The 71553-nt window shown below is 44.9% G+C and overlaps 2 long non-coding RNA genes across 2 annotated transcripts; both read right to left on the bottom strand.

The window, feature by feature from the left end:
• Positions 1-26064: 26064 nt before the first annotated feature.
• Positions 26065-28822, bottom strand: LOC127316377 (uncharacterized). Its single transcript, XR_007860291.2, has 4 exons — positions 28574-28822; positions 28264-28486; positions 27390-27452; positions 26065-26263 (listed from the first exon to the last, which is right to left on the bottom strand). It is a non-coding gene; the product is annotated as an uncharacterized lncRNA (long non-coding RNA).
• Positions 28823-53443: 24621 nt separating this feature from the next.
• On the bottom strand, positions 53444-54018 carry LOC127312675 (uncharacterized). Its single transcript, XR_007858502.1, has 2 exons — positions 53885-54018; positions 53444-53786 (listed from the first exon to the last, which is right to left on the bottom strand). It is a non-coding gene; the product is annotated as an uncharacterized lncRNA (long non-coding RNA).
• Between the last annotated feature and the right edge of the window lie 17535 nt (positions 54019-71553).

Raw genomic sequence — 71553 nt, 5'->3', positions numbered from 1 at the left:
GGTTTATGTGATATTGGTGCAAGTATTAGTGCTATTCCTTATGAGCTTTACACGGAGATTATGCACGAAATTGGTTCTTGTGAACTTGAAGATATTGATGTGGTTATTCGGCTGGCTAATAGAGAAACTATCTCTCCAATTGGTATTGTTCGAGATGTGGAAGTTCTATGTGGTAAGATTAAATATCCTACGACTTTTTGGTACTTGGTTCTGCTGCTAGTAAGTATTGTCCTATCATTTTTGGTAGACCTTTTCTAAATACTTGTGGAGCTGTTATAGATTGCAAGAAAGAGAAAATTTTGACTAAATTTGCTGGTGAATCTTATGAGTTTAATTTCTCTAAATTTGCCAAAACTCCTTATAAAGCTGATTCGCCTAATAATGATTTTAGAGTTGAACAGTGTGCATCTATTGCTCTTGCTCCTAATAATCCTTTGCAACAACATTTGGAGAATAGTGAGAGTGAAGTTTTTAGGGAAGAAAGAAATGAGCTTGATGAAATTTTCCTTCGTCAACCTATTCTTAAGCATGATTTACCGGTAGAAGATCTGGGTACAACACCACCACCAAAGGAAGATCCTGTCTTTGATTTAAAACCATTGCCTGATAATCTTAAATATGCTCATATTGATGATAAGAAAATATATCCTGTTATTATTAGTTCTAAGCTTTCAGAGTTTGAAGAAGAAAGGTTATTGGAAATACTGAAGAAGCACCGAGGAGCTATTGGCTATACTCTTGATGACTTGAAGGGGATTTCTCCCTCTATTTGCCAACATGCCATTAATATGGAAGATGATGCAAAGCCTGTTGTTGAACATCAGCGTCGTCTAATTCCTAAGATGAAGGATGTGGTAAGAAATGAGGTATTAAGACTTCTTGAAGCTGGTATTATATATCCTATTGCTGATAGTAAATGGGTTAGTCCTGTGCATTGTGTTCCTAAGAAAGGAGGAATGACTGTTGTGCCTAATGATAATGATGAGCTCATACCTCAAAGAGTAGTTGTAGGGTATAGAATGTGCATTGATTATCGGAAAGTTAATAAGGTTACTAAGAAAGATCATTACCCTTTACCTTTTATTGATCAAATGTTAGAAAGGTTGTCCAAAAATACTCATTTTTGCTTTCTTGATGGTTATTCTGGGTTTTCACAAATTGCTGTTAAAAGTAAGGATCAAGAGAAAACCACTTTCACTTGTCCCTATGGAACCTATGCTTATAGACGCATGCCTTTTGGTTTATGTAATGCTCCTGCTACTTTTCAAAGATGCATGTCTGCTATTTTTCATGGCTTTTGCGAGAGTATTGTAGAGGTATTCATGGACAATTTTTCCGTCTATGGGAATTCTTTTGATAATTGCTTGCGGAACCTTGATATAGTTTTGCAGAGATGTGAAGAAACTAACCTTGTTCTTAATTGGGAGAAATGCCACTTTATGGTTAATGAAGGAATTGTATTGGGACATAAAATTTCCGAGAGAGGTATTGAAGTTGATAGAGCTAAAGTTGAAGCAATTGAGAAGATGCCCTATCCTAGGGATGTTAAAGGTATTCGTAGTGTTCTTGGTCATGCTGGGTTTTATAGGAGGTTTATTAAAGACTTTTCCAAGATTTCAAAGCCTCTTACTAATCTTCTTCAAAAAGATGTACCTTTTGTTTTTGATGATGATTGTAAGGAAGCTTTTGAAACTCTAAAGAAAGCCTTAACAACTGCTCCTATAGTTGAACCTCCTGATTGGAACTTACCTTTTGAAATTATGTGTGATGCTAGTGATTTTGCTGTAGGCGCTGTTCTTGGACAACGAGTAGATAAAAAATTAAATGTTATTCATTATGCTAGTAAAACTCTTGATGCTGCTCAAAGAAATTATGCTACTACTGAGAAAGAATTGTTAGCCGTAGTCTTTGCTTGTGACAAGTTTAGATCCTATATTGTTGATTCAAAAGTTACAATTCATACTGATCATGCTGCGATTAGATACCTTATGCAAAAGAAAGATGCTAAGCCGAGGCTTATTAGATGGGTACTTCTGTTGCAAGAATTTGATTTGCATATTGTAGATAGGAAAGGTGCTGATAATCCTGTTGCTGATAATTTGTCTAGATTGGAAAATATTGCTTATGATCCTGTTCTTGTTAATGATAGTTTTCCAAATGAACAATTGGCTGTAATAAAGGTGAGCTCGCGAGATAGCCCTTGGTATGCTGATTATGCTAACTTTATTGTTTCCAAGTACTTGCCTCCAACTTTTTCAGCTCAACAAAGGAGGAAATTCTTTTATGACTTGAGGCATTATTTTTGGGATGACCCACACTTATATAAAGAAGGAGTGGATGGTATTCTGCGAAGATGTGTTCCCGAATATGAACAACAAGAGATATTGAGTAAATGTCATGGTAGTGCTTATGGAGGATATCACGTCGGAGATAGAACTGCGCAAAAGGTTCTACAATCAGGTTTTTATTGGCCGACTCTCTTCAAAGATGCAAGAAAGTTTATTTTATCCTGTGATGAATGTCAAAGGGTTGGTAATATCTCTAGACGCAATGAAATGCCTATGAATTATACTCTTGTTATTGAACCATTCGATTGTTGGGGATTTGACTTCATGGGACCTTTTCCCTCTTCAGAAGGTAACACTCATATACTTGTTGTTGTTGATTATGTTACTAAATGGGTGGAAGCCATACCTACAAAAAGTGCTGATGGTGAGACCTCTTTAAGAATGCTTTTAGATATTATTTTTCCTAGATTTGGAGTTCCTAGATATATTATGACTGATGGAGGTTCTCATTTTATTCATGGTGGTTTTAGAAAAACTCTTGCTAAATATGGTATTAATCATAGAATTGCTTCCGCTTATCATCCTCAAACTAGTGGGCAAGTAGAACTATCAAATAGAGAGATTAAATCTATCTTGGAAAAGACTGTTAATAAAACTAGGAAGAACTGGGCTAGTAAATTGAAGGAAGCACTATGGGCTTATAGAACTGCTTATAAAAATCCCATGAGTATGTCACCTTATAAAATGGTTTATGGAAAAGCTTGTCATTTACCTTTAGAACTAGAGCACAAAGCTTATTGGGCTGCAAGAGAACTAAATAAAGATCCTAAACTTGCCGGTAAGAAGAGGTTGTTACAATTGAGTTCTCTAGATGAATGGAGAAGTGAAGCTTATGAAAATGCTAAACTCTTTAAAGAGAAAGTTAAGAAATGGCATGACAGAAGAATTATCAAAAGAGAATTTAATATTGGGGATAAAGTCCTATTGTATCGGTCTCGTCTCAGACTCTTTGCAGGGAAATTACTCTCGAAATGGGAAGGACCATATGTCGTTGAGGAGGTGTATCGTTCAGGAGCAATTAAAATTAGCTCTCTCCAAGGCAATGCCACGCAAGTGGTGAATGGACAAAGACTCAAGCATTATATCTCAGGTGATTCTTATAATGAAGATGTTGATGTTATTCGAGTGGAAACACCAGAGGCTTTCATCAAAGGTCAAATTGACAGTCCGCCAGAACTCGACTTTGAATAGGTAACAGTACTGGTAATAAAAAAGTTCGCGATTTACTTTCCGAACAATGTTTTTGCTGTTTTTGGAAAATATGAAAAATTACGAGATCGAAACGGAGTGGAGGAGACGCACGAGGGTGTGCCCCCATAGGCCGGCGCAGGCCCCAGCCTGGCCGCGCCGCCCTATGAGCTGGCCGCCTCATCGCCCTCTCCGACTCTGGTTCGATTTGGTACTTTCCTTTTGTTGTAAGGATTCCTGCTATATAATCCCCCGGACCCCTGGAAGTCCGTATATCGTTTTCTCGGCGTGTTTTGTTTTGAGTTGTTTCTGCCAGGATTTGCTTCGGATCTAGAGCCATCATGTCTTCGTCGGAAACTCTGAAGGACAACTTCTGCGAGGACGTTGTCAACTTGTACATGAACGAGCTGAAGATGCACCCCAAGGAGTTGCTGCTCGTTGATGGAGAGCTGCAGATCAAAGATGTCCAGGGTCCTAAAGGAGAAGGAAGCTTGGAAGACAGGATGGAGAAGCTAGAACAAGAGGTCTTCAACTACAAGAAGATGGCTGAGCGTGAGGTGGACATCTTCCACAAGATTGTGTCTGAACTTATTGATGCACACGAGAAGGAGACTGCAAAGCTATGGGACGACATCCTCTCGCTTCACGACACCACCAACAAACTCCAAGCTCAACTCTATGACGTTCAGAATCAGAACTGTGAGTATGAAAACAGGTTTAAACACATAAGCTATGCTGCTAGTTTCAGGATTCCCGAGACCAAGATGTCGTTTGTTGATGGAGAGCCTCTTCCTTGGAAGTCTGATGATGGGAATTCATCACCACCATCGCCGAAGGAGTAATTCATCATCGGTATTGGCATCCCCTTGATTTGTTCCAAGCTTGGGGGAGTGCCGCGGTATCACATCATCACCCTCTTTTACTTTTTACTATCAAGTAGTGTCATATCATGAGTAGGGAAGTTATCATATAAGATGGGTTGCAGTGTGGAAGTATCTCTCCTTTAGTTGGTTGTCTATGTATCCCTTGGTGTGAGTTATCGTTATGAAATATTAATGAGAAGTCTTATCATTTACATATTACGCATCTTATTTTAGTTTGCAATCTCTATTATATGATTGATCTTGTTATTAGTATTGGTATCACTTTGGGAGCATTGAGTTAATCTATTTGGTTTTGGCAAACTTAGCATTGGTCAATAGCAACAACACCTTGAGGTTTAAGTAGAAAAGAGAAATACATGTAGTTGTTTCATTGTCTTCCTTTCTTGTTAGCTCATAGCTTATTATTCTGAAGTTAAAATTATTTGTGCTTACAAGGAAGATGCATGATTGTTTCTATCACATGTATATTTGTTTGTTTCCCTCAACTCTTGTGCTTGCTAATTAACCTTGCTAGCCAAAAACCTGTACTGAGAGGGAATGCTTCTCGTGCATCCAAACCTTAACCCGAACCTATGCCATTTGTGTCCACCATAACTACCTACTACATGGTATTTCCTGCCATTCCAAGTAAATACTTCGTGTGCTACCTTTAAACAATTCAAAATTTACTATCTCTTATTTGTGTCAATGTTTTATAGCTCATGAGGAAGTATGTGGTGTTTTATCTTTCAATCTTGTTAGGCAACTTTCACCAATGGACTAGTGGCTTCATCCACTTATCCAATAACTTTGCAAAAAGAGCTGGCAATGGGGTTCCCAGTCCCAAATTAATTAACTTTCATAATTTTACAAATAGACACTCCTCCATGGTATGTGATTGTTGGAAGGCACCCGAGGATTCGGTTAGCCATGGCTTGAGAAAGCAAAGGAGGGGAGGAGTGTCATCTAAATAAAACTAAAATAAAAAGGCACTCCTTCATGGTATGAGATTGTTGGCAGGCACCCGAGGATTCGGTTAGCCATGGTTTGTAAAAGCAAAGGTTGGAAGGAGTGCCAACCTAAAATAAAACTTTATGGGAGCCGCTCTTTGAGAGTTTGTCTGGCAAGGGGGTTAGAGTACCCACTACCAGTCGTTGACAACAACAAACACCTCTCAAAATGTTACTTTTATTCTCTTTATATGATTTCAAAACTGAAAAAGCTCTAGCACATGATTTAATCCCTGCTTCCCTCTGCGAAGGGCCTGTCTTTTACTTTGTGTTGAGTCAGTTAACCTATTTCCCTCCATCTTGAGCAAGCATTTGAGTTGTTGTGATCAAACCATTATATTGTGATTTACTTCATCATGTCTTTTATTCTTCCTTGTTTAGTACAAGTTTTATCTGAATGAATATAGCTTTGAAAGTTATCAATGATTATGAGGAGATTATTATGATTGAGTATGCAAGTTGTGCCATATAAACTTTAACATAAGAGCGCTGCTCGATAGATAAGTATAACCTGTTAATTGTTCTCTGACCAAGAACGAAGTTTGCCATCACCAATTATGATTTCTTATGCACCTTTATTTGTGATTACCTTCTACTTGTTTCAAGATGAATTATATGAGGAAGTTGTCTACTAGAATGTCTTGTGTGAATGAATATGATGCTTCTTGTCCGTATTTTATTTATCGACTCTTCACTCCATAAACATGTGGTCCTGTTTACCGAGTTCAGTTTCGCTTGGGGACAAGCGAAGTCTAAGCTTGGGGGGAGTTGATACGTCCATTTTGCATCACTATTTTATATCATAATTTGTTGTTATTCATTGATATATTTCGTATTTGGAGATGATACTTATGTTATTTCATCTATTTTGCATGTTTCATGATTATTGGAGGATCGCGCACCGGAGTGAGGATTCTGCTGGAAAAAGCGCCGTCAGAATGCAATATTTCGGAAGATCAACAATTGACGGAATTTATATGAAAAATCATATTTTTCCAGAGGATGGCGAGAGCCAGAAGGAGGAGCCGAGGAGGGCCACCATGGGCCCCCTCATAGGCCGGCGCGGGCCCTGCCCTGGCCGCGCCGCCCTGTGAGGAGGGGGCCCACAGCCCCCTCTGGCCTCCTGCCCTTCGCGTATTTCTTCGTCCCGAAAACCTAAGATCTAGGGGAATAGTCGTGAAGAGTCACAGCCGCCTCTGCGGGGCGGAGAACACCAGAGAGAAAAGAGCTCTCCGGCAGGCTGAGATCCGCCGGGGAAATTCCCTCCCGGAGGGGGAAATCGACGCCATCGTCACCGTCATCGAGTTGGACATCATCTCCATCACCATCGTCATCATCTACATCATCATCACCGCCGTCTCCACCGCTGCACATCGTCACCGCTGTAACAATTCGGGTTGGATCTTGATTGTTTGATAGTGGAAACTCTCCCGGTGTTGATTTCTACTTGTTATTGATGCTATTGAGTGAAACCATTGAACCAAGGTTTATGTTCAGATTGTTATTCATCATCATATCACCTCTGATCATGTTCCATATGATGTCTCGTGAGTAGTTCGTTTAGTTCTTGAGGACATGGGTGAAGTCTAAATGTTAGTAGTGAAGTATGGTTGAGTAATATTCAATGTTATGATATTTAAGTTGTGGTGTTATTCTTCTAGTGGTGTCATGTGAACGTCGACTACATGACACTTCACCTTTATGGGCCTAGGGGAATGCATCTTGTACTTCTTTGCCAATTGCGGGGTTGTCGGAGTGACAGAAACCTGAACCCCCGTTGGTATATCGATGCAGGAGGGATAGCAGGATCTCAGAGTTTAAGGCTGTGGTTAGATTTATCTTAATTACTTTCTTGTAGTTGCGGATGCTTGCAAGGGGTATAATCACAAGTATGTATTAGTCCTAGGAAGGGCGGTACATTAGCATAGGTTCACCCACACAACACTTATCAAAACAATGAAGATTAATTAGCTATATGTAGCGAAAGCACTAGACTAAAATCCCGTGTGTCCTCGAGAACGTTTGGTCATTATAAGTAAACAAACCGGCTTGTCCTTTGTGCTAAAAAGGATTGGGCCACTCGCTGCAATTATTACTCTCGCACTTTACTTACTCGTACTTTATTCATCTGCTACATCAAAACCCCCTGAATACTTGTCTGTGAGCATTTACAGTGAATCCTTCATCCAAACTGCTTGTCAACACCTTCTGCTCCTCGTTGGGATCGACATTCTTACTTATCGAAAATACTACGATACACCCCCTATACTTGTGGGTCATCACCCATCACCTGCCAGGCTGAGTACTTCGACAAGAATCATCCAACACCTTCGGTATGTTTCGTCGACCTATCTCCTTCATTACTTGAGGCTTCTTGTTAGCTTGTTCTTCAATTGTTTTCTTTATATTCTTCAGGATCATCGCTTCCTATATTCTCTCCCGCCACTTCCTGGGGTGGGAACGTTCCTGAGGCTACCGTTATCGTTGAAAGCGAAGCAGCCGATACCGTCGCCACCCCAGAGCTCGACAATGATGAGGAGGAGGAGGAGGCGCAATATAAGGCATCTCACACCAAGAATTCCCCTCCCTCTGTGACATCGCACGTGGAGGAGGAAGTTCAGAAGAAGTGGAAGAGGACGGAAATCGCCGATGATTCAGAATCGTTTGGTGAATCAATCCCTGCGACATTTCCTTCCTCCTCATACGCTGACGATCCCTTCGCCATGGCTCAAATATTGAGCAAGTAAGCATAACTTGTTATCCTTTTCAACTGCCATTGCTTTTGTTTTTTGACTTCTTTGTTGTATTGAACCCGATGTTTGATGTTGGGGCGAGGGACTTCAAACAGAGCTCCATGCATCCGACGAAGACGCGGGTCTAGATGACTTCGTCATTGCCAAGGTCATTGACCCACTGGCGACCACCGCAGAATCATCCAAGCCCGATGTCTTTAAGGAGAGCCCCCGAGCCCTTGCCAAGAAAAGGGCCAAAAGGTCGGGTGCCCTTAAGGGCATCCAGATATCTTCTGCTCCATCATCCCCTCCCATGGACCACATAAGGTTGCTAGATTGCTTCTGCTCTTCTGCACCTCTGACTTATCTTCTGAACCTTCTATTCTCTTTATTGTTTGCGTAGCCATTCACCCGAGAGATGCTTGACGTGGCCATCCATTTTATCAGGTTAGAGGCCGAAAATAAGCATCTTCATTCAGACTACGAGTTTGAGCACTCTCGGGTAAAAGTCCTTGCCGACAAGCTCAAGGCTGACGAGGAAGCACTGGAGGAGGCTAAGGCAACCCTAGCGACTGTCGAGCAGCATTTAGAGGATGAGAAATCTGCGCGGGAAACTCGTGACGAGAACATCCGCGAGAGACTCGAGGCTCTCAACACTTCTCTCCTTAGGAAGTACCCTCGCTCTTATTGTGATTTCATCTTGGACTCCTTTCTTATCTTTGACGTGATTAACTTTTGTTCAGAGCGTACCGAGCATCCAACGATGCTCCTTGGCGAAGAGAAGGTTGACCCGATGCTTTACGCTCTCAAGTTGCTGGAGGGGAACAACATCTATGGTCGCAATGTGATCAACAATTGCCGCAAGGTCATTGTTCAATTGCACGACCATGTCTTCCCAACCGAGAAGCTGGCCGAGGACTATGATCTCCTCGAGCTCGTCAGGTCCTTCGCCGCTCCGGTCGATCCTCTCATCAACTACCGTCGATCACAACGGTAGTCGGGTGTGGAAGTGGTGATGGCAACGTTGAAGGCGCACGACGAGCCGCTGAGCTGTAAGAAGGTGAGCTCTTCGTACCCGAAGGATGCTACTTGCAAGAGGGTGGTCCGGCAGCCCTATCTCCTCGAAGCTCATAAGTACTCGGGTGCTTTTGTTGCCACAATGCAGCCAACGCGGGGGACTTCATCATTTGCTGCTCCTCCTTCTGGCACCCCCGCACCTGAGGTACAGTAGATTGCCTTTGCTTCTTAGGTTTCTTTTTTGTTTTTCTACCTTGTAGTGACTCTAGCCGTATGTACGTCGCTTCCGAATTTTGTTCATGTAATATAAATATCATTGCCTTGAGTGAGTATTCCGATTGATCTGCTTCCTTCCCAATTCTTTTCAGAGTTGTTCTTTTGATCCCTTTTACTTCTTCTATCGACGACCTTGGCTTGTGCAATCCCTCGTTAACGCCAGAAGTGTGTCTTGATTCTGGGGTCACTACACCAGTACCCGAGGCACCAAATTCCTTTGCTTCGGATGAACAAACTCTCCATATCCAAGAGCTTCAGGGCGAGGTGTCATCATTGATGAAACAACTGCTGGTTGCTCTAGGGAAATCAAAGCATGTTATCGACTATGATAAGAAATTTCAAGATACGTAATTGAGTTGACATGACCTGCCAGTCGAGAAGAATATCTGCTTGATCTAGTCTCAAGGGCGAGTGGTGACTTAGCAGGTAAGTGACACAGTGCCCTCGAGCCCCCGAGTGTTTTTGTACTATATTTGCTTGACCTGACTTGTCTTTGCAGGTGTATGCTTGAATCCTGACACGGATAAACTTCGTGTTGAAGAGCGAGTGTAGACCCTGACGGAACTGGAGTCGTCGCACAACCTCGACTTCTGGTCCGATAGACGCCAAACCACGACCATGGTACTACTTCAAGACCAAGCATCTGCGGTGAGCAGGCAGTTGGAATATTGTCGGTCTTCTCTCGAGATGAACTATATCACCATGTTCCCTCGTAACGCTGCAATCCAAAGTTTGGATGCTCTGTTGCGAAAATTTTCCCACACTGAAGATATCCGGCGATTCGTACGCATCCAACTTGTTGCGGGTGCGAAATTTGCTCTTGTGTGGGTGCTCGTTCATCAACCGAGGGTCGACTTGGACGCTCTTTCTCAGAGTCTTCCGTCTCGTCGGGAGCCGAGGGGCCCTCGCATGGACCGCTTCTACGAGAGAGCTCGTGAACCAGCTCTGCGAATTATCCGGAATCTGTTGGAAGCAGATAGTGGATATTTCACAAGCTTTCGCTATGCCGACAATGATGATATATAAGCTCCTGCACAATGTGCACAATGACTAACTTTGTAAAATAACACAGTTCTGCGATTGTGTATTTTTAAAATATAATGTAATCTTATGAACAAATTTTATTTCGTATAACATTTCGTCGATGCGTGAGGCATTTTTGTCTTTTATATCGATGTTTGTTTTGCTCAATTTGATGTTTACTACTCGGGCCAAGACGCTATTAAAAAATATTTCCAGCCCCCCGAGTCATTCGGGTGTGTTTATTTAAGAAGCATATAATCGAAACCCCTGAGTATCGGGTGAAAAGCAATGTAAATAACAAAACATAGTATGAGGGAACTTATCTTTATTAACGCCGAAATATGAAAGTACAGTTTGATCGGTTGAACACAAGCGAAGGCCCATGGGGCAACAGACTCGATACTACGTCTGAGAAGCCTTATTTATAAGTAATCTAAATTATTCGGCTAAGAAGCCTGGCCAAGGGCCTTATTCTTGAATACGAAAGCGTAGACGCGAAGTATATGTTGGACGTTCCCATCTGACCCATCTTCTTGTCCTTAATCTGGTACGCTCCTCCGGGGATAAATTCTGTGACGATGTAGGGACTGATCCAAGGGGACTTGAGATTTCGATTAATTTTCGTGTTTCAGTCAAAGGACTAGGTCCCCGACCTCAAACGATCGAGGTCGTAGTCGGTGACTATGGTAGTTCCACAGATTCTGCTAATATGCCGTTGCCCGCGTGAGTGCCACATCGTGAGCTTCGTCGAGTACATCCACGTCATCTTCCAACGCCTTGGTGGATGCAACCTCTTCATATTCTGTAATTCGCGGAGCATTATGTGTGATTGATCGACTGGAAGCACGGCTTCAATGCCATGGACCAGGAAGAAGGGAGTTTCATGCGTGTCTGTGTTTGGAGTTGTTCGCAGGCTCCACATGACGCAGGGGATTTCCTCGTCCCAAGTGCCCTTGGCCCTTTGCTTTTTATGCCCCTGCATATGAGCCCATTGGCCTTTTCAACTTTTCTGTTCGTTTGCGGGTGCACCACTGACGCAAACTTCAATTCGATGCCAAGCTTGTCGCAAAATTCTATGAACTCCCTTGAGGTGAAGTTAGAGCCATTCTGTGTGATGATACTGTGAGGCACGCCAAAGAAAAAAACGATCGACTCCACAAAGTTCACCGCGGCCACCGTCTCGGCTGTTGTAACTGTATTTGCTTCAATCCACTTGGTGAACTTGTCGACTACGACTAGAATATATAGACGTGTTGGTCTGGCGAAAACTTGTGCAATTTTCCAACCATACCAAAACCCCAATCAGCAAAGGGCCACGCTAAAGGTATCGACATCATCTCTACCGCCGGTGCGTGAGGTTTCTTGGTGAACATCTAACATCCTTCGCAGGTTTTGACAATCTCCTTAACGTCTTTCACGGTAGTTAACCACTAGAAACCTGCTCTAAAAGCTTTGGATGTGATCGCTCGATAACTTGCGTGATGCCGCATATCCCTTCATGTATGTCCTTAAGGATATCTTGCCCTTCCACGGGTGTGACGCACCGCTGAAGTACGCCCGTGATGCTCCTTTTATATAACGTGTCGTTCACCACTCGAAAAGCTTTAGAACATCGAGCGATCCGTCGTGCTTCGACCTGGTTGTCTGGCAACTCTTTGTTTTGCAGATACGCTAAGCTTGAGGCGAAACTTGTCGAGATTGTCGAAAGTTTCGTGTATATCGTTGATTAACATAGTTATTTGTCGTGTGGTGATTACCACATCATCGATGTAGACTGGAATATTCTTCCCCATCTGCTTTCCTAGACACTTCTACATCATCCTCTAGTACGTAGCACCGCGTTTTTCAACCCAAAGTGCATCGTCTTGTAGCAGTATAGATCATAGGGTGTAATGAACGGCATTTTGTCTTGGTCTTCTTCATTCAACCTAATTTGGTGATAACCAAAGTATGCGTTTAAGAAGGAAAGACAATCGCACCCGGCTGCTGCATCGATTATCTGATCGATTCGCGGGGTGGGAAAGTGATCATTTGGGCATTGCCTGTTGAGATCTGTAAAATAAACACACATGCATTATTCGTTAGTGTTTTTCTTCGCCACCAGTACAAGATTGGCCACCCAAGTCATATCCACAATCTCGTGGATGAACTTGACGTCCTTCAGTCGATAAAGTTCTTTCTACATTGCCTTGCGTTTCGGCTCTGAGAAGCGACGAAGTGATTGCGTAACTGGTCTTGCTCGAGGATATATGTTGAGTGCGTGCTCGGCGAGTTCCCTGGGAACGGCTGGCATGTCCGCAGGACGCCAAGCGAATGTCTCCTTGCGCTCACGGAGGAACTCGATGAGTGCACTTTCCTATGCAACATTGAGGCATGTGGCCACAGATGTCGTCTTCGTCGAGTCAGAATGGTGGATCTGTACTTTCTTCAGGTCCTTGGTTGCATCGAACGCTTGATGAGGTAAAGCCCGACGTACGTCTGGGGATACCTGATGCATGTAAAATGCATAAATGAACTTTGTCCTTTATCATATTGAAGTCTCACATATTTGCAACATATATGATGATAATACCATGTTTTACATTGATTTATGGGGATTTACTAATGATCCCCTTTATTTGGGTTATAACGCTGTTGAACAGGAAAACCCTGTTTTTGTGTATGTTTCACTTTCAGAGACCTATACGGAGTCAAATTGACCTGGGATTTTTGGAGCGTCACTTTTTCATCGGGTGAAACAACATGGGCCCTGGAAGCTCACCTGGAGAGGCCTGAGGGCCAAAAGAGGCCAGGTGGCGCAGCCAGGAAGAGAGGCCGCGCCCCCCTCTATCAGCCGTCGATCGCCCGTTTGCCTGATTCTTTCGCGACCCGACATATTTTTTTCCCTAAAAACGACTATATATATGACCCCGAAGAGTTCTCGGGAGGAGGGCGCTGCACAAGCATAGAAACACGAAAATGGAGACTGCTCATATATATGAAAAAAGTGGCTGACCTAAAACAAGGGAGCCTTTCGCGAAATAGAGCGCCGCCACCACCACGATCTTCGTTTTCGGAGACAGATTGATCCAAGATTTCTCCTCCGGGGAGGATCCGGAGGCCGTCTTCGTCACCATCTTCACCGCCTTCATCTCCATCGACCATGAGCTCCGTCACCATCACCATGTGTTAGTAGTCCGTTGTAGGCATATGAGGTGGATGTGGATTGGATGAGATTGATCATGTAATGATGCCCGTTGTCCGAGATCTTAGGGGTTTATCTTGAAGATACTTTTGTATTGTGTTGATGCACTTATGCTATGCTTAATGCTTGCTACTAGGGCCCGAGTGGCATGATTTCAGTACTGAACTTATTTTCTCCATCATATAATTGAGTTTGGTATTTATCTGCAAAGTGTATTGCCTGTTATTATGTTGAACCTGCGAACCCTAAAGTGGCAGTTAGGGAAAACAAGGGGGATATGTTTTAGTTTGAGGATTCTATGTGTTCATGAAGTGTTAATGCATTGTTCCGGGCTATTCGAAAGGGTATACCTTAATTACCTGTAGTTCCAAGTTGGCCCCGGTGAAATGGGCAGGTAGGACAATAGATGTTGTGCAAATTCTCTTGGTTAGTACGCACAACTAACTATGGAACACATACCTACATATATCGGAGTTAGAGAAAAGTCCCATTGCTATTTGTATCTTATTATATGATCAATCTTATTCATGCAACACCCCGCTATCACCTCATGAATACGTTTTAAATCTCTGAGTTACACTTTTACTTTTTCGGTGAAAACTAGGAAACCCTTGTTACTCTATTGTTTTATTTTGCTTGCTTGAATCATATTACTGCCATCACTACTGTTGTTGTGAGTTTATTGATATACAGGTGTGGTTGAGAGTGACGTCTCAATGGCCAAAGTCTTATTGGTATTCTTGTGTTCCCCTTGAGTCGAACTATAAATTTGGCTAATACTTCCCAACGAAGATTCCAGCGATCCCCTATATTTGTGGGCATCAAGACATTTTCTGGCGCCGTTGCCGGGGATCCTAGCTTTATTGGTAAGACCACTTGTTACCATATATTTGCTGCACTATGGGAAAGGATCCTCCGACGGACATGAGGCCTTCCACTACTCGAGGAGGCAAAAATCTGCCAAGTAGGCCACACTTTTCACCTAATGTTGCTTCTGCTATTGAAACTAAGAAGAACGGTAAAACTATATCTGGTTCACCGTTATCTAAGATGTTTACAAGTACTGAAAATGCCTTAATATGTAGTAGCATGGATAAAGAAGTGACACCTGAAATATCTGAAACACCTGAATTACTTGAATCATCTATTATTAGTGATAATGTTGAAACTGAATTGGAAGATAATGAATATTATGATGATAATTGTGACACTTCTTCTCAGGAAGAAGATGCATTTACTCTAGATTTTATGGATTCAAACTTTGATTCATTGGATAAACTTGATAGCTGATACGCGTACAACACGCGTCCGTTGGGAACCCCAAGAGGAAGGTGTGATGCGTACAACAGCAAGTTTTCCCTCAGTAAGAAACCAAGGTTTATCGAACCAGTAGGAGCGAAGAAGCACGTTGAAGGTTGATGGCGGCGAGATGTAGTGCGGCGCAACACCAGGGATTCCGGCGCCAACGTGGAACCTGCACAACACAACCAAAGTACTTTGCCCCAACGAAACAGTGAGGTTGTCAATCTCACCGGCTTGCTGTAACAAAGGATTAGATGTATAGTGTGGATGATGATTGTTTGCAGAAAACAGTAGAACAAGAATTGCAGTAGATTGTATTCGATTAAAAGAATGGACCGGGGTCCACAGTTCACTAGAGGTGTCTCTCCCATAAGAATAAGCATGTTGGGTGAACAAATTACAGTTGGGCAATTGACAAATAGAGAGGGCATGACAATGCACATACATGATATGATGAGTATAGTGAGATTTAATTGGGCATTACGACAAAGTACATAGACCGCTATCCAACATGCATCTATGCCTAAAAAGTCCACCTTCAGGTTATCATCCGAACCCCTTCCAGTATTAAGTTGCAAACAACAGACAATTGCATTAAGTATGGTGTGTAATGTAATCAACAACTACATCCTCGGACATAGCATCGATGTTTTATCCCTAGTGGCAACAACACATCCACAACCTTAGAACTTTCTCACACGTCCTGCATTTAATGGAGGCATGAACCCACTATCGAGCATAAATACTCCCTCTTGGAGTTACTAGCAAAAACTTGGCCAGAGCCTCTACTAACAACGGAGAGCATGCAAGATCATAAACAACACATAGATATAAATTGATAATCAACATAACATAGTATTCTCTATCCATCGGATCCCAACAAACACAACATATAGCATTACAGATAGATGATCTTGATCATGTTAGGCAGCTCACAAGACCCGACAATGAAGCACAATTAGGAGAAGACGACCATCTAGCTACTGCTATGGACCCATAGTCCAGGGGTGAACTACTCACTCATCACTCCGGAGGCGACCATGGCGGTGAAGAGTCCTCCGGGAGATGATTCCCCTCTCCGGCAGGGTGCCGGAGGCGATCTCCTGAATCCCCCGAGATGGGATTGGCGGCGGCGGCGTCTCTGGAAGGTTTTCCGTATCGTGGCTCTCGGTACTGGGGGTTTCGCGACGAAGGCTATAAGTAGGCGGAGGAGATAGGTCAGGGGGCCGCACGAGGGCCCCACACGACAGGCCGGCGTGGCCAGGGCTTGGGCCGCGCCGCCTTAGTGTGTCGGCGCCCCGTGGCCCCACTTCGTGACTCCTTCGGTCTTCTGGAAGCTTCGTGTGAAAATAGGCCCCTGGGCGTTGATTTCGTCCAATTCCGAGAATATTTCCTTACTAGGATTTCTGAAACCAAAAACAGCGTAAAACGAATCGGCTCTTCGGCATCTCATTAATAGGTTAGTGCAGGAAAATGCATAAATATGACATAAAGTGTGCATAAAATATGTAGGTATCATCAATAATGTGGCATGGAACATAAGAAATTATCGATACGTCGGAGACGTATCAGCATCCCCAAGCTTAGTTCCTGCTCGTCCCGAGTAGGTAAACGATAACAAAGATAATTTCTGGAGTGACATGCCATCATAACCTTGATCATACTATTGTAAGCATATGTAATGAATGCAGCGATCAAAGCAATGGTAAATGACATGAGTAAACAAATGAATCATATAGCAAAGACTTTTCATGAATAGTACTTTCAAGACAAGCATCAATAAGTCTTGCATAAGAGTTAACTCATAAAGCAATAATTCAAAGTAGAGGTATTGAAGCAACACAAAGGAAGATTAAGTTTCAGCGGTTGCTTTCAACTTATAACATGTATATCTCATGGATAGTTGTGTTGGCGTCCGAAACCCACCGGCGAGCTACGGCTGGCAACACGAAGAGCCGGGAACAACCTAGGGCTGCGGCTGGCCCTGGTCCCTCCGAGCGACGGCCCGCAAAGCTCCTGGTACGCACGTCCCGATGCTGGTGCAAGGGCGTGCCACCTGATCTATACCTGATCAGGAAGGTGATGGATTTGCTTCGCTAAGTTCCCTGCATGGCATACACGTAAACATTAAATACGAGCCTCGATCGGCTCTCAGGTTGTCCCGTGAATCGGCTCAAGGAGCCGATCCACCCATGACTCATATAGGGTTTACGATTGCATGGTGGTCCTGCTTGATCAATATGAAGCTAAAACGACCTACGACGATTTAGGGTTTTCACCACATAATCGGAACATCCTACTCGTGATTGAGCCTGGCAGCCACGCACGGTGATAATAAACCGACCCTAGACAAGGCCTAAAAACCAACGTTAAGTTGATCCCCGGAACATCTTGTCTAGGGTTAGCAAACTACACCCTACGCGCTACTGGATCATTCAACCCGTTTGTAAGGCCTAACTATGTAGATATTAAACTAATCCTTGAGGAATCAAGGAGCAATCATAACGGATCGGACCTACTAAACAATGATCAAGCAAGGTGCCGCCCTTACACCTAAGAAAGGTGTAAGGACGGCTAGACGTCTAAGGGTTGCATGGACGGAAGCATGTAGCACGGTAGAACAATGCTAACCCTAACACATCTATGATAACTACGTTGCTCGCCATCAAAAAGGCTTCAGTACGAGCAACGCATGAACAACGAATAAACGTATACTGCCTAGATCGCAAGATGCGATCTAGGCAGCATGATGCTTACCCGGAAGAAACCCTCGAAACAAGGGGTCGGCGATGCGCCAAGATTGGTTTGTGATGAACGTGATTGTTGTTTTTCTCAATAACCCTAGATACATATTTATAGTCCGTGGACTTTCTAACGTGGGAATAATCCCAACCGTGCACGAGCCAAACTCTAACTAACCGACACGTATCCTACTATATTTACAGATACAAGGGCAAACTGCCCAAACTTCGTGTACAAGGCCGGTTCACGTATTTCTTCCATGTATATTCTTCAAGCCCAATCTTGATCACGGCCCACCTCTAATCCGGACAAATTCTGGTGATAACACATGCCCCCCTGGTTTTGGAATTGATAATTCCAAAATCACTCTGCTTTTTCTTCGTCGGGTCATGTCGTGGCAGAGCAGAACCGTCGCAGTATCCTTCATCATGATGCCTTGCCTTCTCAACTTCTCCGCGTGATTTGACCGTTGTTTTTTTTTTCTTTCGGGCACCACCTCCTCGGAAACTGCTGTGGCATTGAATCTCCACTATATCCCCTTTTATTTAACCGCGCCGAACAGTTCGCCTCTTCATCCCCTTGCTCTGTTCAGGCCATCGGCACCCAAAAAACCCCAATCCAGAGCAATGTCTTCCTCCTCTTCCTCCTCCGCCTCATCGGATCTCTCCTCCCAGTCCTACTCCTCCTCTTCCTCCTCCTCCCGCGAGCCGACGCCAGAATGGGACCCGGTGGCGGCTCAGATGGCGGCGCATGACGAGCGCGCCCCCGAAGAGTGGGACCAGGAGGACCACGCCTCCTCCGTCTGGTCCGAGGACGACAAGTCCTTGACCAGCGGAGACGAAGAGCTCCAGTTCCTCGCCGATGGGGAACTGGAGTCGGAGAGCGAGGATGACTCGTTCTCCTGGGACGGTTACACCTTCTCCGAGGAAGAGGAGGAGGAAGACGACGACACCGACTCCCTCGAGGATTACCCGCCGGCGAAGCGGTTCCGCGCCGGGTCAGATGATGATGACGACGACGATGACGACGTCGATGATGAAGATGATGAGGCCCCCCCTGGGGGCCGCTGGAGCAGTGACGAAGAGCCCGCCGGCAGCAGCGCCGACGAGAGCTCTGATGACGACGACGAGGGCAGCAACGGCCCATAGACTAGGACCTAGTAGCATAGGCCTAGCAGTAGTAGTAGATCGGCCAATAGGCCTTTCTTTTGTTCTTCCTTCCTTGAGCAATCGGCTCTTTCTTTGTAAGAAATCCTTTATTAATGAAGAAATATTCCCCAAATAATCTTGCTTCTTTGTCGATTTTGCCGATTGTCAAACGAAGTTGATGCACAAAGAGCCGATGGCAGGGCATCGGCTTATGCCATAAACATGCTTTAAGGCCATAACAGTTGCTTATTCACACGGTCAACAGACCCAATTTTTGCCACACCGTCTCCCGATCTCAAACGCGCAGATTCAGCAAATCCAACGGGAGAATCATCTCAGATGCCATGGGCTCTAGCTTGGAGCTGATCTGTTAACCTGCTCAATCGAGCTTGTTCTGTCTAGAGTCGATGGTAATGCATCGGCTTTTTCATTATTCTAAAGTCGATGTCCATGCATCGGCTGTACTGATATCTATATTTCTCAAGTCGATGTCTGCGCATCGGCTATGATTTGTATATAATTTTTTTTTACCGGCCGATTTCATGAATCGGCCCCCATATTCATTTACTGGTCATCCCACATGCTTGGGAAATATTTCTTGAGATGTTGACCGTTGACAGCTACTGGGAACTTAGCGCCGTCCAGCTGCTCTAGCATGTATGCATTACCCTTCAAGGCTTGAACGACTTTGTATGGACCGTGCCAATTAGGAGACCATTTGCCCTATGCTTTATCCTTGGTTCCTAATGGCAACACTGCTTCCCATACTAGATCACCAACTTGGAACTCCTTTGGTCTCACCTTCTTATTGTATGCACGAGCTACCCTGGCTTTGTTCTCTTTAATCTTTTCCAACGACCAAAGTCTAAGTTCCGTTGCATCCTCAATAGTGTCACTCATCAAAGCTGCATATTCTTCAGCTGTTAGGTCATTCTGAAACGTGACACGTCTTGATCCAGCCGTAATTTCCCAAGGCAATACGGCTTCCTGCCCATAGACAAGCTGGTAAGGCGAAGTCTTTATGGCCCCATGGCATGACATGCGGTAGGCCCACAAAGCTTCTGACAGTGTTTCATGCCAAACCCTAGGGTTCCCGTCAATCTTCCTCTTGATCAGCTTGATCAGGCTCTGATTAGACGCTTCAGCTTGCCCGTTGGCTTGAGCATAGTATGGAGATGATCGAATCAGCTTAATCCCCATGTCATCGCAGAATTTTCTGAATTCTTTAGAAATAAAGACCGAACCTCCATCGGTCGTGATTGTTTGGGGAATCCCGAACCTATGAATGACGTGTTCTTTGACAAATTTGATAACATCTTCTGATTTTACCTTCTTCATAGGAACGGCCTCCACCCATTTGGTGAAGTAGTCTGTAATGGCCAGGATCCACTCGTGGCCTTTGCTTGACGCAGGATGGATTTTGCCGATCATATCCATGCCCCAACCTCGGAATGGCCAAGGCTTGATGATGGGATTCATTGCTGATGCGGGTACCATCTGAATTTTCCCGAACATCTGACACGCTTGGCATCCCTTGTAGTACTTAGCAATCTTCAAGCATAGTGGGCCAATAAAACCCTGATCGCCTAATCAGCCACTTCATCTTATGAGCCGATTGGTGAGTTCCACAGGCGCCTTCGTGCACCTCATGTAAGAGCCGATTAGACTCAGTTGGTCCCAGACACTTGAGTAGTAACCCTTCCAACGTCCTGTAGAACATGTCATCTCCAATAAGGACATATTTCATAGCCTTGTATCTTATCCGTTTAGGTGCCCCCCGAGCCGAATCCTTCAAGTAATTGAAGATATCGGCTCTCCAGTCATCCTGTTCCAGGAACTGCACCTGAACTTCTGCCCCGTCTGGTATGTCCTTGTACCCTGACGCCATTTGCGCGAGATCATTGGCATCGGTATTTTGAGATCTTGGGACCCTATTGAAATTGATGTACCGAAAATTTGTCATCAGCTCACGACATTCCATCCAATATGGGAAGAGTGACTCACTCTCGCACTTGTATTCGTCTGTGAGCTGGGAAATCACCAACTTCGAGTCTTCAAAAAGCTCCACCGCTTCTGCCCCAGCTTCCAGCAGCAACTCCAGTCCCTTGCGTACTGCCTCATATTCAGCGACATTGTTTGTGCAAGGGGTAGATAGTCTGATGGAGAAGGAATATGTTGCCCCCCGAGGCGACACGAGCAGAATGCCGATGCCACAACCATCGTCACAAGCCGATCCATCAAAGAACATAGCCCATGCACGTATAGATAGTGCTGCTATATTAGTATTGATCCGTTCAGCTATGAGATCGGCCAACGCTTGTCCCTTGACTGCTTTTGCAGGCTGATACCGGAGATCAAACTCCGATAACGCAAACATCCACTTACCAAGTCGGCCTTTCAAAACAGGAGCCGACAGCATGTGCTTGACAACGTCTGACTTGCATATGACGATGATTTCTCTTGTCAAAAGGATGTGATGGAGCTTGGTGCAGGTGAAGAACAGGCAGAGGCATAACTTCTCGACCTCAGGATACCTTGTCTCTGCATCCAACATCCTTCTGCTGAGGTAGAATACAACCTTTTCAACGCCCTCGTAGAGTTGCACCACCACTGAAGCAATGGACATGTCAGCTACTGATAGGTAGATATAGAACGGCCTGTCCTGCTGAGGCGGAACTAGCACAGGCGGTGTTGTTAGATACCGCTTAATCTCATCAAACGCCTGCTGTTGTTCTGCCCCCCAGTGAAACTCGTCATCAGATTTAATCTTGACCAACACCATGAACGGCTCAATTCGTCCTGAGAGATTAGAGATGAATCGCCGGACGAAGTTGATCTTGCCGATAAGACGTTGGAGCTCCTTCTTCGTGGTACGTGGCTGCATGGTACGTACTGCCTCCTGACTTTTCAGGCCGATCTCAATTCCTCGTTCATGAACAAGAAACCCTAGGAACTGGCCGGCCGTCACACCAAAGGCACACTTCTTTGGATTCATTCTGAGTCCGAACTTCCGAGTTCGGTCTAGGATGCGTCGCAAATCATCCAAGTGTCCTTCCATGGAGACAGACTTGACCACCATGTCATCGATGTAGATTTCCACCAACTTGCCGATCAGATCATGAAAAATATAATTCATGGCTCGTTGGTACGTTGCACCGGCATTCTTCAAACCAAAAGTCATGACCACATATTCGAACAAGCCTACTGATCCTGGTACTCGGAATGCAGTCTTGTGTATATCTTCTGGGGCCATGAAAATCTGGTTGTAGCCGGCATTGCCATCCATGAAACTCAACACCTCGTGGCCAGCAGCTGCGTTGATCAATGTTTCTGCCACAGGCATTGGATATTCATCCTTTGGAGTGGCTCTGTTGAGATCTCGGAAATCTATAGCCACACGCCATCGGCCGTCCTTTTTCTCCACAGGTACAATACTGGAGATCCATTCAGCATACCTGCATGGCCTGATGAACCCGACGGCTAACATTTTCTCGATCTCTTTCTTGACTTCTTCGAGAATTTCGGCCTTCATCTGACGTGCTCGTTGTTGGAATGGCCGAAATCCTTTCTTGAGAGGGAGCCGATGCTCGATGATGCTCCTGTCTAACCCAGGCATCTCTGTGTAATCCCATGCGAAGCAATCTGGGTACTCTTTTAACAGAGCTATCATCTGGCTCCTGAGATGTGGATCTAACTTCTGTCGATGAAGGTTGGTCGTGGCTTATCCCCAGGACCAATGTCGACTTCTTCTAGCTCATCACTCGATGTAAACCCATACCCTAGCTTTCCGTCACCTGTTAGATCGACGCTGAACACAGGCAAAACGCATGGCAAGGATAAAATGGGCCGATTGCTGGAATCGGCCCCCAACTTGATTGTATTGCTCACAAGAGGTTTACATCTTGTTCGTGCTTCACTATGACTACGTGACATGCTTGAGACAAGGTCATTACTTCTTATTTTTTGGGGCCGATCACAAGGATCGGCCTTCCCATGTACGTTCATAGACTTTGCTCTTGTTACACGGTCAGGCCAGTGGATAAGACCAGCCTCACCCCGTTTTTTGACACGCCGATGTACTCGCAGTCGTCCAAAGTGATGCCTGAGAGTGGCTCTTGGCCTTCCGTCTCCCAAACGTTCATGCCAGCCGTTGAAACCTCGGTTGTATCGTCTGCATGGACAACTTCTACTTCATCTCCATCCCACTGGATTAGGCATTGGTGCATCGTAGATGGAATGCAACAGTTGGCGTGGATCCAATCTCTCCCTAGCAGGACAGCGTAAGTGCTCTTGCTATCGACGATGAAGAATGTCGTAGGGATGGTTTTCCTCCCTACGGTCAGATCCACGTTCAGAACACCTTGTGCTTCTGATGCTTGGCCGTTGAAATCGCTCAATGTAACGTTGGTCTTGATCAGATCCGAGCTAGAGCGTCCCAACCGACATAGCATGGAGTATGGCATGATGTTGACTGCCGCTCCGGTGTCCACCAGCATCCTATCGACAGGCTGCCCATTGATATAACCTCGTAAGTACAGGGCCTTCAGGTGTCTGTAACTTCTTTCACGTGGCTTCTCAAAGATAACTGGCCGTGGGCCGCAGTCAAGTTGTGCCACAGGCGCTTCGTCTAACTCTGGAGCACAAAACTCCGCTGGAAGGATGAACACCATGTTTGTACTAGCCGATGTCTCATCATCGGCTTTCCTTTGCTTGGGGCGCCACTCCATCTTTTGTGGTCGACCCTCTTCGTCCAGGGTTCGTTGAATTTTCGCGGCCAGATCGGGCCGCGCCTTCCTTAGCGTGTGCAGGTATAACCTTTCGGCTTCCTCCAAGCCACGCAGTCGCTGAACCCTACGCTTTTGGGAACGGCTGAGTCCATCAGGGCACCACCTTGGCCGGTGGTACTTGTCCTCTTCTTCTTCGTAGTCATCTTCTAACTCCTCGAGGTCTTCTTCCCGAGAGGACTCGGTTTGCTTGTTCCTAGATGGGAGAGGCCCTAGACGTTTGAACACTGACACGTCTGTTGCACCCTTCTTCTTCTGTCTACATTCTGGGCAGTTGCCGATTGTAGGCAATCGGCTCATTCCTGAATCCCAGCAATGTTTGAAGAAAGGACAGTCCCAGTGCTTGTCCACGTCTTCTTGTTCTCTTGACCTTTCCTTGGTACGGCGCTCGTATCTCTCCTCATCGCGATCATGCCGACGATGTCTCCTGGCGTCCCTGCTAGCTAGACGATCCCTTTCATCGTCGTTGTTGTACCGCCGGCGCTGGTCGTACTGACTTACATATTTGTTGAGGAGATGATCAGAGAGAGGTCGTTGATACCGCACATTCTTCACTTCTCCCTCAGTGATGTAGCGTTTGCCGTCGTGCCGGAGCCGGTCGCGTGGAACGGCTTCCTCTTTGTCCTTGCTACGAGAGCGGCTGCCCTCGCCTTTGTCCTTACCAGAGTGGTGCCCAGGCTCGACCATGTTAATGCTTAACGAGAAACCTAGTTGGCACCCCTCGGGGTAAGCGTACTCCACCGTGTTAACGGCGGGGAAGGGGTGTGTGTCGACTTTCATGGCGTACTGGTTGAAAATTAGACGTCCTTGTTCTATCTCCATTTGGATCTGCTGACGCCACACCCTGCAGTCGTTGGTGGTATGGGAGAACGTGTTATGCCATTTGCAGTATGGCTTTCCGTTCAGCTCCTGTACCGTGGGGATTTTGAGGCCTTCGGGTAACTTCAGCTGCTTCTCCTTAAGTAAGAGGTCGAAAATTTGCTCAGCTTTAGTTACGTCAAAGTCAAACCCTCTTGGAGGACCTTGTGGCTTCACCCACTTGCAGGACACGGGGCTTGCCCCCCGAGTCCATTCAGCCACTGCTACCTCCTGATCTCCCGCAGACCCTTCATCTTCCTCTGTCTCAACCAGGACTACTGCACGCTTGAATTTGTCCTGGTACAGCTCTGGGTGGCGCTGTTCATATAATGACAGCTTCTGAACCATGTGCGCCAGTGAAGGGTAGTCTGCTTGGGAAGCCATATCCTTGATCGGTGATGTGAGACCCACCACCGCCAACTCAACCGCTTCTTTTTCAGTCAAACGAGCCGAATAACATCGGTTCCTAACGGTCCTGAAGCGCTGGATGTACTCTGACACTGTTTCTCCGCGCTTCTAACGTACTTGTGCTAGATCGGCAATGCCAGCCTCGGAAGCTTCTGAGTGATACTGCATGTGGAATTGTTCCTCCAATTGCTTCCAAGTCCGGATCGAATCTGGTGGCAGTGATGTGTACCACCCAAAAGCCGATCCTGTGAGGGACTGTGCAAAGAACCTCACGCGTAGTGCATCTGCAGCTGAGATCGTGCCCAGCTGCGCCAAATATCGGCTTACATGCTCGATAGAGCTGGAGCCATCTGACCCACTAAACTTGGAGAATTCAGGGAGCCGATATTTGGGTGGTAGTGGGATCAAATCGTAGTCGTTGGGGTACGGCTTGGAATAGCCGATTGCCCTCCTTTTCGGCACCATGCCGAACTGGTCTCTCAAGATTGTGCTGATCTGATCCGCAGTGCTAGCTGCAGGAGTGGAGCTCTGAAGATTCGCTGGCGTGGCATACTTAGCTAGCCACGCTTGCTTCTCAAGATCTGAGCTAGCTGCAGGAGTTGAGCTCTGGACGTTCGTCAGAGTGGCATACTTAGCTAGCCACGTCTGCTTCTCAAGATCTGATCCAGAGGCTCCTCCTGCTGTTCCGGAAGTCCCTGCTGTTGCAGCCTGGTTCGTGAGTGCCCGGGCCATCGCTGCCTGCAGCACGTATGTGCACGTGTATCCGTGAGGGATCTCCTTAGGCGCCTCATACAAGAACTGGTAATCGCTAGGATCGCCACCGATCTTGTAGACGACGAATGCCGGTGTACTCGGCACCTCTGGTGCTGCCAGCGCGAACGGCAGCGGTGGTCGGCTCTGGAGTGGTAGCTCTACTTGGTGAGTCCCTAGAGCCGGCCCTGACGGAGAGTACTGATGCCTCAAGATTTCATGGAGCACCCGAAGGGCGACACGCTCCAAAGTGTTCACCAGGCTCTCAGAATGGCGGTGTAGCGAATGAGCTACCATGAAATTGATCTCCTGACGCAAGGACCTGGTGCGTTCTTCTGAAGGGGTGTGTAATGACCTTGGATCGGGTAGGATCCTTAGTCCCTGTGATTAACATGCTAGTCCCTGGATCATAAGCTAGCACTCACAGTCGATGAAATACCATGTAAAACACAATGTCATTATTACACGAATCGAATAAATCCAGAGTTTAAATTATTACAACTTTGCATAGCTCAAGGCTAGCTCAAATAAAAGCAACGAAAAACTTAAGATAAATTGAGTCCATCAACGCCACAGGCTCGTTGAGTGTAGACCCGCGATCCTAGCGCACCTTTCTTCAACCTTCGTATTCTGCACATGAGTGCAGCCAAAAACATTTGGTCAATACTTTGAATGTATGGCAAATTACACCAAGAAGGAGAAAATTGACTAAATCTACATGTAGGCAGACAAGAGGAGGCTTGAGGTTTATTTGCGTAAAGCCAATTTTTACTTAGTAAAGAGAGAAAATCTTTTACCCTACTTTGCAAAATTTTGATAAATAAAATTGGCCGAGTGGATCACATGGATATTACACACCAAGTGTCCAAATCAACCTAACACTTGGATATGACACACCAAGTCCCGAGCACTTGGATATTACACACCAAGGCCCCAAAACCCACCTATGAACGATATTACACACGCCATAGGGTTTTGAAAATTCCTTTGAAAAAAAAGAGAGGAAATCCTTCAGAGGCTCCATCCTTCAGATGCTCAAATTGTCCTGTTACCGTGGACACGGCTGATCGATCAGGTTAACACTCTCGAGAGGTTGCGCTCTTTACCCACAATTCACAACCAAGCCCTTTTGCCAAAATTCTTCATCTTCATTAAGGCCAGGACGAGGTCACGACGAAGCTTTTCCTTAGTAGCCCCTCCACCTTCCGGATCCGCCCGTGCCCAAAATACCTCCCAATGGCGGTACCCAGGTGAGGTTTCCCACTAAGTACTTAGCCAAGACAGAGCCCATATTTGTATTGTGGTTGCACTGGAAGCTTCTGACATCTGGAACGTGGCAGACTTCTTTGATCCTGGGCGGCAGTCCTCCACCAATCTCCACACTCGTTGTCCCGTCAAAACCATTCCGCCCAGAAGAAAACTTAGTTTTATTTTGAAGGAGGATTTTGGGAGAAAAGTTGCGCTCATAACCAGAGCTCAAGTACTTAGAAAATTTTCTTGTTTCGAACCCCTTTTTATATTTTCGTAGCATAAGCATAGCACTTAGAAAAATTTAGGCATTCCTATGGGTGGGATCAAGTGGAAATATTTCTAAGTATAATTCTACTCATGGCAATCTACAAAATAGCACGCGACTTGCAAAATATCCACCAAGTAAGATCTACCAAAACATCCTACACATGCATACTAATCATTTGAAGGAAAAAGACATGCATAGTAGAAAACTTGGGACAACTTGAACAAAGATGTAACTTGCCTTGATCCGAACAGCACTCTAAACAATATTCCTCCTCAGCAGCACTCGCGCACTCCGCACAATCTATCGCAAGGGTGAAAAATAATTTCAATGAATAACCAATGCAACAATAATGTTTCACACTATATGCATGCATGTAATTATGACATGATGATAAAATACTTTAAATTCGACCAAAATATTATGCATCAAGTCTAACAGGCAGGGAACATCCCAACATTGATTTTCTACATGTATTAATTAAATAAGATTTATATTATATGTTCAAATTGAGGTTTAAGATTCAATATTACAAACATGATAATTAGTTACTTATAATTCGAAAATTCCAGCTTCAAGGTGTAGATAATAAAATTCTGAAACTAACGCAAAAAGAATCGATTAAAACGGAGTTACGGTTATTTAATTATGATTTTCGGAAGTATTCAGATTTCATTGTTTTTACGCAAGGACGTGGCGCGTTCTGAAGCATCGGATCTCGATCAGACGGATGTGGCGCTTCTCAGCTTCGGCTTCGGCTGGACTTCGGCTGGCGGCTTGGCTCGGCTTCAGCGGCTCCGGCGACACGTGAACAATTCAACGTACTAATATACTAAAATTCAATTCTTAACTGATAAATTAAAAATTCTATAATTTACAAAATTAGTATCAGTGGATAGAGGATTTGATTACGAATTCAACGCAAAAAACGAAATCTAAAACGAAGATCTAGATTTGAAGTTACGAATTTTTGAAGTTTAACATGTGACATGAGCTAGCACTACTCTACAGATCGATTGGATCGTGCACGCGAAAAAAAAAAGCATTGCACGAACATGTGCTGCTACCGATTCTGTATACGTATAAATAGAGCTAGCTCTATACAGAGTGTTACCAGGTGGCCGTGGACGACGGAGGAGACGTTCGCGGTGGTCAGGTGCGGATGTCCACGTCGGTGTGCTGGCGGGCTCCGAAGGGCGACGATGTGCGGGTCGACGAGAGATCTTCTTCCCCGTTCTCGTCAGCGATTCTCCTCGTTCCAAACAGCGTCTATCTCCGACTGGAAACGACGAACTCCGGCGAGACTCCGGCGTTATCGTCTGGTTGTTTCCGTGGTCCTGCGTGAGGGGAAAAGAGATGAGAACGACGCGGTCGACGACCTAGAAAGCTTAGAGAGGAAAGTGGAGGCAGGGAGGTCCTGGAACCTCGTCTTCAAGTTCGCGACGGCGGAACTCCGGCGAGATCGGAACGGGCTCTCTGGTGGTCTAGGGTTTGCGATTTTTAGAAAAACGGAGAGAGGCCGATGCGGGAGTATATATGGAGGAGTTTTCGTGGAGTAGGGGGCACGGATTTGAACGGAATCGGAGCGAAAAATCTGGGGATTTTCGAGTTGGTTTGGGAGTCCCGTGTCCTGGTCGAACTAGGCAGGAGGTTGAAGACGATACGGATCAGTAGGGCCCAGCTGTCAGCATTTTTTGTTTTTTTTATTGAAAAGCAAGAAAAGGGAACAGGGGAGGTACGCTGCTGGCCTGCTGCTATGCGGCCATACGCGCGAGCGTGCGCGGAAAGGAGCCAACTGGGTCGACTTGGTCCGGCCTGGTTCGGTCCTCTTTTTTCCTTTTTTCTTTTCTTTATCTTCTCTTTTATTTGTTTCTTATCTTATACTAGCACGAAACCCGTGCTTTGCTACGGGACTGTATTAAATTTAATAGTCATAAATACCATAAATCTGCCTAGAGCAATGTCGTACCGAAAATCACAACATCAATTTCCAAGATATATTCCTTATGTTCATAAAAGGATGTCTTAGATTTTTCTTGATTTAAACGTATGTACACACTATTAAGTATCTACATACATTCAAACTTGGAGAAAGTCAAAACATCATTTTGTGAAGTAATAGTGCGTTTGGAGGGATAGATTTTCCTTCAGATTATCATAGGGTTTACCGAGGTCACGTGTATTATCTCAGTCCCATTCTACTGCTATATATTCCTACACCTCTATTTCTTGGTATTTAAGTTTCTTCAAAGTAAATCATAGGTAATATTGAATTTTAATATAAAAGTGCCAATGCAAAAATTAATCACCTAAGAAGAAAAATAACCTTTTTGTATCTGCCGAAACGATAAAGTAATACCAAATATAAATGCCTGATTATCTAACCATGAACAAATGTGCTTGATGGCAAATGCGGTTCTCTCATTCTGCATATACTGCAAGGATAGTTGAGAGGGAGGATTTTTTTAAGATTAACTATAACATATTATGTAAGCAAGCTGTCTCATTAAAAATGTTTCCAGCGACTTCCAATAGCACCATGTTCCTCGAGACGTAGATGGCCTCATTCCTCATCCAGTAAGATGAAGAGGGGCGGCCGTGCAGATTCTGGTGAATTAATACTGTTTCACATGCACGATTTGAGCCGTGGAGCCGAAAAATCCATGCAACGTGAGTGTCACTGTGATGCCAGCACCATGTCACACAACGCTTCTGGCCGCAAAATGGGTAAATAAATCTGTTGTAAAACAGTACTTGCCAACGAGGTCACTTTTTCTCCAAAACCGTGAAAAATTCCAATTTTACTAAACTGACGTACTTCCTTTTTGCCCCGCGCTGACATATTCTACTTTTGGAATACTACGTTTTACAAAAAGCTGAGCTTCCAACGGAGTCTTCCGGCCTGCTTCGGCATGGAAACCACCACGATCGGATTAGGCCGAGACCATCGTCACCCATGTGAATATGTGATGCCATTCGTGACTGGTATCCCGTCGAACCTTGCGGACGATCATCGTGTCGCCATGGCTCGCTTAGGCAAGCGGCAGCCGGTAGGCTATTGGCTGACGGCGATGTTGGCGTGAACGGCAGCGACCTTGCTAGCGTCGATGGAATCGCTGAGGAAGTAGATGTAGACGTACTCTTGAGGTTTGATGCGGATCGTTTAATATGTCTAGCCGAGGCCAGCGAGAGATACTCGTCAAAGGCAGCTAGATGGCATGGGCCGGGCAGCCACCAAGATGCACGGGTTACAGCCATGTAGGTGATGGGGTCGCCGGCGGCTAATGGGCGAGGCGCTGCCGGCTGCATGGGATGCAAGTGATTGGATCGGCGCTGGCCGTGCGAGATGCAGGGGATGGTGGAGACGCTTCCCGCAGCCCGCAGCCCGCGACGCAAGCATGCTTGAGCAAGCAGGCTGTTTCAGATTTTCGCCACAGACGTTGTTAGTACAGGACCTTCCATCGGGGGCGCAGCCAATAAGCCGCGAGGCCTGGCAGTACCGTAGGGGTCTGCCTCCAAAGTCCAAACGCAGCCCGTGTCCAGTGAGGCAGTGACATGCCAAGGACGCGGAGCAGCACGATGCGGCGGCGCAGCAGGAAGCATGGTTTTGGTGGCCGCGCAGCATGCCCCCCGTGCCTGACCCCGTCCGTCTCCACCACTAACTCCGGCAGCAGCGAGCGCGGTAGCAGTCAGTACCGAGGCCTTGTCGTGGAGGCCCCAATCACCTCTGAATCTCTGTTTTTTTTTCTCTTGCGGTCATAGAGACGAAACAAAATCGCTTGAGATTACTTCTCCCTGAACACCACCATAGGCTCCTTGTATGTTTATGTATGTTTATACGTGATGCTAGCTGCCTGGCCCGTTCCAATCCTTGTGTAATTTAAGCAGTCTAGCAGAGGACGTTTCCTATGTATAGACTTGTTTTTTAGGCATTGGCCAAAGGAACATGGACGGTTTTTTCTGAGCATTGGCCTGGGCCCATGATAACGAACGCTTTGGCCCATGAAAACGACCTGGATCTCGAACAAGTGCGAGCGCCACACGGAACGAACGAGGATGCGGACGTACCACGGTCGTTTTTGTATTTAATAGTAAAGATGAGCTATATAAATTTGAAAAGAGTAAAACAAAAACCAGATAAAATCTGCGAAACTAAATCATTTAATTAGATTTCAGACTTAAGCATAATCTTGAAATAATTTGGAAACCAAATATGCAAATTTTAAAATAGTATGCCATGATGGTATGATGCAACTATTAACATCCTTAATTGTAAAATTTGGGATGTTACAGGGTGGACAGGTCCACTCCATCGAGCGCGCCTTCAGGTGTGAACCCTCTCCACCTGATGCCGTGCGAGCGGGTCCTGTGGAAAGAGCCGATGAGGTCGGCTTCGAGGATAGCTTTGACGTCGTCATACTTCTTCTTGACCTCCTCGGGCAGATCCTCGTATGTTACTGGAGTACCTTCCGCTATCTCAGATGTAGATGGCGCTGCAGTTGATGTCGAAGACTGTCCCACCGGGCGTGCCAGAATGTGTTGGCGTCCGAAACCCACCGGCGAGCTACGGCTGGCAACACGAAGAGCCGGGAACAACCTAGGGCTGCGGCTGGCCCTGGTCCCTCCGAGCGACGGCCCGCAAAGCTCCTGGTACGCACGTCCCGATGCTGGTGCAAGGGCGTGCCACCTGATCTATACCTGATCAGGAAGGTGATGAATTTGCTTCGCTAAGTTCCCTGCATGGCATACACGTAAACATTAAATACGAGTCTCGATCGGCTCTCAGGTTGTCCCGTGAATCGGCTCAAGGAGCCGATCCACCCATGACTCGTATAGGGTTTATGATTGCATGGTGGTCCTGCTTGATCAATATGAAGCTAAAACGACCTACGACGATTTAGGGTTTTCACCACATAATCGGAACATCCTACTCGTGATTGAGCCTGGCAGCCACGCACGGTGATAATAAACCGACCCTAGACAAGGCCTAAAAACCAACGTTAAGTTGATCCCCGGAACATCTTGTCTAGGGTTAGCAAACTACACCCTACGCGCTACTGGATCATTCAACCCGTTTGTAAGGCCTAACTATGTAGATATTAAACTAATCCTTGAGGAATCAAGGAGCAATCATAATGGATCGGACCTACTAAACAATGATCAAGCAAGGTGCCGCCCTTACACCTAAGAAAGGTGTAAGGACGGCTAGACGTCTAAGGGTTGCATGGACGGAAGCATGTAGCACGGTAGAACAATGCTAACCCTAACACATCTATGATAACTACGTTGCTCGCCATAAAAAAGGCTTCAGTACGAGCAACGCATGAACAACGAATAAACGTATACTGCCTAGATCGCAAGATGCGATCTAGGCAGCATGATGCTTACCCGGAAGAAACCCTCGAAACAAGGGGTCGGCGATGCGCCAAGATTGGTTTGTGATGAACGTGATTGTTGTTTTTCTCAATAACCCTAGATACATATTTATAGTCCGTGGACTTTCTAACGTGGGAATAATCCCAACCGTGCACGAGCCAAACTCTAACTAACCGACACGTATCCTACTATATTTACAGATACAAGGGCAAACTGCCCAAACTTCGTGTACAAGGCCGGTTCACGTATTTCTTCCATGTATATTCTTCAAGCCCAATCTTGATCGCGGCCCACCTCTAATCCGGTCAAATTCTGGTGATAACAAGTTGTCAATGCAAAGTAATATAACAAGTGCAATATGCAAGTATGTAGGAATCAATGCACAGTTCACACAAGTGTTTGCTTCTTGAGGTGGAGAGAAACAGGTGAACTAACTCAACATAAAAGTAAAAGAAAGGCCCGTCGCAGAGGGAAGCATTGATTGCTATATTTGTGCTAGAGCTTTGGTTTTAAAAACAAGAAACAATTTTGTCAACGGTAGTAATAAAGCATATGCATCATGGAAATTATATCTTACAAGTTGCAAGCCTCATGCATAGTATACTAATAGTGCCCGCACCTTGTCCTAATTAGCTCGGATTACCTGGATTATCATTGCAATACATATGTTTTAACCACGTGTCACAAAGGGGTACCTCTATGCCGCCTGTACAAAGGTCTAAGGAGAAAGCTCGCATTGGATTTCTCGCTTTTGATTATTCTCAACTTAGACATCCATACCGGGACAACATAGACAACAGATAATGGACTCCTCTTTAATGCATAAGCATGTAGCAACAATTAATTTTCTCATATGAGATTGAGGATATTTGTCCAAAACTGAAACTTCCACCATGATTCATGGCTTTAGTTAGCGGCCCAATGTTCTTCTCTAACAGTATGCATGCTCTAACCATTAAATAAGTGGTAAATCTCCCATACTTCAGACAAGACGGACATGCATAGCAACTCACATGATATTCAACAAAGAGTAGTTGAGGGCGTCCCCAGGAACATGGTTATCGCACAACAAGCAACTTAATAAGAGATAAAGTGCATAAGTACATATTCAATACCACAATAGTTTTTAGGCTATTTGTCCCATGAGCTATATATTGTAAAGGTAGATGATAGAAATTTAAAGGTAGCACTCAAGCAATTTACTTTGGAATGGCGGAGAAATACCATGTAGTAGGTAGGTATGGTGGACACAAATGGCATAGTGGTTGGCTCAAGGATTTTGGATGCATGAGAAGTATTCCCTCTCGATACAAGGTTTAGGCTAGCAAGGTTATTTGAAACAAACACAAGGATGAACTGGTGCAGCAAAACTCACATAAAAGACATATTGTAAACATTATAAGACTCTACACCGTCTTCCTTGTTGTTCAACCCCTTACTAGAAATTATCTAGACCTTAGAGAGAGACCAATTATGCAAACCAAATTTTAGCAAGCTCTATGTATTTCTTCATTAATAGGTGCAAAGTATATGATGCAAGAGCTTAAACATGAGCACACCAATTGCCAAGTATCAAATTATCCAAGACATTTTTAGAATTACTACATGTAGCATTTCCCGTTTCCAACCATATAACAATTTAACGAAGAAGATTCAACCTTCGCCATGAATACTATGAGTAAAGCCTAAGGACATATTTGTCCATATGCAACAGCGGAGCGTGTCTCTCTCCCACACAATTAATGCTAGGATCCAACTTTATTCAAACAAAACAAAAACAAAAACAAACCGACGCTCCAAGCAAAGTGCATAAGATGTGACGGAATAAAAATATAGTTTCACTAGAGGAATCTGATAATGTTGTCGATGAAGAAGGGGATGCCTTGGGCATCCCCAAGCTTAGACGCTTGAGTCTTCTTGAAATATGCAGGGGTGAACCACCGGGGCATCCCCAAGCTTAGAGCTTTCACTCTCCTTGATCATATTGTATCATCCTCCTCTCTTGATCCTTGAAAACTTCATCCACACCAAGCTTATAACAACTCATTAGAGGGTTAGTGCACAATCAAAATTTACATGTTCAGAGGTGACATAATCATTCTTAACACTTCTGGACATTGCACAAAGTTACTGAAAGTTAATGGAATCGAAAAATCCATCAAGCATAGCAAAACAGGCAATGCGAAATAAAAGGAAGAATCTGTCAAAACAGAACAGTTCGAAAAGACGAATTTTATTGAGGCACCAGACTTGCTCAAATGAAAATGCTCAAATTGAATGAAAGTTGCGTACATATCTGGGGATCACTCAAGTAAATTGGCATAATTTTCTGAGTTACCTACAGAGAATTAGGCCCAAATTCCTGACAGCAAAGAAATCTGTTTCTGCGCAGTAATCCAAATCTAGTATGAACCTTACTATCAACGACTTTACTTGGCACAACAATGCAACAAAACAAGATAAGGAGAGGTTGCTACAGTAGTAACAACTTCCAAGACTCAAATATAAAATAAAGGTGCAGTAGTAAAATCATGGGTTGTCTCTCATAAGCGCTTTTCTTTAACGCCTTTCAGCTAGGCGCAGAAAGTGTATATCAAGTATTATCAAGAGTTGATGCATCTACAGCGGGGTTTGGAGTTTTATCAACCATGCATTGTATTTTGGATACATAGGTTTCAGCGGCTCCCTTTTCATTAGTCTTGGGCTTGCTACTCTCATCAAACAAATTTTGAGGGACAAGCCAAGCATAATTATCATCTAGAGCTTCATGCATCGCTAGGAGCTTACATGGTATTGGTGCTTTAATCTCCCCACCATCATTAACATTATTAGTGTACTTAATTCTATCCATATCCATCTTTTCAAGTGTTCTTTTAAAATCGGTGATCATACCAAGCCTCTCATGCTTACTAAAAACTTTTCTAGCTTCTTTGGCTATATCCTCAAATTCTCGCACTAGGACTTTTAGAACAAAATCTCTCTTCTCTCCCCTCTCCATATCAGAAAGTGTAAGGAACATGTGTTGTATCATGGGGTTGAGACTAATAAATCTAGCTTCCATCATGCGTACCAAACAAACAGAGGCATCTTCATAGGTAAGGACAGCTTTTGCCAGTGGTATATCTTTAAGATCTTCATGCATACTAACATGGGTGAAGAATTCTTCTATATTATCTCTTCCAATTATAGACCCTTGTCCCACAGGCATATCTTTTACAGTAAAATTAAAAGGAAACATGTTGAAATAAGCAAATGCAAGTAACTAATTTTTTTGTGTTTTTAATATAGCAAACAAGATAGCAAATAAAGTAAAGCTAGCAACTAATTTTTTTGTATTTTGATATAATGCAGCAAACAAGAAAGTAAATAAAATAAAGCAAGACAAAAACAAAGTAAAGAGATTGGATGTGGAGACTCCCCTTGCAGCGTGTCTTGATCTCCCCGGCAACGGCGCCAGAAAAAGAGCTTGATACGCGTACAGCACGCGTCCGTTGGGAACCCCAAGATGAAGGTGTGATGCGTACAGCAGCAAGTTTTCCCTCAGTAAGAAACCCAGGTCTATCGAACCAGTAGGAGCCAAGAAGCACGTTGAAGGTTGATGGCGGCGAGATGTAGTGCGGCGCAACACCAGGGATTCCAGCGCCAACGTGGAACCTGCACAGCACAACCAAAGTACTTTGCCCCAACGAAACAGTGAGGTTGTCAATCTCACCGGCTTGCTGTAACAAAAGATTAGATGTATAGTGTGGATGATGATTGTTTGCAGAAAACAGTAGAACAAGAATTGCAATAGATTGTATTCGATTAAAAGAATGGACCGGGGTCCACAGTTCACTAGAGGTGTCTCTCCCATAAGAATAAGCATGTTGGGTGAACAAATTATAGTTGGGCAATTGACAAATAGAGAGGGCATGACAATGCACATACATGATATGATGAGTATAGTGAGATTTAATTGGGCATTACGACAAAGTACATAGACCGCTATCCAGCATGCATCTATGCCTAAAAAGTCCACCTTCAGGTTATCATCCGAACCCCTTCCAGTATTAAGTTCCAAACAACAGACAATTGCATTAAGTATGGTGCATAATGTAATCAACAACTACATCCTCGGACATAGCATCGATGTTTTATCCCTAGTGGCAACAGCACATCCACAACCTTAGAACTTTCTATCACTGTCCCAGATTTAATGGAGGCATGAACCCACTATCGAGCATATATACTCCCCCTTGGAGTTACTAGCAAAAACTTGGCCAGAGCCTCTACTAACAACGGAGAGCATGCAAGATCATAAACAACATATAGATATAAATTGATAATCAACATAACATAGTATTCTCTATCCATCGGATCCCAACAAACACAACATATAGCATTACAGATAGATGATCTTGATCATGTTAGGCAGCTCACAAGACCCGACAATGAAGCACAATTAGGAGAAGATGACCATCTAGCTACTGCTATGGACCCATAGTCCAGGGGTGAACTACTCACTCATCACTCCGGAGGCGACCATGGCAGTGAAGAGTCCTCCGGGAGATGATTCCCCTCTCCGGCAGGGTGCCGGAGGCGATCTCCTGAATCCCCCGAGATGGGATTGGCGGCGGCGGCGTCTCTGGAAGGTTTTCCGTATCGTGGCTCTCGGTACTGGGGGTTTCGCGACGAAGGCTATAAGTAGGCGGAGGAGATAGGTCAGGGCCGCACGAGGGCCCCACACGACAGGCCGGCGCGGCCAGGGCTTGGGCCGCGCCGCCTTAGTGTGTCGGCGCCCCATGGCCCCACTTCGTGACTCCTTCGGTCTTCTGGAAGCTTCGTGTGAAAATAGGCCCCTGGGCGTTGATTTCGTCCAATTCCGAGAATATTTCCTTACTAGGATTTCTGAAACCAAAAACAGCAGAAACAAGAATCGGCTCTTCGGCATCTCATTAATAGGTTAGTGCCGGAAAATGCATAAATATGACATAAAGTGTGCATAAAACATGTAGGTATCATCAATAATGTGGCATGGAACATAAGAAATTATCGATACGTCGGAGACGTATCAATAGCTATAAAAATTCTCCTCTTGATGATTATTTCCCCGTTGTTAAGAATGTTAATGGTCCAGCTATTGAGATTAAAGATAAAGATTATGAATTTAAGGTGGATCCTGAAATTATTAAAAAAGCTGAGAAGGGTTTTAGAAGAGTATAATGATCCATGGTTGAAATAGAATAAATATGAATCATTCCATTTTCCTATGGAAACCAAGACTGAATATAAAAGCCTTTAAAAAAAAAGGAAAAGCCACATAAAGTAAGGGTAAACCATTTGGTAAATACTTTGTGGAAAAATAAAAAAATATCTTTTAGAAATCCTTTTGTGATTCCATGATCAAAGGTGATCATAGCCAAATTTAGAAGGAAAGGTTTTTGGCAAGATCCTTTGAATTAATATTTTGAGTCATAGTACAAATCAAAAGAGGTTTCGTGATTTTTGTGAAATGCTTTTCAAATGTTTTTGCAGGGAGGAGGTTAAGGTAATACAAGAGTGACCATAGCTTCACTATTTTTCTGGAGACTAGAAATTTTGTGTTGAGGTACTTATGGGAAAACACCAAGCATAGGATTTAATGTATTGGTAGGGAAAGGAAAAGAATTTTCCAGGGCCACACATGTGTTTTATTTAGTTAGTTGCTAAGTTGTTTTAATGCTAGAGATCTTGTTCTTGGAGGTAGATCAAGACAACTTTTCAACCAGTATAACAAGATAATTCATCTACCAGCAAATCAAGCAAAATCATCTTCAAGCAGATCAAGACAATTCATCTTAATTAGTCTTTAGAAAAAAAATTGTTCCCCCTGATTTTTGCACTATGAAAACTAAATAAGGTTGCAAAAGTTGGGGTGTTACAGCCGCCTCCTGGCTCTTCTTCGTCTCTCCTCTGGACTCTGTCTTCGTGACAGTAAAATAGGAACTTCGGCTTTCGTTTCGTCCAAATCCGATAATATTTCATGTACAACTTTTTTGAAATAAAAAAACAGCAGAAAACAAGAACTAACACTATGGCATCTTGTCAATAGGTTAGTTCCAGAAAATTCATAAAAATGCCATGAAGTGTAAACAAAACATATAGAAATTGGTGTAAAACAAGCATGGAGCATAAAAAATTATAGATATGTTTGCAACGTATCACACCCTGTTCCTTCGTGTGAAGCAGCATCTTCCTAGCTTCGGTGCAGATCCCGTGGGCACTGAGGCTCCCTTGGACTCCAATGAACCTGGAGCCTTCCTGGAGCTCCTTGACCGCATCGTGCGCTTGCGGGAGGAGGTTGCTCCTAAGTGGGAAGAGTACGTCGACGACGTGTGTCTTACTCTCTTGAAGAAGGCGGCCGCTCGCCTCTTCTCCAACCTTGAGCGCCTCACGCCGGGCCTGGACAACAAGGATCTCCTGGGACACCCTGTTGTTCCGGCAAAGAACATCGACCCAGCTCAAGTTTGATTGAGCAAGGTGATGCGTGTGGTTGACACGTCCGTTGGGAACCCCAAGAGGAAGGTGTGATGCGCACAGCGGCAAGTTTCCCTCAGTAAGAAACCAAGGTTTAATCGGACCAGTAGGAGTCAAGAAGCACGTTGAAGGTTGATGGCGGCGGGATGTAGTACGGCGCAACACCAGGGATTCCGGCGCCAACGTGGAACCTGCACAACACAACCAAAGTACTTTGCCCCAACGAAACAGTGAGGTTGTCAATCTCACCGGCTTGCTGTAACAAAGGATTAAATGTATTGTGTGGAAGATGATTGTTTGCAGAAAACAGTAGAACAAGTATTGCAGTAGATTGTATTTCAGTATAGAGAATTGGACCGGGGTCCACAGTTCACTAGAGGTGTCTCTCCCATAAGATAAATAGCATGTTGGGTGAACAAATTACAGTTGGGCAATTGACAAATAAAGAGGGCATGACCATGCACATACATATCATGATGAGTATAGTGAGATTTAATTGGGCATTACGACAAAGTACATAGACCGCTATCCAGCATGCATCTATGCCTAAAAAGTCCACCTTCAGGTTATCATCCGAACCCCCTCCAGTATTAAGTTGCTAACAACAGACAATTGCATTAAGTATTGCGCGTAATGTAACTAGTGACTACATCCTTGAACATAGCACCAATGTTTTATCCCTAGTGGCAACAGCACATCCGTAACCTTAGTGGTTCTTGTCACTCCTCCAGATTCACGGAGACATGAACCCACTATCGAGCATAAATACTCCCTCTTGGAGTTACTAGCATCAACTTGGCCAGAGCATCTACTAATAACGGAGAGCATGCAAGATCATAAACAACACATAGACATAGCTTTGATAATCAACATAACAAGTATTCTCTATTCATCGGATCCCAACAAACGCAACATATAGAATTACAGATAGATGATCTTGATCATGTTAGGCAGCTCACAAGATCCGACAATGATAGCACAATGGGGAGAAGACAACCATCTAGCTACTGCTATGGACCCATAGTCCAGGGGTAGACTACTCACACATCACACCGGAGGCGACCATGGCGGCGTAGAGTCCTCCGGGAGATGATTCCCCTCTCCGGCAGGTGCCGGAGGCGATCTCCGGATCCCCGAGATGGGATCGGCGGCGGCGGGGTCTCTGGAAGGTTTTCCGTTTCGTGGCTCTCGACCGGGGTTTTCACAACGGAGGCTTTAAGTAGGCGGAAGGGCAGGTCAAGAGGCGGCACGAGGGCCCCACACCACGTGGCCGCGCGGCCACGGGGGGCGGCGCCGCCCTAGGGTGTGGCCCCCTCGTGGCCCCTCTTCGTCTCTTCTTCGGACTTCTGGAAGCTTCGTGGCAAAATAGGACCCTGGGCGTTGATTTCGTCCAATTCTGAGAATATTTCGTTACTAGGATTTCTGAAACCAAAAATAGCGTAAAACAAAGAATCGGCACTTCAAAGATCTTGTTAATAGGTTAGTTCCAGAAAATGCACGAATATGACATAAAGTGTGCATAAAACATGTAGATAACATCAATAATGTGGCATGGAACATAAGAAATTATCGATACGTTGGAGACGTATCAGCATCCCCAAGCTTAGTTCTGCTCGTCCCGAGCAGGTAAAACGATAACACAGATAATTTCTGGAGTGACATGCCATCATAACCTTGATCATACTATTTGTAAAGCATATGTAGTGAATGCAGCGATCAAAACAATGTATATGACATGAGTAAACAAGTGAATCATATAGCAAAGACTTTTCATGAATAGTACTTCAAGACAAGCATCAATAAGTCTTGCATAAGAGTTAACTCATAAAGCAATAATTCATAGTAAAAGCATTGAAGCAACACAAAGGAAGATTAAGTTTCAGCGATTGCTTTCAACTTATAACATGTATATCTCATGGATATTGTCAACATAGAGTAATATAATCAGTGCAATATGCAAGTATGTAGGAATCAATGCACAGTTCACACAAGTGTTTGCTTCTTGAGGTGGAGAGAAATAGGTGAACTGATTCAACAATGAAAGTAAAAGAATGATCCTCCATAGAGGAAAAGCATCGATTGCTATATTTGTGCTAGAGCTTTGATTTTGAAAACATGAAACAATTTTGTCAACGGTAGTAATAAAGCATATGTATCATGTAAATTATATCTTACAAGTTGCAAGCCTCATGCATAGTATACTAATAGTGCCCGCACCTTGTCCTAATTAGCTTGGACTACCGGATCATCACAATGCACATGTTTTAACCAAGTGTCACAAAGGGGTACCTCTATGCCGCCTGTACAAAGGTCTAAGGAGAAAGCTCGCATTGGATTTCTCGCGATTGATTATTCTTCAACTTAGACATCCATACCGGGACAACATAGACAACAGATAATGGACTCCTCTTTTATGCATAAGCATGTAACAACAATTAATAATTTTCTCATTTGAGATTGAGGATATATGTCCAAAACTGAAACTTCCACCATGGATCATGGCTTTAGTTAGCGGCCCAATGTTCTTCTCTAACAATATGCATGCTTAACCATAGGGTGGTAGATCGCTCTTACTTCAGACAAGACGAACATGCATAGCAACTCACATGAAATTCAACAATGAATAGTTGATGGCGTCCCCAGTGAACATGGTTATCGCACAACAAGCAACTTTAATAAGAGATAAGGTGCATAATTACATATTCAATACCACAATAGTTTTTAAGCTATTTGTCCCATGAGCTATATATTGCAAAGGCGAATGATGGAATTTTAAAGGTAGCACTCAAGCAATTTACTTTGGAATGGCGGAAAATACCATGTAGTAGGTAGGTATGGTGGACACAAATGGCATAGTGGTTGGCTCAAGTATTTTGGATGCATGAGAAGTATTCCCTCTCGATACAAGGTTTAGGCTAGCAAGGCTTATTTGAAACAAACACAAGGATGAACCGGTGCAGCAAAACTCACATAAAAGACATATTGAAAACATTATAAGACTCTACACCGTCTTCCTTGTTGTTCAAACTCAATACTAGAAATTATCTAGACCTTAGAGAAACCAAATATGCAAACCAAATTTTAGCATGCTCTATGTATTTCTTCATTAATGGGTGCAAAGCATATGATGCAAGAGCTTAAACATGAGCACAACAATTGCCAAGTATCACATTACCCAAGACATTTATAGCAATTACTACATGTATCATTTTCCAATTCCAACCATATAACAATTTAACGAAGGAGAAACTTCGCCATGAATACTATGAGTAGAAACTAAGGACATACTTGTCCATATGCTACAGCGGAGCGTGTCTCTCTCCCATAAAGTGAATGCTAGGATCCATTTTATTCAAACAAAACAAAAAAAACAAAAACAAACCGACGCTCCAAGCAAAACACATAAGATGTGATGGAATAAATATAGTTTCAGGGGGGCATCCCCAAGCTTAGACGCTTGAGTCTTCTTGATATATGCAGGGGTGAACCACCGGGGCATCCCCAAGCTTAGAGCTTTCACTCTCCTTGATCATGTTGCATCATACTCCTCTCTTGATCCTTGAAAACTTCCTCCACACCAAACTTAGAACAACTCATTAGAGGGTTAGCGACAATAAAAATTAACATATTCAGAGGTGACACAATCATTCTTAACACTTCTGGACATTGCATAATGCTACTGGACATTAATGGATCAAAGAAATTCATCCAACATAGCAAAAGAGGCAATGCGAAATAAAAGGCAGAATCTGTCAAAACAGAACAGTTCGTATTGACAAATTTTATCGAGGCACCAGACTTGCTCAAATGAAAATTCTCAAATTGAATGAAAGTTGCGTACATATCTGAGGATCACTCATGTAAATTGGCATAATTTTCTGAGTTACCTACAGGGGAAAACAGCCCAGATTCGTGACAGCAAAGAAATCTGTTTCTACGCAGTAATCCAAATCTAGTATGAACTTTTCTATCAACGGCTTTACTTGGCACAATAAAACACTAAACTAAGATAAGGAGAGGTTGCTACAGTAGTAAACAACTTCCAAAACACAAAATAAAAAACAAAGTACTGTAGGTAAAAACATGGGTTGTCTCCCATAAGCGCTTTTCTTTAACGCCTTTCAGCTAGGCGCAGAAAGTGTGTGTCAAGTATTATCAAGAGACGAAGTGTCAACATCATAATTTGTTCTCATAATAGAATCAAAAGGTAACTTCATTCTCTTTCTAGGGAAGTGCTCCATACCTTTCTTGAGAGGAAATTGATATTTTATATTACCTTCCTTCATATCAATGATAGCACCAACAAACAAGAAAAGGTCTTCCCAATATAATGGGACAAGATGCATTGCATTCAATATCCAAGACAACAAAATCAACGGGGACAAGGTTATTGTTAACAGTAATGCGAACATTATCAACTTTCCCCAAAGGTTTCTTTGTAGAATGATCAGCAAGATTAACATCCAAATAACAATTTTGCAGCGGTGGCAAGTCAAGCATATTATAAATTTTCTTAGGCATAACAGAAATACTTGCACCAAGATCACATAAAGCATTGCAATCAAAATCTTTAACCTTCATCTTAATGATGGGCTCCCAACCATCCTCTAGCTTTTTAGGAATAGAGGCTTCGCGCTCTAGTTTCTCTTCTCTAGCTTTTATGAGAGCATTTGTAATATGTTGCGTGAAAGCCAAATTAATAGCACTAGCATTAGGACTTTTAGCAAGTTTTTGTAAGAACTTTATAAGTTCAGAGATGTGGCAATCATCAAAATTCAAACCATTATAATCTAAAGCAATGGGATCTTCATTCCCAATGTTGGAAAAAATTTCAGCAGCTTTATCACAGTGCGATTTCAATGATTTTAGCTTTAGCAGCTTTCTCGCGCTTTGCATTAGAAGTGGAAACATTGCTAACACCAATTCTTTTATTATTATTAGTAGGAGGTGCAGCAACATGTGTAGCATTAGCATTACAAGTGGTGGTAATAGTCCAAACTTTAGCTACATTCTTCTCTTTAGCTAGTTTTTCATTTTCTTCTCTATCCCACCTAGCACGCAGTTCAGCCATTAATCTTATATTCTCATTAATTCTAACTTGGATGGCATTTGCTGTAGTAACAATTTTATTATGATGATTTTCATTAGGCATGACTTTCGATTTCAAAAGATCAACATCAGCAGCAAGACTATCGACTTTAGAAGCAAGTATATCAATTTTCCCAAGCTTTTCTTCAACAGATTTGTTAAAAGCAGTTTGTGTACTAATAAATTCTTTAAGCATGGCTTCAAGTCCAGGGGGTGAACTCCTATTATTGTTGTAAGAATTCCCATAAGAATTACCATAGCCGTTGCCATTATTATAAGGATATGGCCTATAGTTGTTACTAGAATTGTTCCGGTAAGCATTGTTGTTGAAATTATTATTTTTAATGAAGTTTACATCAACATGTTCTTCTTGTGCAACCAATGAAGCTAATGGAACATTATTAGGATCAATATTAGTCCTATCATTCACAAGCATAGACATAATAGCATCAATCTTATCACTCAAGGAAGAGGTTTCTTCGACAGAATTTACCTTCTTACCTTGTGGAGCTCTTTCCGTGTGCCATTCAGAGTAGTTGATCATCATATTATCAAGAAGCTTTGTTGCTTCACCAAGAGTGATGGACATAAAGGTACCTCCAGCAGCTGAATCCAATAAATTCCATGAAGAAAAATTTAGTCCTGCATAGAAGGTTTGGATGATCATCCAAGTAGTCAGTCCATGGGTTGGGTAATTTTTAACCAGACATTTCATTCTTTCCCAAGCTTGAGCAACATGTTCAGTATCTAATTGTTTAAAATTCATTATGCTACTCCTCAAAGATATAATTTTAGCAGGGGGATAATATCTACCAATAAAAGCATCCTTGCATTTAGTCCATGAATCAATACTATTCTTAGGCAGAGATAGCAACCAATCTTTAGCTCTTCCTCTTAATGAGAAAGGGAACAATTTTAATTTTATAATGTCACCATCTACATCTTTATATTTTTGCATTTCACACAATTCAACAAAATTATTAAGATGGGCAGCAGCATCATCAGAACTAACACCAGAAAATTGCTCTCGCATAACAAGATTCAGTAAAGCAGGTTTAATTTCAAAGAATTCTGCTGTAGTAGCAGGTGGAGCAATAGGTGTGCATAAGAAATCATTATTATTTGTGGTTGTGAAGTCACACAACTTAGTATTTTCAGGGTTGGCCATTTTAGCAACAGTAAATAAAGCAAACTAGATAAAGTAAATGCAAGTAAACTAATTTTTTTGTGTTTTTGATATAGCAAACAAGATAGCAAATAAAGTAAAACTAGCAACTAATTTTTTTGTATTTTGATTTAGTGCAGCAAACAAAGTAATAAATAAAACTAAGCAAGACAAAAACAAAGTAAAGAGATTGAGAAGTGGAGACTCCCCTTGCAGCGTGTCTTGATCTCCCCGGCAACGGCGCCAGAAATTTGCTTGATGCGTGTGGTTGACACGTCCGTTGGGAACCCCAAGAGGAAGGTGTGATGCGCACAGCGGCAAGTTTCCTCGCAAGAAACCAAGGTTTAATCGGACCAGTAGGAGTCAAGAAGCACGTTGAAGGTTGATGGCGGCGGGATGTAGTGCGGCGCAACACCAGGGATTCCGGCGCCAACGTGGAACCTGCACAACACAACCAAAGTACTTTGCCCCAACGAAACAGTGAGGTTGTCAATCTCACCGGCTTGCTGTAACAAAGGATTAAATGTATTGTGTGGACGATGATTGTTTGCAGAAAACAGTAGAACAAGTATTGCAGTAGATTGTATTTCAGTATAGAGAATTGGACCGGGGTCCACAGTTCACTAGAGGTGTCTCTCCCATAAGATAAATAGCATGTTGGGTGAACAAATTACAGTTGGGCAATTGAAAAATAAAGAGGGCATGACCATGCACATACATATCATGATGAGTATAGTGAGATTTAATTGGGCATTACGACAAAGTACATAGACCGCTATCTAGCATGCATCTATGCCTAAAAAGTCCACCTTCAGGTTATCATCCGAACCCCCTCCAGTATTAAGTTGCTAACAACAGACAATTGCATTAAGTATTGCGCGTAATGTAACTAGTGACTACATCCTTGAACATAGCACCAATGTTTTATCCCTAGTGGCAACAGCACATCCGTAACCTTAGTGGTTCTTGTCACTCCTCCAGATTCACGGAGACATGAACCCACTATCGAGCATAAATACTCCCTCTTAGAGTTACTAGCATCAACTTGGCCAGAGCATCTACTAATAACGGAGAGCATGCAAGATCATAAACAACACATAGACATAGCTTTGATAATCAACATAACAAGTATTCTCTATTCATCGGATCCCAACAAACGCAACATATAGAATTACAGATAGATGATCTTGATCATGTTAGGCAGCTCACAAGATCCGACAATGATAGCACAATGGGGAGAAGACAACCATCTAGCTACTGCTATGGACCCATAGTCCAGGGGTAGACTACTCACACATCACACCGGAGGCGACCATGGCGGCGTAGAGTCCTCCGGGAGATGATTCCCCTCTCCGGCAGGGTGCCGGAGGCGATCTCCTGGATCCCCCGAGATGGGATCGGCGGCGGCGGCGTCTCTGGAAGGTTTTCCGTATCGTGGCTCTCGGTACTGGGGTTTTCGCAACGGAGGCTTTAAGTAGGCGGAAGGGCAGGTCAAGAGGCGGCACGAGGGCCCCACACCACAGGGCCGCGTGGCCAAGGGGGGGGCCACGCCGCCCTAGGGTGTGGCCCCCTCGTGGCCCCTCTTCGTCTCTTCTTCGGACTTCTGGAAGCTTCGTGGCAAAATAGGACCCTGGGCGTTGATTTCGTCCAATTCCGAGAATATTTCGTTACTAGGATTTCTGAAACCAAAAACAGCAGATAACAGCAACTGGCACTTCGGCATCTTGTTAATAGGTTAGTTCCAGAAAATGCACGAATATGACATAAAGTGTGCATAAAACATGTAGATAACATCAATAATGTGGCATGGAACATAAGAAATTATCGATACGTTGGAGACGTATCACAAGGCACGGGTTGCCGAGCGCACGTGGCTTTTCCTTGGGAAGTTCCGATGCGGGCCGGCGCCGGATGCTGCTGGAGGGGATGCTGCCTTGAATAAGGAAGGCTCCGGAGCCGAAGGCTCTGGTAGCAGTGACTTTGGTGAGCCAGGATCCGATGAGTCGGAATTCGAGAATAATGGTGACTCCGGCGAGAGCACCTCTGATGACAGCGACTTTGCGGCCTGAGCAAGGCTCCTTCTTCCGCTTGCATCAGATTCTTCGTTGTGTTAAGAACGCCTTTAGTGTCATTCCCTTAGCTCTTTTGTATTCAGAACCTTAGGGCCATACTAGCGTATAATATGTCCTTTAATGATACTCCTTGATCCCTCTGAGGGGCGTTTGTGAGATGATCATGTAGGCTCCTTAGCAGGGATGTGCCTATTCTGGATAAGAATTTCCTGCAAGAAAACCGTCATGTATGTGTGTTCTTGTTGGTTCCTCGAGGATGCAACCGTAAGACTTTGCATGTAGGCTCTGAACGTGTTCCTTGTTAGTTCCTCGGGTAGGTAACTGTAAGGCTTTCACGTGAGGCGTGTCCTGTATGCATGTTCTTGTTGGTTCCTCGAGGAGGTAACCGTAAGACTTTACTTGTAGGCTCTGAACGTGACTCCTTGTTGGTCCCTCGAGGAGACGACCGTAAGGTTTGCACACGAGGGGTGTCATGTATGCCTGTTCTGGTTGGTTCCTCGAGGAGGTAACCGTAAAACTTTACATGTAGGCTCTAAACGCGACTCCTTGTTGGTCCCTCGAGGAGGTGACTGTAAGGTTTGCACATGAGGGGTGTCCTGTATGCGTTCTCTTGATGGTTCCTCTAGGAGGCGACCATAAGATTCACATGTAGGCTCTGATGTGTCTCCTTGTAAGTCCCTCGGGGAGGTGAATGTAAGGTTTGCACATGTATAAGAGTTATCATGTCAGCGGATTCTGTTGGTTCCTCGAGGAGGTAACCGTAGACCTGCACCTTAGGCTTTACCATGACTCTTTGTTGGTTCCTCAGGGTGGTAACCGAAGGGTTCTACGTGTTGTTTTTCTCGTGCGATGCGTTCCTCGAGTGGGTTGTCGTGGGAGGAGATCGGATACCTAGTGACTTGGTGAGGTGGCTTAGTGCGGGTAGCGACCCCGCTGCCAGAGCTCAGTACCCAAGTGTAGGACTGATGGGTTACCCCGACTAAGGCATCGTGCCTATCCCCCGCTCGCGCGGTGCACACAATCGAGAAGTCAGGGAATGCTTTGAGACACGTGTTTGAATTCCATGAAGACCAATCCAAAAGACCAGCTTGAGATCCTCATAAAGGCCAATCCGAGAGACCAGTTTGTGAACTTCATAAAGAACAATCTGAGAGACCAGTTTGTGAACTTCATAAAGACCAATCTGAAAGACCAGTTTGCAAACTTCTCAAATACCTATCTGAGAGAAATAGGCGCATAGCGCATTCTTGAAGGATTTGACGATTGAAGAAAATAAGCCTGACCTGAGCACTTTGCAGCTGGCGTGCCCCGCAAGGGGTGGCACAATAAGCCCCAGACTGCAAATGGCCTGGTCATTTGCTGATGTTGTCCTGACAGAGCCTCTGGCTGTTCCTTACTAGGTTAGCCGTGAGCGTGTGGGATGCACGTTGATGGCGTGATTCCCTAGCCCCGAGCCCCTGCTTATCCTTGGCGCGCTGGAGATCCTCCTTCCGACTCACCCGGAGACTGAGTGTCACTGGGGTGCCAGGTAGGAGATCTAGACCGGTACCGGCGAATTGGTCCTCCGTACCGCGAGGGTCCTGACGAACCGTCCTCGCTCTGCACCCGGTTGGCGCACTCGTGTGCCAGCTCGAGGAGCCTAGCGGTGGTTACCGGCTCCGTGGAGAGTGTCAGCTGCTCAATCATCTGAAGGTTGGTGGTACCAAAACGAAATGTCTCCACCCCTTGCGCTTCACTGACCTGAGGCAGCCAGAGGTAGACGTTAGTGAAACGCTTTGTGAAGGAATGCAGATGCTCTCCCGAACGCTGCTTCAGAGACAAGAGATCCCGCAGTGCGAGCGGGCGCGAGGTGTGCTCTGGTTGCTCCATTAAGGTGGAGACTTCTTTCCTTCTACTGCTCGAGGACCAGGCGCGTCCGCCACCGCTAGGCTTCACCTTGACTCGCCCCCGAGATAGGGGAAAGAAGGAATGCCCGACAGGTGTAGCGCCTCCCGGTGCAGCCTCTGTCGAGCCCCAGCGACCGTCGCAACCTCAGCCATCGCGTGTGCGAGTCCGCAGATGCTGGCCAGCCACGGGTCGAAGCTCGTTCCTTTCGGACGGAGACGGAGCAGCTCCTGCGTCAGCCACAGAGCAGTCTCAAGGACCGGCTCCCGGGGATGGTCAGGCAGCCCCGCGAGCTCTGCCAGATTGGCCATGAAGATATAGTCGAAGGCCATCAGATAAGAACGATGACGGACTGAGTCCCCTACCTGGCGCGCCAAATGGCGGAGATTCGTGTTCGTCATCCGAACCCGAGAGGTTCGAACACATGGGACTGAAGATCACATCTTCGCCTTACCGAGGCGGGCACTACAGAGAGATACACGACAGTTACCCATGTTCAGGGCCCTCAGAGAGGTAAAACCCCTACGTCCTGCTTTGGTGGATGTATTGCAGGTCACAATGGAGAAGATGACCGTACAGATGTCTTGGGTTTGCGATCGCTTAGGATCTTCCCACCTCTATGCTAGCAAGGCTAGTCCTTTTATAGAGGAGCTGGTCCTCCTCCCTCGAAATATCTTGAGGGGGAAGGGTTGCCACATTTCCAAACCGAGAGCGGCAAACTCCCCCACCTTTTACAGGATGAACATAGTCCATGGTCGATTAAAGTGTCGGTCCATGGCAGATGCTAAGGTCATTGATGACCCCTCCGTTGGTAGCTTGCACCGTCCACCTGGCCTTGCACTAAAGAGGCAAGGATAGGGTATTGGCGCCTTGGTCCTCGTCGAGCCCGCTTTAATCACCAAAGAGGCAATAGAATCTTGCCTCCTCGGGACGGAGCTTTTGAGCTCATCCATGACGTGTCTGGTGCCAGCCTAGCTTTTCTTGTAGCTTTGGAGCCCACTTCGCCTGTCCTTGCTGCATGCTTGGTGAAGAAGGAATCCTATGCTTCCTTGATTGATCTTATCGCCCCCAAAGGGGCTTCCTGACTTGAAGAGGTTGATGTCTGGGGAACCTCCGCGAGGGAGTTCCTTCCCGAGCCAATCTTTTGCTCCAGCCTGATATCTCCGAGAGGGTTTTAAGCCTCGCGAAGCCTCACCCGAGAGTAGCCTCCTCGTGTGATTGTTTTGTTGTGGACTCTGAGGGCCCAGCGACCATAGGTCCATGACACCCTGGTTGACAGGGATCCCACATGAACTGTACAAAAATTTAGGTAAAGAAAAGTAGATCTTCAGCTGAATCGCTGGTGGAGATCTTTGTCCTATATCCAGGCCACCGCTTTTGCAAGATAATGGCTCTATAGTTTTGGCCAACGTTTTAAATAGCTGGCTATAGTTTTTTGGGAGACCTGCCACCGCGGCTATGCCATTTGTAGGCCGAATGAGAAAAAGCCGCTAATAGGTGGCTATAACCCAATTTAGCCCCCAGATAGCCTCTAATTTAGCCGCTAACCCAGGTGTATTTTGAATTCTCTTCTATTTTCTTTTTTTATTTCTTGTTTTGAATTTGTGTTTAATATGATAAGATAAAATTTTTGAGTTGAATAACTGGATACTTGTTTGCCTTCAATAGTTGAATAAGTTGTATCACGGATTGTGTTTGAGTCATACTTTTTTTTTGGTAAGATACGACTGAAATATTCTAATTAAAAAAATGCTAAATATTATGCGTATTTTTCCAACTTCGTATACAACCAGGAAAGCCATTTGAAGATTTCATGATCTTTTTTTGCAAAATACATCGAAATTCAAGTTTTCCAATTTTTCCTACAAGTATACCACTTAATATAAGTACAATTCAAAAGTTTTTTTTTTTGAAGTTTTTGTAATATTTTGTGATTTTTTGAACACTAAAAATGCGATACACGGGGGAGGGGGGATTCGTGGACTGTTGAAAAAACTTCTGTGGTGCATGTAGCTCCATGGCTCCATGCGCCACAGAAATGCTTCTTTATATGGCACATTTAGCCACATGCACCACAAAAGTTCGATATTTATGTGGCTCATCCAGCTCCATGCGCCACAGAAATACTCAGAATTAGTCAACCCAATAATTGCTCGCGGGCCCCACTAGATTTCTATGGCGCGTGGAGAGTTAGTGCGCCACAAAAATGCCAAATTCTGTGGCGCATGAAGAGTTGGTGCGCCACAAAAATTCCAAATTTAGTGGCACACGTGCCTGGGTGCGCTACAATTTTTTTAGTGGCGCATGGTTATTTGGTGTGCCACATAATACATTCCTACCTATAAAGGGTTTTCCTAGTAGTGTGGATCTCAGGCCGCCGCATATGATTTCAAGGCCTCCAGATTTTACCCCTTCAGCAAGGTATTTCGCTAAATACTAGCTTTGTGCAGCCGACATTATGTCATGGTGATGCATGATTAATTACTGGATGGATCAGTGCGTAGTCCTTGGGCACTCGTAAATTTTCATACCTGATGTTAGGGTTTTTGGATTGGCAAGTGCACACATGAATTTTGTTCTCTACGGTGCCACATTCGGAATTTTGCATGTGTTTCTCAATTGATAGTGTCACTATGTGTTGATTGTTTGATTCCGCTCTATATAAGAGCAAAATAAATAGTAGAGTCCAATGTTGACTACATAGTCATGCCATGTCACCTACAACCATCATAAAGCCTATCCAAATAATAAGAAAGCTATTAGACTGACTCTTAGATAGGCTTTAATTAGCATTTCATTATTTAAACCATGCATGTCATTGGGCTTGACCAGCATGCAACCTTCGGCTTCGCTCTCTCTCCTACTTCCTCTCTCCTCCGTGTAGGATTATGCTGATATCTCCACTGCGATTCATGCATGTTGTGTGCATCACACCTACTCCCTTCGTCCTTAGATAATTAGACGTTAAGACATGTCTTAAGTTAAACATTATTAACTTTGACCAACTTTCTAAAAAAGGCAATAGCATTTATGAAATTAATTAATATCACTAGATTCGTCTTGACATGTAGTTCAATAATATACCACTTTAATCTCACATATATAGCTATTTTTGTGTAAAATATAGTGAAATTTGAAAATGTTCGACTTCCAAAAAAAAAACACTTATTCGTGGATGAAGGGAGTAGAGCTTGGCACACGTAAACGTTCCTCTTAGTTGGTGTACATTAACCATCAAGCAGTTCTAAAATTATTGAACAAAGCTTACCTCCTACCTACTGTTAAAACAAAACAAAGCCTGCCTCCTATCTTCTCAAGAGATAAATTAGTACACCCAGACTGTGTAACTGTGCAAGTCTAACCATGCAGCTAGACGAGCCAGCCCACCCACCTAATTTGTTCTGACAATTACAAGTTTAAACGATTGCATGATTTGGCATATATTTTCTTAATACGCACAAAGTTCCAGCAAACAATGATTATGTATAATCGTCAGCATAATAAGCTGTGAGGTAACATGCCCACATAAATATGCAGCCAAATATGGAGAGTGGATTTTTTGTAGCCCGTGCTACATGTAGAACTTTTTCTGCAAAATTTGAAAATGGGATTCTAAAGTTTCTAAAAAAAATTGAGAAAAATCTAGATATAGAAATATGTGATCGACCAATCTGTAAAATTTGAACTCCAGATACCTCAGAATCGAGGCTACAAAAAATTGATAAAATCTGACAGATTTTGAGATTTTTATTCTCACACCGTTCACTACTATTGATGTTAGAATTTTTCATTTTTGCACAGCTCCGAATATGTGGTATTTTGAGTTAATATTTTCCACATTTGTAGATCACAGTATTGTCAATAGCTAGATTTAATTTTAGATTCTGAAACTTTAAAATGTTGTTTTCATTTTTTCAAAAAAACAAGCTATGTGAAGCTCGAGCTACACTTATAGTTTCCAGCCAAATGCATCTATTGACCAGTGAGGTGCAACTTCTACTAGTCAACCACATGAAAGAACTGATCGATCTTGCCAATGTGGGAGCCTCGTGCTTGTTAGACCAACATCTACCGTGAATGTACAACTCCTTAAACTCACAATCGTTATGAAGCACCTAAAACGTCCGATCATGCGACATTCGAGGTTATTGTAACTACTGTCCTCATCACGGTAAACACATTTTCAATTACCTTAAGAAGGGCTACCTGAGCCATCACGAAGTTTACGGTCTGTCCAACTTATCATTTATTATTGTATTCCGCTGAATAGCCTTTCCGTTACATTCTTTGCGATTTCATCGGTTACATTCCGCTGGACATGGTATCTTATCTTAGCTAGTTAGTACCTGTTTCTTCATTGCTGTGGAGCAATGGAGCAAATAAATATGCAGAATGTGCACTTGCACCCACCAGGAACACACTCGCCAGATCCATTGACCGACTTTAGACATCGGTCATGGCAATCCTGGGCTTCACATGGCGTATTCGCTGGGATAATGGTTGACGTACATCCCTCGGGTTCGATGCTACCTTCCGTTGATGGCTTTGTTACTGCATCTGTAGATTTTCACAATGAAGAAAAGAGCGGATCAAAACATGACCATAATTTTCTCGACGGGTTGCTAGATAAACCTACGAGATAAATAATTGAGCACCTGATGTTAGCACAAGGAAGGCGAGGGTGAGAAGCAACATCAGGTTAGTCCTCATCTTAACTAGTTGGTTTTGACGGTAATCTTACTAATTGTGGTGTTGACAGAAAAAGGTGTTGTTTGTTGTTGATGTGTGAGTTGTGAAGGAGAACGGACGAATGGCAAAACTATTTATAGCAAATGCGAACTTGACTTTTTTTTTCTCCTGAATTACATTCAAGTAGATGACTGGATAGGCTGTACGAATTAATAGCAATCAATATCAATAATTGTGTCTATTTATAGATAGGATAATTTATTTTTGTTTCGCGAGCTACATAAAAAAAAGGCTTTCATGAACAGTACAAAAAATTAGGTAAAGAAAAGTAGCTGTGCCACTGAATCGCCGATGGAGATCTTTATCATATATCCAGACCACCGCTTCTGCAAGATAAAGCCTCTATAGTTTTAGCCAACGTTTTAAATAGTTGGCTATAATTTTTTGGAGACCTGCCGCCGCGGCTATGCCTTGTAGGCTGAATGAGAAAAAACCGCTAATAGCTCGCTATAGCCCAATTTAGCCCCCCAATTAGCCTCTAATTTAGCTGCTAACCCAGGTGTATTTTGAATTCTCTTCTCGTTTCTTTTTTATTTCTTGTTTTTTAAATTTGCGTTTAATATGATTAGATAAATTTTTTGAGTTGAATAATTGAATACATGTTTGCCTTCAATAGTAGAATAGGTTGTATCACGAATTGTGTTCGAGTCATAGTTTTCTTTTTTTGTAAGATATGACTGAAATATTTTAATTTTAAAAAATGCAAAATGAAATATTATGTGTATTTGTCTGACTTCGTATACAACCAGAAAAGCCTATTGAAGATTTCATGATCTTTTTCTTGCAAAATACATTGAAATTCATGTTTTCCAATTTTTCCTACAAGTATACCACTTAATATAAGTACAGTTGAAAGGAAATTTTGTTTGAAGTTTTAATAATTTTCTGTGATTTTTTGAACACTAAAAATTATGTGGCGTGCGTAGCTCCATGCGCCATAGAAATGCTTCTTTCTTTGGCGCATTTGGCCACATGCGCCACATAAATTCGATATTTTTGTGGCTCATCCAGCTCTATGCGCCACAAAAATACTTAGAATTGGTCAACCTAAAAATTGGCCACTTCCCCCACCAGATTTCTGTGGCAATGGAGAGTTTGTGCGCCACAAAAATGCCAAATTCTGTGGAGCATGGAGAGTTGGTGCGCCACAGAAATTCCAAATATAGTGGCGCATGTGTCTGGGTGCGCCACAATTTTTTTTTAGTAGCGCATGATTATATGGTGCGTCACAAAATACATTCCTACCTATAAAGGTTTTCCTAGTAGTGTGGATCTCAGGCCGCCGCGCTTGATTTCAAGGCCTGCAGATTTTACCCCTCCAGCGAGGTATTTCGCTAAATACTAACTTTGTGGAGCCGACATCATGTCATGGTGATGCACAATTAATTACTGGATGGATCAGTGCGTACTTCCTGGGCACTCGTAAATTTGCATCCCGTGTGGAGGTGATGTTAGAGTTTTTGGATTGGCAAGTGCACACATGAATTTTGTTCTCTACGGTGCCACATTCGGAATTTTAAATGTGTTTCTCAATTGATAGTGTCACTATGTGTTAATTGTTTGATTCGGCTCTGTATAAGAGAAAAATAAATAGTAGAGTCCGATATTAACTATATAGTCATGCCATGTCACCCAACAACCATCATAAAACCTATCCAAATAATAAGAACGCTATTACATTGACTCTTAGATGGGCTTTAATTAGCATTTCGTTATTTAAACCATGCATATCATTGGGCTTGAGCTGCATGCAAGCTCCGGCTTCGCTCTCTCTTTCCTACTTCCTCTCTCCTCTGCGTAGGATTATGCTGACGTATCCACTGCAATTCATGCATGTTGTGTGCATCATACATACTCCCTTCATCCTTAGATAATTATACCTTAAGACATGTATTAAGTTAAAATTATTAACCTTGACCAACTTTATAAAAAAGGTAATAGCATTAATGAAATTAATTAATATCGCTAGATTCATCTTGACATGTAGTTCAATAATATAGCACGTATATAGCTATTTTTGTGTAAAAATATAGTAAAATTTGAAAATATTCGAATTCCAAAAAAATACACTTATTCGCGGATGGAGGGAGTAGAGCTTGGCACACATAAACGTTCCTCTTAGTTGGTGTACATTAACCATCAAGCAGTCCTTACATTACTAAACAAAGCTTACCTCCTACCTACTGTCAAAACAAAAGAAAGCCTACCTCCTATCTTCTGAAAAGATAGATTAGTACACTTAGACTGTGTAACTGTGCAAGTTTAACCATATAGCTAGCGGCGCAATACCAGGGATTCCGGCGCCAACGTGGAACCTGCAGAACACAATCAAAATACTTTGCCCCAACGTAACAGTGAGGTTGTCACACTACGGGAAAAGAAGACGTTGCCGTGCGAAGCTTTGGACGGCAAAGGGCCCTATACGCACGGCAACGGCTTTGCCGTGCGTGCACTCACGGCAAAGCTTGCACGGCAAAGCCTCCGACGGCAACGCCACCTTTGCCGTGCGCATGCAAGGAATGCACGGCAAAGCCCTTTGCCGTGCGCTGCCAACGCTGCCGTGCGCTCCCTCTTTGCCGTGCGCTGCCAACGCTGCCGTGCGACCTTACTTTGCCGTGCGCCGAAGTACTTTGCCGTGCGCCCGACGTTGCCGTGCGTATCATTCTCTGCCGTGCGAAGCTTTGTCGTGCGGCCTTGATCTGCCACGCACGGGAAAGCCCCATACAGGCACGCCCCAGGAGCTCCCAGGAGCACAGGTGGGCGACACGTGGCTCCTTTGCCGTGCGTGTGCACACGGCAAAGAGACCAAAAGTCCTTTGCCGTGTGCACACACACGGCAAAGGGCCCTGTTTTTTTCATTTTTTTGTTGTTTTTTGCCTATTCCCTGCATTTCAAATATAGCAATTGACAATATAGCATATACAACATATAATCTTCAACATAACATCACCAAACACTACGGGAACACCACAAATACATCAACCGCACATATTCATGCATACAATGCATTACATAGAGTCCATAGTCCATCCACACAAGTTACATAGAGTCCATAGTGCAATGTCCATTATTACAATCCATTAGAAGCATACAATCCGACAAAGTGCACCAAGACCATGCCATCATCCTTGTCCTCCTCCATTGCTTCCGCCGGCCTCATCGTCATTGCCTTGTGACATATAATCTATAAGCAGGTTGATGGAATGAACATTTGCATTTGCATATTGAACACTTGAACAAGTACAAGTAGCGGGTTGGGCACAAGCGTAGGAGGACTCACCGCGGTTCATGCTCCGGATGATGTTCATGTTGTTGACGGTGATAGGTGTCCCCGGGGTATGAGTGGGCGGTGGCGGCATCCACTGTATGGAGTAAGGTGGAGGAGGAAGACTCCCCGGTGGAGAAGTCAGAACCGTCTGGCTCATCAGCCAGCTCATCTGTGCCTGCTGCTGCTGCATCATCTGCTGCTGCTGTTGCATCTGCTGCATCATCTGTGTCTGCTGCTGCTGGTACTCCAGAATCTGCTGCTCCATCTGTGCCCTTTGCTCCTGGGCCGCCTGCTCCTTCGCTGCCATCTCCTCCTACGTTGTGTTGCCGCGATGTTATTAACATTTCAATGGAAAGCATGTAAAGGAAATGTAGAGGCCCGAGGAAGAACATACCCGTAACCGCTCGACAGCTAGATCCGAAGCCCGTGGCCGGGGCTCTACCTCAGGCTGGCCGCTCTTACGACCACGACGGATCTGGCGGAGAGAGGGAACCTTCGCTGGGTCGACGCACCCGTCACCAAACCATAGGCGGCCATGCTTCAAGCCTTCTCCCGCAAGCACCGCGACCTCAGGGTCAAAGTCCTCAGCCTCTGGGTTGGCGTCCTCGCCGTACTTCTACTTGAACTTGGAGACATACGACATGCACTGGGTCTCGGATTGCGGGTTAACCCACACGGACCCCGTCTCAGGATCAGGCGTCTTCCTTTTCTTCATCTTCTTTAGCACGGCAAAGACGTTAGGCTTCGCTCCTGTCCTGACTTCCTGCAAAAGAAAACATGTAATTGAGTGAAGTGGCACACCCTTGCGGAGTTAACAACTATATAACATGAATTCAAAGAATGAAGGAACCATTAATTTGCTCACCTCCTTCTGCAGGTGAAGAGAGATGGGGATGCTGCCTTGGATATGCGATCCACCTCGCATCTCTGCCCGCTTATTATTGCCCTCCTCGTGCTTCTTGAGGTACTGGGGGCATGTCCACCACATGACCATCGCACGAAAGCACCTCTCGTCGTTGCCGACGTACTGAGGAGGGTTCTACATGCACAAGATAAACCCATTATGGTAAAATAAACTACATGGCGATAAAGAAATCAATAACACATAAATGCAAATACCTGCAAGTACTGCCACGGCTGCATGAGCGTGTCGCGAGCATCCTCCTTAGTCATGTGGACGAAGCGGTCGGCGTGCCAGTCGCGGACGCATTGAACACGTGCCTCGTAGTGCATGCCAATCACCCTCTTCCTTGCAAGCTGGTGTAGGACATCATCGCACGCATTCTCCTTGCCCTCGGCCCTCTTGAAGTATTTCTGCAACCATGCACATAGGTAAAACAAGGGGCATTAGTGCAATTATTGTGAACCAAGGAGAGTGTATGAATGGTAAGAAGTCAAAAGTCACGTACCCAGAATTTGGCAACAACCAAATCCGCCGCGGTGCCGCGGACAAGAGCATCTTCCGCGAGGCTGTAGTGCGCCCACCTCCAAGCTACGTCGCAGCCACCAGTAGGGAGATTGACTATCCCAGGGAAATACCATCTAAGTAGGCCCCCAAGGATGTTCGAGTACCCACGTGGCGGTCTCTGCAACGGGTCTTCATACTGGAACGAGCTGCACCATGAAACGACAACATCAATATGTATGTGATAATAATTTTGATAATGACAAAATTGCGATAACGAAATGCCAAAAATTAACATGTACCTCCTTCCATAGGGGTGTAGAACAACGTGCCTGTAGCGCCAGTCCTTCAGCGCGGGGAGATGTGTTATCCCACGCCGATATGGCTTCCTATCACGTGGCCTCAGCCTCTCCACAGCTGGAACGTACTGGTAATCCTCCGGCGCATGCCACTGTAGGCTTGGATCAGGATCGAACACTAAACCCCCCAACCCCTCATCCTCCGAGAGGTCCTCGTCGTCCCCCTCCTCCTCCTGGTCCTCCCCACCCCCTCCTCCTCCTGGTCCTCCCCACCCCCTCCTCCTCCTGGTCCTCCCCACCCCCGTGGTGCTCCTGGTCCTCCTCCTCGTCATCATCATTGGCTGCGGGAGGGGGGCTAGGACTAGGAGTGAGTACCCGCGTCGCATTCTTCCTACGCGGCCGCCCTGTGGGAGCGACAGGAGGGGGGCTAGGAGGGGGGGTAGTAGCTCGGTCCCGACTCGAAGTCCCTACACCTACCAAGTCCTTGAGCTTCTTTTTAAGACCGCCACCCCTTTTTTTTGGTGGCATGCTTCAATCACCTGCAAACACAAATGAAGAGAGTGGTTTATTAGTACGCAATATTGTAAAGAGATAAATATTAGTGAAAGCAACAGAAATATAAGTAGACGAACATTAATGAAAGCAACAATAATGCAAAAGGATGAACATTAATTAGTGGAAGCAACAAATAGCTAGCATAGAGTTCTCTCAAACATAGCATGGAGTTCTTACAAATAATCTAGCTAGACAATCTCTATTACACGGAGTTATTACAAATAACCTAGCTAGCCTCACAATTACTACTACATAGATCAGTAGCCTGTGTCACCGTCCGTGATTGGACCGCGTGTCTCGTCATCGTCATCAGGCTCGGCGAACCAATAATCATCAATGAAACCTGGAGGTGGTCCATCTGCATCGAGGTCAATCCCTGCTCTGAACGCCTCGAGCAAACTCAGGTCTTCTGGGGCACAAACATCCTCAGCTTCATCTTCTGCATTGTCCCCATCCATGCCCGCATCTTCTTGTTCATCGTCTACGACCATGTCATCGATAGTCGGCAAGGCGATTGTGAAATGCCCGGGGAGCCCTTGTTCCTGATAGAACTCGACACTATTTGCTGAGGGGTCTACGCGGCGGTAATCGTCCTTGTTTGGCGGGGGCGGCCTATTGCGTGAAGGCACCGTCGTCACAACATCCCATCCATGTAGACGTTTTGTCGGGTTTCTGCACGTGTACGGGAGATAGAATACTTGAAAGGCCTGGGTAGCCAAGATGTACACATCCTCTCCCTTATAAACAGAGTTCCTTTCAACTTCGACCAACCCAATTTCAGGATCCCGTCTCACCCGACGTGGGTCAAACCAATGACATTTGAAGACGACGGGATTTAGCCCTTTCTGAAACCCGTAATTCAGCTCGTATATATCCTCGACTCTTCCATAGTAATGGAGCCCATCGTCACCTTGACATACCACCCCGCTATTTATTGTCTTCGCGTTGGGCCGGCTTGTTGTGTATTTATGGGTCTGGAAGCGATACCCGTTCACGTCATAGGAGTTGAACGCTTCGAGGGAATGGTCAAAGCCCCTAGCAATTTTTCTTAGCTCTGTCTTCATCTCATTGTCGGTTCTTGCCTACAAGTTTAGCACAAGAAGTTTAGAACGAGAAATGACCGATAAATGTCGAAAGTGTTAGCTAATTTGGATAGAAAAGTACCAAATTACAAAACCAGCTACTGAAACCGAAACCGCCGCCCTTATCGAAAATTTGCTTGGATTCTTCCGGGGTAGGCTCCCTGTGGGTATTCTTCCAATGTATAGCCTTGAATTGCCTATACTGATGAAAAGAGGAAGAGTTAGCCACGCAAATACGAGTGAATGTTTGCGAATAACTAAATGGTTTGCACTTACTCGATGTACGGCTTCACTTCGACCATGGTGTTCAAGACATACGAGTGGATCAAGGTCCGCTCCTGCCGGTCCGTTCTGTACGGCTTCGAGCCACTTGACTTGCCACCAAGCCCCACGAAGATGCTAAGCTTGGGTACTTCTTCATTGTTGGCGACATTGTAACGGAGGACCGGGTTGTGCTTTGTGGGAATGTTGGGATCATAGTGCTTAGTGGTGAAGTTCGCCACCTCCACGTTCAGGACTGCCTCGGCTATGGATGCTTCGATCTTGCATTTATTGCCAGTCATTTGACGAAGCTTTTGTGTTTCTCTCTCGGGACCAAACTGCCAACGGCCCCAATTCGCCCCCCCCTTTAAGCATTCCTCCGCGAGGTGCAGGATCATATGTTGCATCGGATTAAAGAACCCTGGAGGAAAGATCTTCTCTAGATCGCAAAGCAACACGGGTGCCTCTTCATCCAGCTTCTCAATCACTTTAGTGTCTAACTCCCTAGCACAAATCTGGCGGAAGAAAAAACTCAACCTCGCTAGCACTCGCCAAGTCTTCTCAGGGACATAGCCTCGAATCATCACCGGCATTATCCGCTCAAGCCATATGTGGTAGTCATGACTCTTCAGCCCTTGTACTCGCAACGTTTCAATGTTTAGACCCCTCATCCAGTTAGCTGCGAACCCATCGGGGAAAAATAAGGAGTCCTTCATCCATTGGAAGACATCCCTTTTTTGGGCCTTTGTGAGGCAGAACGGAGCGTACACCCGGATTTTTAAGTCCGAATGCCTATTATGTCATACATCGCAATCCCAGGAATATTGTTGTTGCGAGGCATAATAGTTAAGTATCACCGTCATCATTCATTACAAACCATAAGTCTTACAAATTGGAATCACATGATCCATATTACACGAATAGTTGATCTATTGATCAACGAACAAACACAAGTTCATAGTTCAACATAGCGGAAGCGTAAGATACAAGGACTCTCTAGTCCACAGGCCAACGCTTGACGTCGGAAGGCGCTTAGTTGTCGTAGGCGTCCTGCTGGTCATCTCCTTGGTCGTCTTCATACTCTGGCCATTTGAATAGCCAGGGACAAAGCCGTGAGTACATTGAGTACTCGCAAACTAATACTAGTGTAAGTGCTAGACATTCTAGTATGGTTTGCTAAGCTCTAGTTTATTTGCATAAAGCTAGTTTTAGTTCACAAAGTTTGAGAAAAGCTTATTCAAGTGCTAACTAACTCAAGTGGGAACCTTAGTGTCATTCCCACCATTCAAGTGGTGATTTCAATTCAATGCACCACAAGTCATTTCACCATCATCCTTTTCAACATCATTTTCAAAGATATGACATCGGAAACTGTATGGCCTTTCCAACCGTCCTTAACCGTGGACGCGGCTATTCGAATAGGTTTACACTCTGCAGAGGTTGCACACTTGTGCCACAACATTTGATTTCATCCGTCGGGATTACCCCGAATCATCGTAACACAGTACGCGGATCATCAACCATAACTTTTCACTTACAAATCCTAGTATGAGCACCTCTCCCCATGAGCTTGGCCTCCCAGTGAAGACCAACTATCAACCTGGGAACTGCACAGGGCTTGGCCGTACAATTCACCTTAATTTCACATCATTTCTCAACAACGGAGGCAGCCTCAAGCGTAACCCCTATGACGTGTGTTCAGAGGGAACCCATACTAAGACGCATAAACTTCCAGTTAAGCCCTACCCATAATCAGGTATTGTGGGGGTACTTAAGAATTGGAAAGGTATCGCATTCAAACCAACATCATTGTTTATCAAAAATCACCATCTTCTCTTGTTCATATTCACCTTCAAAAATCATTCAATGGAATGCATCTTCATTCCAAGGTTTCCAAAATCACTTCAAAAAATTCACATTGTTCCCATCTAGAGTAGTCAAGTTTTAATTCATTAGCACTAGCTCTAATTCATGAGGGGTGCTAACTTGCTTTGCTTGGAGAAGACTAACTCACTACTCTAGTAATCAACTTGTACTTTGACCAAAGTTAACTATAAAAGTACTCATTTAGAAAACAAGTAACAACTTGTAAAGTAAAAACTTGGGATGGGTTCATATCAGAAAAGATAAGAAACATGGTGCCTTGCCCCAAGGGGCTTTGCACTTTGCAAGAATATTAGCTTGCCTTGGTAGTTCTCAAACTGTTCCTCCTCCTCCTCTTGGTAGCAACCTTCTTCTTCGGCGTACTCTCCGGTGCTACCATCTAAATTTGAATACGAGTATAATTACTCACTAATTCAATGGCTATTCCATACATCACATATAACACACAAACTACTCTATGCACACAAGTAAATTAACTAGAGTGCATGGGTTGTGGGGTTTAAATAGAATTCACTTCTTTGTATTTCATTTGTAAATGATAGTTTCCATAGGGTTCTTGAGAAATAATTTCCTCTCATTGAAATCTTCTTAAGATTTAATTTCTCAAACAATCATGTATGAACTCATCTTGACCTAAGTCAAATGTTCATCATCATCATTTGTGAAAAGGATTTAAATGAGGTAGATCACCTCATACTATTTAAATAACACTATATTTGATTTAAATCTCAAGTAATTCATATAAGAGAGTTTGGAACCAGGGGTCCAAACATCCCATGAATTCATGTGAGACAAGTTTAAGTGAAGTGTGAGACTCCACATAATTTACTTTAATAGTTTTGGACAATATCAACTAGTTAAACTAGCCAAATGATCCATTAATTAAACTAGGGCATGATCATGCAAAGTGACCACACCATTTTATTGCATAAACAATTAGTGTAAGTCAAATGTGAGCTATTAGAGTTGGAATTAACTTAATATCTATTTTGGTTGATTTTTAATAATTGTTTGAATAGGGAAAAGTCCCTGTCTTGTTATTTTTATCACATTTATTCTACACAGAGTATGGCCATGAGGCCAGTGGCATTGGCTAGATAATTTCTCTAGCTTTCCAACAACATAAAATTCACTAAATTTGGTTTAGCCAATTTGAATCTATTGATTTTCAAAGTGGAGGCAGTATTGAAAATTATCTGAAATTAATTAAATCGAGTTTGAATTAAAAGGCCGGCGGGAAACGAAACTGGGCCAGATTCGAATAAAAATGGCCCAGTCCAGCCCAGCCACGGTCCACAGACGCGCGGGCTGCCTGACAGGGTGGGGTCCACCTGTCAGCGACTCTGTAAACCCGAATCGGTACAGATCAACGTGGGGCGTTGGATTAGAAGGGGATCGGAGGGCCGTGGTTCGTCGTCGTCTCCGACGAGAACCCGACGGTGCGGCGGCGGCAGTAGGGGGTCGGAGGGCTTACGGCGGCTCCAGCGAGGGATGGCAGTGTGCTCGGGGTAGATGTGGACGACGGCGAAGCTCCAGGTACAGGTGGCGTCGCCTGAGGTGGCCTGGTTCGCCGGCGATTGCTGCAGAGCTTCCGCGGCGGCGAGCTCTCGATTGGCCTTGCTCCGGCATGAATCCGATGAGTGGTGAGGTGGTTGAGAAGCGGTGAGAGGTGGGGAGTGCGGTGGTGTGCTTGGATCATCAAGGGGAGGTCTCCTTTTATAGCAGCGCATGGGTGCTGCGGGGCAGGGTGGTGGTCGACCATGGCGCAGCTTCTCCGGTGAGCGGTCGAGCTAGGGGAGGTGGTGGCAGCGTTCTACGGTTCCTGGCGATGCTATTGGCGGCGACAGCTTGGTCGGGCAGGGCTTGGTTGGGTCGCATTGCTTCCAGGCATGTCGCGGCAGTGGCGGGATCTTCTTCCCCGTCTACGGCGGCGGCGGTCCAGGGTCTGGTCGTGGCCATGTCTGGCGGCGTCGTGGTGGCGTGGTGATGCTCAACGGCTAGCAAGCGGGGCCAGGGCGAGCGCGAGGTGGTGGCGCGGCGCGTGGCCAGTGCGTGTCCACGGCGTGCACACACGCGACACGAACGGCATCCTGCCGCGTTCTGGGCGCGCTGTCTCCGGCGACTCCACGGCGGCTACGGCGAGCTGGTGAGGGCTAGGCGAGGTAGAGAGGCGTGGTGGCGATGCTGGACACCAGGGCCAAGGTTGGAGAGTGAGGGGGAGAGGGGTGGCTCGACATGGCCGGCATGGCCATGTCATGCATGCTAGGGTTTGCCTCCCTAGGTTACTATGTGGTATTAAGTGAGAGAGGGGACCAGGGGACCATTTAGGGTAGTGTAGTGTAGATTAGGTTTGTGTAGAACACTATTTCAAATAGTGTCAAATAGTTACATAATTGGAAATTTGCAAATTTGTCCAAATTTGAAATAATTCAAAAGGTGAATGTGTTTGAAAAGTGAGTGTTGATATTAGTTGTAATTGACCAGAGGTGGTTTGAGGTGGTGGTGGACTTTTTAGAATTCAAAATTTTGCCAAAATGGCTAAGTGGGGAATGTTGCATATGTTAAAAAGTTGGGACTTTGGATGAGCCTTGCTCATGATCAAAGATGATTTTGGCATGGTGACCTTCATCAAAGTTGTTCACCTTGATGTTGACTTTGAAATGGTGCAAAGAGTTAGCAAGAGTTGGTTTGGGAAAATTGAATGTCAAGGGCTCAAAGTGGTGATCAGACTAGAATTGTCAAAATTGACCATTATCATATGTGAGTGGAATTTGTGTTTGGATTTCATTTGAATTGTGAAACTTTGATTCCAAAAGTTGTAATAAGTGTTTAATAACATTATTCAACTAATGGTGAAGACCAAATAGGTCTAGGGTCAAAATTTATAAAAATGCCATAGGGCATATGTGGGGGTTTTTAGGGTTTTGCATTTTATGGATTTTCTTCCTTTTTGATTTATTTGGTTGGTGATCTTCATATGATCACATTAGGGTTTTAGAGCATATCAAAAGCAAGTAAAAGCAATCATCATGGCATATCACTCAAATGCACAAGTCCTATGCATGGTACTATATGGAAAAAGAAAAGTTTTTGTTGGTTTGAAAATTTGCTTTCTGGAATTCTCTAACTTTCTTTTTATTGAAATTTGGGGTGTTACAAACCCTTCCCCCTTACAAAAGATCTCGTCCCGAGATCGAAAAGAAAGTTAGGTACTAAAGAGATCTGGGTACTCCTTCTTCATGAAGTCTTCGCGTTCCCATGTGGCTTCATCCTCGGTATGATTGCTCCACTGGATCTTCAGAAACTTGATGCTTCGGGTGCGGGTGGTTCGGTAGGCTTCTTCCAGGATGCGAATTGGCACTTCGCGGTAAGTCAGATCCTTGTTGATATCCACCGATCTGTGATCGATGTTCTTGAACACTTCGGTCTTCTCCGGGACTTCAAGGCACTTCCGGAGAAGTGAGATGTGAAACACGTCGTGCACCGCCGACATTTCTTCAGGCAACTCCAGTTGATAAGATACTTCACCTCGGCGGCTGAGGACTTTGAAAGGTCCGACATAGCGGGGTGCAAGCTTTCCTTTCAGTTGGAACCTTTGCATTCCTTTCAAGGGGGATACTTTGAGATAGACGAAGTCTCCGATCTCAAAGGTCATCTCCCGACGTCTCTTGTCAGCGTAGCTCTTCTGTCTGGATTGCGCAGTCTTGAGGTACTCGCGGATCTTGTGGACTTTCTCTTCGGCTTCACGAAGAACATCTGGGCCGAAAACTTGGCTCTCTCCGACTTCTGACCAGTTCAGGGGGGTACGGCACTTCCTTCCGTACAAGGCTTCAAAGGGGGCCATCTGTAGGCTGGCTTGGTAACTATTGTTGTAAGAGAATTCTCGTAAGGTAGGCAGTCTTCCCACTTGGATCCGTATTCCAAAGACGCATGCTCTAAGCATGTCCTCCAGATCTCCGGTTTACTCGCGTCACCGTCCGTCGGTCTGAGGGTGATAGGCGGTGCTGAAATTTAGGCGGGTGCCTAGTCCTTCATGCACTTTCTGCCAGAACCTTGAGGTGAACTGTGATCCTCTATCTGATACTATCGATTTGGGGGTTCTGTGCAGAGCGACTATTCTGGAGATGTAAAGTTCAGCTAACTTTGGGCCTTGATAGGTAGTTTTGACGGCGATGAAATGGGCGACTTTGGTCAATCTATCGACCACTACCCATATTGAATCATTGCCTTTGCTGGATTTGGGCAGTCTGGTGATAAAGTCCATTCCTACGGAGTCCCATTTCCATTCCGGAATCTGGAGGGGTTGTAACAGTCCGGCGGGTCGTTGATGTTCTGCCTTGACTCTCTGACAGATGTCACACTTAGCGATATAGCTACCGATCTCTCTCTTCATTCCGTGCCACCAAAATTGTTCCTTTAGGTCCTGATACATCTTGGTACCTCCGGGGTGGATTGAATAAAGGGTGTCATGGGCTTCTTGCAGAATGACTTGTTTCAAGTTAGAGTCCGATGGTACGCAGAGACGTTCTTTGTACCAAAGCACTCCGGCTTCGTCTACGGTGAATCCGGGGGCTTTTCCTGTGGCTTTCTATTTCTTGATTCCGTCAATGCTAGCGTTGTCTTTCTGGGCTTCCTAGATCTGACCAACCAAGGTGGGTTGCAGTTCTATGCTGGCTAGGAATCCTTCACTAACAAGTTCAAGTCTGAACTGTTCAAACTCTTGGTGCAAGCTGGGCTGTTCGGTTGCGAGCATGGAGTTCAACTGGCACGGCAGTCGACTCAAAGCATCCGCTACCACATTGGCCTTGCCGGGGTGGTAGTGAATCTCCATGTCGTAATCCTTGATCAGTTCGATCCATCGGCGTTGTCTCATGTTCAACTCCTTCTGGGTGAAAATATATTTGAGGCTTTTGTGGTCGGAGTAGATCTCGCATCGATTACCCATGAGGTAATGACGCCAAACTTTCAAGGCTAAGACCACGGCTGCAAGCTCGAGGTCATGGGTTGGGTAGTTCTGTTCATGTTGCTTGAGCTGTCTTGAAAGGTAGGACACAACCTTGCCTTCTTGCATAAGCACGCATCCAAGTCCAGTCTTGGAGGCGTCGCAATATACATCAAAGGGTTTTGCGATATCTGGCATGATCAGGATTGGGGCTGTTGTCAGTCTACTTTTGAGCTGTTGAAAGCTCTCTTCGCACTTGTCGGTCCACTCAAACTTTCTGTCCTTTTTCAGCAGTTGGGTCATTGGTCGAGCGATGCTCAAAAAACCTTCTACAAATCTGCGGTAATATCCGGCTAATCCAAGAAAAGCGCGGACCTCGGTTTGTGTGGTTGGGGCTTTCCATTCCATAACAGTTTTGATCTTGGCAGGATCTACGGCGATTCCTCCTGCGGACAAGATGTGTCCCAGGAATCCAACTTCTTCCAGCCAAAACTCGCACTTGCTAAACTTGGCATACAACTTGTGTTGTCTAAGGGTTTCTAGGGCAATCTCCAAATGCTGTTCATGTTCCTCTTCGGACTTGGAGTAGACGAGGATGTCGTCGATGAACACAACGACAAACTTGTCCAAAAAGTTCATGAAGATCTTATTCATGAGATTCATGAAATAAGCGGGGGCATTGGTCAGTCCAAACGACATGACGTTGTACTCATACAACCCATATCTGGTGGTAAAGGCAGTTTTTGGAATGTCGGTGGCTCGAATCTTCAGTTGGTGGTATCCAGTTCTAAGGTCAATCTTGGAGAAAACTCGGGATACGGTGAGTTGGTCAAACAAGTCTTCGATCTTGGGTAGGGGGTATTTGTTTTTGATGGTGACATCGTTAAGCTTACGATAGTCCGTGCATAAACGATTTGCACCATCTTTCTTGTCGACAAACAAGACGGGGGATCTCCAGGGGGATGCACTTGGTCTAATCAAACCTTTGGCGAGCATGTCATCTATTTGCTTCTTCAGCTCCACAAGCTCGGTTGCGTTCATGCTGTAGGCTCTCTGGGCTATGGGTCCAGTTCCGGGGATTAACTCGATGATAAACTCGATATCCCGATCCGGGGGCATACCGGGTAGATCATCCGGAAACACATCAGGGTAACGACAAACGACCCTGATTTGATCCAGAGTTGGCTTGGATACACTTTGGTTGCATGTAAATTTTCTGGGTAGTTTTTCAGAGACGTGCTCAACTACGATACCGGTGCTGCTAGTCATGGTTATGGCTTTCTTGGCACAGTCTATCAATCCATTGTGCTTGGACATCCAGTCCATTCCTAGGACAACTTCCAAACCTTTGGTTCCCAGTATGATTAGATTTGCAAAGAAATCTACATCATGGATTTTGATTGGCACATTTTTGCAAAATTTTCTGGCTTTGGTGGTTGATCCGGGGATTTGGACTATCATAACATGCTTCAAACTGAGGGGTTGAATTTTACTTGTTGATGCAAAGTCTTCGGTGACAAAGGAATGAGATGCTCCAGAATCAAACAACACTCTGGCAGGGATGTGATTGACAGAAAACATACCCAGTACAACATCTGGTGCTTCTTGGGCTTCTTCGGCGTTCATGTGGTAGAGGCGGCCGTTGCGGTTGTTGGGGTTGTTGGGGGCGAACTTCTTGCCGGTGGAGACACGGCGTTGCTGCTGAGCAGGTGCAGCGGTGTTGCCGGCGAGCTTGGCAAGACGCTTGGGACACTCGTTGGAGTAGTGCCCCACTACACCACACTCATAACAAGTGATAGTGGTCTTGTCTTGCTTGTTCGCAACGGGAACGGCATTGCTTCCGGTTCTGGGAGCGGTGTTGGTGTTGGGGTTGTTGTTGTTGGGGGCTCGGGGTGGAGCGCGGTTGTAGTTGTTGTTGTTGTAGCCTCCTGGCTTGGAGTTTCCTCCACTCCGGTTCTGATAACCGGGGCGAGAGTTCTGCATCTGGGGTTTGTTGTTTCTCGGAGTGAAACCCCCGCTTGAGCTAGGGCGAAACTTCTGGGGGTGGCTTGATCCACTTTGATTTGCCATGCGGCGCTTGCGGTTCTCATTGGCTTGGTTTAACTTGCCCTCCATCTGGATGGCAGAGTCAACAAGGGCTTCGAGGTCGGCGAAGGGGATGTTGACGAGGACAGTCTGCATCTCATCATGCAGTCCGTTCAGGAATCTCTCCTTCCTCTTTTCCACGGTGTCGGTCTCATCAGGGGCATACCTTGACAAAGTAAGAAACTTGTCGCGGTATTCAACCACCGTCATGCGACCTTGTTTCAGCTCACGGAATTCATCCCTCATCTTCTTGATAAGACCCGGGGGTACATGGTACTTGCTGAACTTGAGTTTGAAATCCTCCCAAGTCATGAATTGACCTCCGTTCATGGCACGGGTGCTTGTCCACCAAGCGCGGGCTGGTCCAGCGAGATAGTGAGTGGCGAACAGGACTTTCTCGTTGGCTTCCACTCCAGCTACCTCCAGATTGTTCTCCATAGTCTGGAGCCAATCGTTGGCGTCGAGGGGCTCCTCGGTCTTGCTAAACACCGGAGGGTTGGTGTTTTGGAAGTTCTTGAGCTTGGATCCGGGGTGGTCATGATTTCCATGGCCTTGGTTGGCGATGTTCTGCAAGGCGATGAGGTTGGCTTGGCGTTCGGCTCTTTCGGTTTCCCGGTCTGCAAGCATGGTTTGCAGAAGTTGGAGCATCGCGTCGTTGGTGCGATTCGGAGGGGCCATCTGAAGATGTAGAAGATTATGAGATAAGAGAGAACATTCTATGGTTCATTTTGGTTAAGTTTGAAAACAATTTGAAAACTTGTAATCTTTTCATGACAAACATAACATTCATTCATTCATGCACACATAGTACAAACTACACACATACTCCAATGGTTTTAAGAACCATTCTCATGCTACGATACAAGGGACGGGATACAACTCACACCTACTATAAGTGGTACTAGTGCAACTACTCCTCATCATCGACATCGATCGGGACGTAGTCGTCGGGTCCTGCCTCCAGGAACTCGTAGTCCTCCTCCTCGGTGTTCTCGTCCTCCTCAAAGTCGTTGTCGTCACTCAGGAAGGCGTCTCCTCCCTGAATGTCGATGCCTCCATCGTCATCCTCTAGCTGACGAATCTGATCCTCCTGGGCCTTGACAGTGGCCTCAAGTGACGCGATCCGGGCGCGAAGGCGACGAATCGTACCGTCCTTCTTGGCACGCTGCTGGCGAAGGCTCTTGCGGTCGTTGTTGAGTAGCTTGATCGCCTCACCCTGCTCGGTGATGTGAGCATGGGTCTGGTTCGCGTAAGCGCGAGTGGCGTCGAGGTCCCTCTGAGTCTGGTAGAGCATGAAGTCCAGGTGCTCAGCATGGTGCCTCAACTCCGGGTGCGGCTGCAGCTCCATGGGCACTCCCGCGGCATCACGCCTCACAAGGTGGGCGTAGCGAGAGGCGAGGATGCTCACCACGTTCTGTCCACAGAGGCGCGCAAGTGCCTCCTGTAGGCCACGTGCGAGTCCGTCGAGCCAGTTTCTCTCGCGGAAGGAGAAGAGGATCCTCTCCGAAGTGGGAGGCTCCATCTTGCCCCTCAAGTCGGCAGTGATCACCCACTGCAACTCTCCTCCGGGCGTGTCGTCCAGCTGAACCCCGTGAAACTCGGGGTGTGGGCGCCCAAGGAAGTCAGAGAGGGCGTTGAGGTCGTGCTCGAAGATCAAGCTCCCTCCGTTCCCAAGCTGGTAAAACTTGGTGTTGATGGGTTCATTCAGCGCCATCTGAAAGAGAATTGGATGAGTAAGTTAGAGAGTGCAAAGTGTGGCAAAGTTTTAATTTGATTAAATAAGATAGACATGAT

Source organism: Lolium perenne, chromosome 7, assembly GCF_019359855.2.
Source record: "Lolium perenne isolate Kyuss_39 chromosome 7, Kyuss_2.0, whole genome shotgun sequence".
Taxonomy (NCBI): Eukaryota; Viridiplantae; Streptophyta; class Magnoliopsida; order Poales; family Poaceae; genus Lolium; species Lolium perenne.
This window is presented reverse-complemented; position numbering and strand designations above follow the sequence as displayed.